A 58767-nucleotide genomic window follows, 5' to 3' on the forward strand; every position below is an offset into this window, starting at 1 on the left:
TGGGTTATCTGACCCCGCCCCCAAATATTTTATTCCCGTTGGCACCCTTGATAACAACGACGACGTTAATAATTTTGGACGCTGTAGACGAGTTTTGCTGCCGTGAGGGAAGCCCACCCGTGAGGGGGTGAACTACAGCGCCCAGAAGCCTTTGCGAGGACGTGCTTCGAGCGGGGCTTTTACTCGGAGGGTTTTCCCAACTACTGTAGTATCAAAGGGGTTTAAGGACGGGCCTTGCGCCTCCCCCCCCCCTACACGCAGGAAAGTGGACTCGGCGAAACGGGCGGGAAAACAGCGCCAGATTGTGTAATAACTCTTGTCCTCACGCACCGCAGTTCCTCCTCGGAACCTCGCCCCTTCCCCAACCATCACAGCAGGGGGGCGTGGCCCCGCCGGGCTCCGCCTCTCACGTCACGCGCCGGCCGTCGTGCCGCTGGAGGAGGAGGAGGAGGAGGAGGCGGGGGCCGCTCGGAGCGTGCAGGATGGTGGCGGCGGCAGCGACCGAGGCTGAGCCAGGCGGCGGGTAGAAAATGGCGGATTTCGAGGAGCTGAGGGTGAGGAGAAACCGATGGCGGCAGCGGCGGGGTTGACGGCGCGCTCTCCGCGGCCCTTCTCTCGGGACCCCTCCCGTTCGACACTTCCCGGTCCTTGAACAGCTTAGGCCGCCCTTCCCTCCGCCCTCCCGGCCGGCAAGGATCATCCCTCCGTCCCCCGGGACCGCCTCTCTCCCTCCCCTTCCCCACGCGGGAGGTGGCCCTTCGCCCGGCAAGCCCGCGATGGCCTCCCTTTCCCCGTGCCATTTCCATGCCGTGGTAGCGGCGTCCCCGTTAGCCGACCCGCGAAGAGGCGCCTCCAGCCGCCTCAGCGGACGGTTAACGGCTCGCAACTCGCGGCGTGAAAGGGCAGCTGTTGTTGGTCGCCTCCGCCGCCGGCCATGGAGAGCGGAGTCCCGCCGGGCTGATGAAAGCATACTTCGGAGTGAAGGGGCTTGCGGGAGGCTCGCGCCTCCCCCCCGGAATCCGGTTTCACTTCTGTTTCTCCCCCCCCCGCCCCAGTTTTTGTAACCTAGATGGCTTCCCCTCCCCCCCCAAAAGTCCTTTTTTAACGATCTGCCTTGTTTTCCCCATTTTATTTCAAAGCGCACCCCTCTCTAATCCTCCCTCTGGCTTAAGCCTCTTTGTCTCCTCTGCGAACGACCCCGACTCAAGAGAGCATCCTGTGATGAGCGGGGTTCGCATGCTTCACTCGCAGACAACCACCATCTCTGGGCACAACAAAGCGCGCCTTTGGGTCTCGAAGCCACTCGTGGTTTCCCCCTGATCGCTCATGTGGTTTCATGTTTCTCTCTTCCACCCTTCCATTCGGCATCTCTCTCTCTCTCTCTCTCTCTCTGTCTCTCTCTCTCTCTCCCTCCAATGTTTGGTTGGCGCCCTATCGCCGAAATCACAGCCCCGTCCATCTTTGCATCTCTCCTCCTTCCCAGCTCCTTTGAATGTAGCTCCTCTCCCGCTGCTTTTCTTCTTTTTTCATGTGACAGGGTTTGCAGTGCCTCTTTCTGCACCCTCTCAGATCTGCTTGTTCTTATCCTTGAATTTTGCCCTTGTAAAGCTGTTCCTTTTCTCCTGTGAATACTATTCTTCCTCACCCTGACATTTCATGTAGGTGGATCTTTTTTAATCCCACATTTCAGGGTCAGACTATTATATGGACATCCCTCTTTAATTCTCTACTCTGTTGCCTTTTCTTTTTCTTAAATGTCCATTCACCCTTTCAATTCCTTCTAGGTTTGGCAACCACTTGAGCCAAGCTCAAGATCTGTTGCAACCACTCTAAACCACTGCACTTTCTGCTTTCTCCCCCCCCCCCCTGTGCCACCCTCCCATTCATCCATTTCCCACCCTTTCCAAATATTTCTTGTCTGCTTTTGTTTTCCTACAAAAATTGGCTCTGCAGACAGCACCAGATCCCATGCAAGTCTTCAGCTACTAAGCTATTATATTTATTAGTGTGAAAGCATCATTACTTCATAAGGACTTACATCTAACTAAAAATATACTGTATAGCATTGGGCTGTTGTGTCTGTTTATATTTTGGGGACCCATGACCACAAATTATTTTTCTCAACAAATCAGAAAGCCTTCTTCAGTAATTTGTTGTTATTTATATTATTCATTTATTTCTAAAAATATGAATAGGTTCCCATAAAACACCCAGAAGCAATTTAACAATAAAAATATACATGTATATTCAATCCAATACAGATACAACTGGGAGAAAAAAAATATTCAAAAGATTTACAGTCATACCTCGGTTTAAGTACGTCTTGGTTTGAGTATTTTTCAGTTTAGGTACTCCTGTCTGGAACAGATTAATCCACTTTCCATTACTTTCAATGAGAAAGTTCGCTTCAGGTTAAGTACGCACTTCCGGAACCAATTACACTCATACCTCGGGTTAAGTACGCTTCAGGTTGAGTACTCCACGGACCATCTGGAACGGATTAATCCACTTTCCATTACTTTCAATGGGATAGTTCGCTTCAGGTTAAGTACGCTTCAGGTTAGGTACAGACTTCCGGAACCAATCGTGTTTGTAAACCGAGGTACCACTGTATTGGAAGTGTAAGTTACTCAATAGGCAATGAGAAGACAGCAAAGAAAGTAGATAATGGGAGGGAGTTCCAAATGGATGTGCCACCATACTAAAGGTTCTATTCTGACACTGTACAGAATGGGCCTCCTGATGAGATGGTATCTTGAAGAGTCCCTCTCCTGCAGAGCAAATTACTGGTTGGGTATATAAGAAGTGAGGTGATCTTTTAAGTATGTTGATCACAAACTGTATAGGACTTGTACACCAGCCTGGTAGCTAACCGTCAGCCAGTGCTTTCAGCAATGACATAAAATGATGGTAATATTCTGCCCCAGGGAACAGTTGAGCAACCTGGGGGCCAGTCCACATAGAGTACACTGCAGCAGTCCAGTCTGGAGCTTATCAGCACATGGATGGCAACGATCAGGCTGTCCTGGTCCAGAAGCAGCCATAGCTGTCTTCATCACCTGAAGCTGGTAGAAGGCAGTTCTAGCAACTCAGGTTACCTGGTCTGCTAAGTGACGGAGATGGATCCAGGAGTAACCCCCAGACTTTGACCCGGCTCCTTAAGAAGTATTATGATGTCGTCCAAAACAGGCAATTGATTACCTATAGTTAGGAGTTTGAGGGACAAAATAACACATGGATTGTGGCAAGATCATGAGTTAAACCTCATTAAAATGTATTTTGGATCTTATACCACATCCTGTATGACTGAATAAATTTTATCTGGATTTGTTTCTTGAGCTGGAGTAGACTGAATTGGAGAAACTGTTATTATAAATACGTATTTTGGCATATTTTTTAAAAACGTGTTGAATAAAAAATAGTTTGCACTGAATTTGTATATATATGTGGGGCATTGGGGGGGGGAGAAAGAAGCATAAAGTGATTTGAAAGACTGTGTTCTTGCATCAGATAGTTTCCCTGCCCTTGATAATTTCGTTGTCTGTCTTTAAAGTTTCCTAAGATATACCTGGTGAAACTTTAGTATTTGAGGTATAGTTTTTGGAAAGTTTAAGATTAGGGTAATCTAAGAAACTTCAAGAAGAATGTAAAGGTTATAAATACAATACAATTCTGCCCATATGTGCCATTGCTTTTATTTTTTGTCTGAAAATTCTATCAAGTGATTTCTTCCCCTGCTGAAATATGTGTCCCACAGAGCTTTAAATATGCAAAACATTTCATTGATTCAGATTTATTCTGTTGATTGTGTCAACTATGTCAGCACCAGCTTATTTTAACAGCAGAAGTTCTTAGAAGCAAGGAAGGAGGTGATATATTCTGCACTTAATTGCTAGTGTTTGCCTCTTCATAGTTACTGATTAGCACTCCACTTGATAGTATTTTGTTGAAGTACCTCCCTTCCTGTGATATTCTGTATATTTTAATATATGTATTATATAAAAATGTTTAATTGTTTTAAATGATTCATTTTTTGTGTTTAGCTTGTTTCTATTTTAGCTGTAAGACGCCTTGAGTTCCTATCAGGGAAGAAGGTGGGATATACTAACAACAACTCCTTACATTGGGGAAATACCTTGCCGCCTCCTCTGTAAATTAAGCTGATTTTTTTACCTATTCAGCAGTAACCGATCATATAAATAACTCAATTATTTTTGGCTGGTGGAGGTCAAAAGAAGGCTGGGCTGCAGAATGATGTTCTCAGATTGCAGACATTTTCAGATTCACCCTCTTGTACAGTCATACCTTGGTTTAAGTACGCTTCGGTTTGAGTACTTTCAGTTTAAGTACAGTCATACCTCGGTTTAAGTATGCCTTGGTTTGAATATTTTCAGTTTAAGTACTCCGCGGACCTGTCTGGAACGGATTAATCCACTTTCCATTATTTTCAGTGGGAAAGTTCGCTTCAGGTTAAGTACGTTTCAGGTTAAGTACGGACTTCCGGAACCAATTACACTCATACCTCGGGTTAAGTATGCTTCAGGTTGAGTACTCCGCGGACCCATCTGGAACAGATTAATCCACTTTCCATTACTTTAAATGGGAAAGTTTGCTTCAGGTTAAGTACGCTTCAGGTTAAGTACAGACTTTCGGAACCAATTGTGTATTTAAACCCTGGTACCACTGTATATTGAAGCAAATTATGTATTCTGTGCGCACTTTGTACATGTTTTAAGATAAAAGATAACATCTCTTGCAGAATAGTCAGCATATTTGTACTGATGCACCTGCAGGTTACAGCTGCTAATAACAGTGTTGCTGGGAACCACTGTGTAGCAACATGTGCCCAATTTTTTTGTTGTTGCATAAGGGGAGAATACAAACTCCTGTTGGAGATAAGTGGTTAATGTTTGCTATCCAAAACTGTGCATCTGTACAAACGTGTCCCTGAAAACAGTCTTGTGGTTATCTGAGCATTCCTTGTTTCCCACAGGAGCTTGCATTAATGACATTGTACTGTGTGCGTAATGCTGAATTATCTTCACTCAAGGACTTGATTCTGAGCTCTATTTCTTTTTAATCTTGAGGGATTTAATCTTTGTACTAGGAAGATGCCTTTTATTTTCAGGCTAGAGCTGGGCGATAACTGGTTTTCAATATCTCAGTAGATCACCAGCTAAACATCGTGATATATCAATATATCACTATCTGAAATAAAGAAGTAACCACGTAGAGGCGAACAGGACAATATCCTGGCAACTGCTACTATTAAGGGTCTAAAACTGATAAATGATGATATTGTCAATCACCTCATGGTCACTTTCATCAGCAGGCAAGCCAAAATGTATTCAAATGAGACTTGGTTTTGGCCTTGGCTACTGAAAGGGATGCGGTTGGTGCTGTGGGTTAAACCACAGAGCCTAGGGCTTGCCGATCAGAAGGTTGGCAGTTCGATTCCCCGCGATGGAATGAGCTCCCGTTGTTCGGTCCCTGCTCCTGCCAACCTAGCTGGACTGCCAGTAGGCCTGCTAGGTGGCAGAAGCAGCAGCAGCCTGGCAGCAGTAGCACAATGATCAGCAGTCTGCGAAGCCTCGCCACAGCTGTGGGCCGTGGCAGCAGAAGCAGTGGCAGCCTGCGAGGCCTTGTCATGGTGGTGGCAGTAGTGGTGGCCTGCAAGACCTTGTGGCAGTGGCAACAGCAGCAGCGGCCTGCCAGGTCTTATGGTGGCAGAAGAGCTTATTTATTGAATTTCTCTCCCAGCTTTTCCTCCAAAGAATATATAGTTCACTCCCCGCCTCAGTTAATCCCTACAACAACCCTGTGAGGTAGGTTAAGAGGTTGTGACTGGGCCAAGGTCACCCAGTGAGCTTCAGGACTTAGGGGGGATTTGAACCCAATCTCCAAGGTCCTAGTCTGACACTCAACTACTACACCACCCGAGCTACCCAGAGTGCTTTTGCTGGGGAGCAGTTGCGTAAATAAATATGAGGAAAGCAAAATGTCACTTGGAGAAGGATCTGAAATATTTTCCTTGAAGCAGTTTAATGTGTTGTACCTGAATTTCTAACACTAGTACTGATGATGTGGGCACACTCGCAGCTTTCCATACGCATAACTTCTGTTTGGACTTAATATTTACCTCTTGCAAACTAGTGTCTTTCTGCAATGCCTACTTCAAGTTTATTTTTAGTAATGCTTCATTTTATTTTTCTATTAAGTGTTCTGCAACTGAAAGAACTATAATATGGAATGTATATAACACGTATGCGATAAGTGTAGCATAGCATGTAAAATTTCCAAATCTTCCTTAAAAGGCATTTCTTCCTTGCCCTTCAACTAAAATGGTTCCCAGGGCATCTGAGGCAAGAGCTTTACTAAACAAGACAGTCCCTGCCTGCAGGTTTACAACTTTAAAGGCGCAGCAGAAAAGGGAAAAAATGGATTGGAAGCCAAAAGCCAGGCAAGTAACCGTGGAGACCAATTCTTAAAGGGTCAAAGATTTTTTGAATGACCGTCTTGAAACTGTTCAGGAACAGGAAGAGCCAAAAAGCCACCCATTTGCTTGAGCCTTACATGTTACGCAGGTCCCTGTTATCTTGTCACCCTCCAAAATCAACAGCTGATACACATGTTTCTGCTGCCCTTGCCTTCTCTGCTTCCATCAATGTCCCTGAATTGACTTGTGTTCTCATGACTACATGCTGGTTTAAGCCATGGGTTAAGTCTTGCTTTTCTATCTATTTAGATACTATTTAGTCCCTGGTTTGCACACAACTGGAAGCTGTGGTTAACTTCATCTTCCTAGTCTGAAATGATGCAGGAGCAAGGGGACTGCATGGAACTTGTGTGCATCCTTGTTTATTTAGCCACATTTGGATCGCGAGGAGTTCTAGGTTGACCATTTGTTGTCAGGATTCCATGTAGCAGAGAATGACTATAGCCAGTGGAAGAAGTAGGACATTTTTCTACTTGTCTTATGCTCTGTTTTCAGGAATTGGGAACATAAGTCTTTGTCGGGATAGCAAGTGACAACTACACCAAACATAATTTGATAGTCTGCTGTGTACATCTCCTGTAATAAGTTGGAATGTGTTTAGAGGAAGAAAATATTCTTCTCTGAATTTTAATACAGATACAGAGATATTAAAGTATAGAGCAGGCATAGTCAAACTCAGCCCTCCAGATGTTTTGGGACTACAACTCCCAAGATCCCTAGCTAACAGGACCAGTGGTCAGGGATGATGGGAATTGTAGTCCCAAAACATCTGGAGGGCCAAGTTTGCCTATGCCTGGTATAGAGGGACAGTTCAGTATCATGTTTAAGTTACAGGGCAAAAATGGAGAACAGCCTAGCCTTTGGTGTTCCCCTTTCTATACTTAAAACACTGAAATTATAGTACAGTACGTTTGCAACTTATGCACTTTTAACATGCACATTCAGCTTTACGAACTTGGCAAGAATTTTTTTAAAAAAATCAAAAATGGGACAGGCATCCAGGGGGAGAAAATTTGCAATCCCACCCACCATTGCACCCAATGTGTTTTGACTACACAATTTTAGCTTTAGGTGCTATCCCCAGAACATAACCCCTGCATAAATTGCAGGCTAACTGTAATTCAAAATGTCATTTGTTTTCCAGTTATTGAGCACTATGATATTGGACCAATCAAACTCATTCTTTTTTTGACTGATCACATAACCAGCCCCTGCTCATCTTGAGTTTGCCTTCCTAGTCTTGACCCCATCCTTTTCAATTTTGTTTTACCAAAATGTTTGGTAAACATTGGAATAAAAGCCTCAAATAGCAAACCTCCGTAGCCATTCTCCATGCTACTATGTCTTCCTACTATTTTTTCTTTTACAGACACAAACATGGTGACCCCTTTAAGAAAACATCACCCTTTAAGATGAACAAGATATATAGCTAAGAAAAAACAGAAAGCTATCTCGGCAGCTTCTAACTTACAAGTAAGAATACCCCAAATTATGAAAAGCACACAACGTTATTCTAAAAATAAAAATGCACACACAGAGCTAGAACCTTAATACAGTGGTACCTCGGGTTACAGACGCTTCAGGTTACAGACTCCGCAAACCCAGAAATAGTACCTCAGGTTAAGAACTTTGCTTCAGGATGAGAACAGAAATCGTGTGGCTGCGGCGCAGCAGTAGCGGGAGTCCCCATTTGCTAAAGTGGTACCTCAGGTTAAGAACAGTTTCGTGTTAAGAACGAACCTCCAGAATGAATTAAGTTCTTAACGCGATGTACCACTGTAGTATTATTTCAGTAATAAAACTAGCTTGATGTGAACTGAATACAAATTTTAGAAATGAATTTGAAATCTTTATAGAAGAGGATAGTTTAAAGCACCATTTACATTCTTAAATTATCCCATGAAGTCTGTCCTCATTTTAAATGTCCCTTGGTTACATCATTTGTATGAAGTGACTACTTAAAACTAAAAGGCTAAAACAACCGAGCAGGCCAGAAAGAAACAAGTAGAGTATAAAATATTAAAAGGAAGGGAAATTCTTGGATAATTGAGGTTACTGAACATGGCATTCCTACAGTATGAAGTTGACAAGTTCACCCTGTGGATTACACTAAAGTAAACAGATCCCTCTTGTTTAGAACCACCTTAACCAAGTATTTAATTAATGATGTTGTTGTTTAGTCGTGTCCGACTCTTCGTGACCCCATGGACCATAGCACGCCAGGCACTCCTGTCTTCCACTGCCTCCCACAGTTTGATCAAACTCATGTTGGTAGCTTTGAGAACACTGTCCAACCATCTCGTCCTCTGTCGTCCCCTTCTCCTTGTGCCCTCTATCTTTCCCAACATCAGGGTCTTTTCCAGGGAGTCTTCTCTTCTCATGAGGTGGCCAAAGTATTGGTGCCTCAGCTTCACGATCTGTCCTTCCAGTGAGCACTCAGGGCTGATTTCCTTCAGAATAGATAGGTTTGATCTTCTTGCAGTCCATGGGACTCTCAAGAGTTTTTAATTAATATTAAAAACAAAATGCAACATTTAATGGATCATGGCTTGTTTCTAAAACAAAAACAATGCAAATGTACATAATATACTATGGAATGAGTACATAATAGTTGTATAAACTTTTTTTAAAAGTGCCTATTACTGGGTAGTAATAGAATATAATGTGATGGGTAGTCAGAATATAATCTCACTTTGAGTCTTCTGATGCAAATGGGATGAATTTGGAAGGATAAGAGTCCTGTGTTCTCTTACCACTCTTCCTGTACAAGCAGGACACGAGGGTGCGATGTGATTCCAAAGTTCCATTCTCCTTAAGAGTACCAAGTTCTTTTGAAGGCTTGCTTGGAGTAGATTGAGAATCCCCAAACATGGGGTTTGTTCATTTATTTTGAAGCATTTTCACCTTGCTTACCAACTAAAATACTTGAGGTGGCTAATATATTTGAAGTACAATGAAATACAGAAGAATTATTAGAGTGGGGCAAAGGTTTAAGTTCTCTGATTTTCCAGTTGCCACTCTGAATTGAATCTATTGGTCCGGAAATAAGTTCCGCAGAGGTTGGTACTTATTGGTGGGCTACTTCAGATGTCTCAGTTTCTGACTCGGGTGGCAAATGCAGGGAGCTGTTGGAGAGAGTAAAGGTGTCTAATTTTTTAAAAAATAGTGCCCACCTGTTATCACATGCAATCCTTGCGTGGGGTAGAATAACCCAGTTTTAAAATCATATCCATTATCAGAACAATATAAAATGAGAGCAGCTGAAACAACCTGTTCAAACTGTAAGGCCATTATTTCTTACTACCTGGGGTCAACAGCTAACATCCTACAGATGCCCGAGCAAAGAAGCTTGTTTTCAGTTTGAGAAAAAGAGAAGTTGCTAACCATGCCTCAAAGGAAAGGATTAAGAGCCATCCATCAGTCCTCAGATGTTTCCTGGCTTCCCATGCCTGGTAGATGTTGCTACAAATGGAAATTAGGAGTACTGTATCTCTTTTTCAAGCAAACTGGCCATGCCAGCTCATTAATTACCGTAACATGACACCTACATGACACCAGATTGTCATGTGGAACTGCTGCTATGACTGCCAGTCATCCTGTGATGACCAAGACAGGTCAGCATGTAACCAACTCAAAATATAGAAATCCTGATGGAGTGTTTAGTCCTCAGTATTATTATGATGATCAGGAACTCTTGGACAAGATTTTCCATTTGGAAGCAAAGTGACGCTTAATTATGCAAGCTATTAATGCTTGTGCAAAAGCCCAACATATTCATTGCAAGTTGTAGTAATGTTCAGAATCTTCTGTTTTTACATTGTTGTATGTAGAAAGCAATAGTGCTTCCTCTTGATGCTAAGCAACCTGCGCAGCTATTGTTAAATCTTTGTTTCATTAGATGTTGCACATTTGCTTAATTCTACAATATACTGTAACTTCAAAACCTCTGTCAATTCTGAAAACTGCCATAGCAAGCCAATGTCTCTTGCTTTTAAAACTTTTTGCATAGAATAAAATAAAGCACTGCAAGCATCTGTGGGAACGGAATGACTATAAGAACAATACAGTACACAAAAACTGAACTACCATTTTCATCTGCCTGTGTTGAACTGGAGAAGTTGGAATGGGGAAATTTGTCTTAAACTACAACTGTTTAGGAAGCATACATTCTTAATGTTTCCTGCTGTACAGAAATGAGTATGTAATTATTATTGTTTTTTAAGTGTTGCTGTCGCGGAGGTTGCTGACTACCCTCAAGCAATGACACTCCAAACCATCTTGTCTTTAGTGCTTTTATTAAGCAAGCTATTTACAAAGCAAGAGCTTCAGGAAAACATGTCTACTCATTGCTATCAGATTCTCCCAATGGCGCTTTTTGGCTCCTCCCCCAGCAGAGTAGTTTGGGGACCCCAAATCCCCTCCTCCTGCGTTTGCGAGCCGCTGATCTCCTCAGTTCTGGGGTGAATTTGAAAGGACGCTCCTCTGCTGTTTCCCCGCTTGAACTTTCTACTGGCCTCTTTTTCCTTGCTGATATCCCAGGCTGCAGGAAGGGCTCTTGTATACTGTCTGAGCCCTGGTCCCTTCCGCTCACTTCCTGCTTCCTTTCTCCTGTCCTCCTATTGCTGTCCGAGCTGTCAGAGAAGCTGGATTTGATGGGGGGTCGCTGCTCCCTGTAAGCCCACCCCCTTACAGTTGCGTTCGTGCATAGAAATGATCCGCCAAGGAAAGCAAAGAATTATGCTCACTTCCTCCAACTACCCCATATACATGAGAGCTGATGTGGTATAGTGCAGGAGTGGTCAACTATTTCAGACCGAGGTACCCATCTTTAACCCAACAGTGTATTTGGGGACCCATTTATTTCCCCTCATGTATTTGTATGGTGGTAGCATTGCTGTCATTACTCACTTTGGATCAGGCCTCAGCCCAGTAGTGGGTCCCAATCCACCAGTTAAAGACCAGTAGCATAGTGGATAAGATACTGTGCTACAAACCAGATACTGTGCTACTGTGCTACTGTCCTTGGTTTGAATCTCTGTTCTGCCATGACATAATCGAGAGGTGGCCTTAGGTAAGCCACTCTTAAGACATACCAGTATGTGTATCCATAGACTATGGGGAATAATAATAGTGAATTGCCTTGCTGGATTTTTTTCTATGTGAAGTATTCTGAACACTTGAAAGCACTAGAAAAATATTAGTGTTCTTCCATTGACTTCTGCTACTGGTTTAATTTACATTATGCCCCGAGTTCTCTCTGGTTCACTAGGGCAAGCTTTGCCCCTTCTCTAGGAGTTCACACAGACAGCTTTTTATTGGTAATAAACTACAACTTAACTCATTTCCCGCTGCTTTCTTTTCTTAAATCCCCAAGTCTGTTTTCTCATCCACTGTTCAAACTTGTGAGATGGTAAGTGTCTTCTGCTTATGTTAAAACATTATCTACATTGGTGCTGTATAAATAATAAAATTCCTTTATGTGTGCAGCACTGGTTCTGGCTGGCGTTGCCAATATGTTTGTGTCTGTATTTCTTGTGCTTTGCGACTGAGGCGAGAGTAAAAATGATCAGAAGCAAACTACAGTATTGTTTTGTGACTGTAATGATACCTGTGATTATTGCAGCAGTTATAATGTGGGCAGCTGGTAATACTGTCTAAACATGTTGGCTACAGAACTAAAACGTGTTGATTCTGACTTAGCTTGTTTTAAACACTGAAAGTGCAAAGAGCTTTACTTGAGAGTTTCACATCTTGGTTGATAGATGGAAATAAACAATTTTCAGCATAAAGGAAAAATGAGAAGCTTTATCAAACCATTTGTTTCATCTTCTGCACTGTTCTCACTTGTTTAAGGAAGGCAACAGATTTTGAAAAGAGATAACCCAGATAAATATTATTAATATTTATTAATGTAGTCCCATCCATGTGCATGGTACTTCTCAAATAATGGAAAGACATTTGACTGTCCCAAGGAGATTGATATTGAAACACACACAAGGAGACAGCAGAGGTGGATAGAGAAGAATATGTGATATTTTCACATAATCATGCTTAGATTTAGTATAGACATCATATCTGCTTAAGACCAGCTGTTAAAAGCAGGCTAGAATAGGAAAGTCATTGAGTGCTTCCAGAAGGCATTTAGAGGTTAGACTTTGATGGATCTTTTAGGGAAGGAAGTTCTACATCAGTGGGGCAGCCACCACAAATGTCTCGTCATTTGCTTTTGCTATTTGAACTTTGCTTACATGTAGAAACGGTTTAGATGGTTGTGATGGACCAGCGGAAATAAGGCCTACCATCTTAACTAGCTTAGATAGAACTTCCATGTTCAGAAAACTGATCTGACGTGCTTTCCTGCAACTTTTTGGAAGTTGACCCTGTATATGAGACACCCTTTAATTCTGTCCTTGTGGTTGTAGATTTCATTCAAAGCACAGTTAACATGCGGTGGCTCATGCTTTGTTTTTGTTTTTTTGGTAATGTTTCCACAATGTGGCCGTCACGTTTCCTGTAAAAGAGACTAAATCATGAAGGCTTTGCTGTTGCTGTCTCCATGTATGATATATGATACAGTATAGTATCTAAAGAGCCTCTAAAGTGCAATTTACAACTCCTTTTTCATTTTACATGTTCATACCTGTATGTTCAGTGCTCTCAGTTCTTGTCTGATACACTGTTTGTCTGTTTCCCCCTTAGAATATGGTATCAAGTTTTCGGGTCTCTGAACTACAAGTGCTGTTGGGCTTTGCAGGACGTAATAAAAGTGGACGCAAACATGACCTCCTAATGAGGGCATTGCACTTGCTGAAGAATGGCTGCAGCCCAGCAGTTCAGATAAAGATCCGAGAACTCTACAGGCGACGATATCCCAGAACAATAGAAGGTCTTTCTGACTTGTCCTCTTTAAAGCCTTCAGTCTTCAATTTGGACAGTAGCTCATCTCCCGTGGAACCTGATTTAGCTGTTGCTGGTCTGCACCCAATACCATCTACATCAGTCACTCCTCAATCCCCATCCTCACCTCTTAGTTCAGTGCTGCTCCAGGACACAAAGCCACACTTTGAGATGCAGCAGCCATCACCTCCAATTCCACCTGTGCATCCTGATGTTCAGCTGAAGAGCCTTCCCTTTTATGATGTACTAGATGTTCTAATCAAACCTACAAGCTTAGGTAAGTGGGATTTTTCATCTGTGAGCAATGCAGATCATTTAACTGTCTGCAGCTGGGGTGCACCTACCTCAGAAAATACAGCATGCTAACACTCAAGACACTACCGCTGGCCTTATTGGAGATGACAGTAAAGTTATTAGCTTGCCAAGCTGCTGAAATGTACGGAGTATAGCTGCTTGGGGAACTGATAGCACTAGGTGAACTTTTAAATGCATCTAAATGCAGAAGTATGATTTATGCACTTAATCCGAAAGACCTGAAAGCTACACAGTTCTATTACTTAAAAGTCATGTTTTTGTGAAATTGGGAAAGTTATAAGACACCCGTTTCTGTACTGTCTTCTGTAGACTCTGGAGTTTCTCAGTGAATTAAAGCTAAACTTTTCTGTGTTCCTCTGCAGTACAGAGCAGTATTCAGAGGTTCCAGGAGAAGTTCTTTATCTTTGCTTTAACACCACAGCAAGTCAGAGAAATCTGCATTTCCAGGTAACAGCAGAACGTCTAACCTGAACTTCCTCATCCCAGATTTGGTTAATTTTCTTTGGCAGAATTCCAGACCTCTTGGAATCCTGAAAACTATTTCCTAGCAAAATTGTAGTATCTCAGTTAATCTTGTAGAATGAACACATTTTTCCAAGGTAACAGTGAGAGTGGGCAGAATGTTCAGAAATGAGAACCCTATTGGAAATAAGATAAACTTATGACAGCTGCTAACTTGTAAGTTCAGGTGCATGTAATTTTTATGAATATGGTGAGTGCTAATTCATGATGCGTAAATATACAGTATTGAGGCTTCAGCCTGTCACCCCCACAAATACAGTAAATGGACCTAGCAAAGATGACACTTTGGAAGTGCTGATGAATTCGGTGGCTGTTCCTCTGATGTCTCAGAGAATATTTGACAGCCCTCCTGTAGGTTTATCTCTGCAACTATGAAAGCTAGCCATTTGTTCGCAGAGTTTCACTTGTTGCCGTCTATGGGAAATGGATACACTTGATCTTTTGCTGTCCATAGTGTTTTATGTGTACAGTATGTGTATCTGTGTGTATCTCTCCGTATATCTGTATCAATAGTGGACTCTCACTGTGCTTGCATATACTTACACTCATGAAAGCAAGGTCGAGTTACAAATCAGGATTAGGAAGGTAACCTTTGTATGAGGAGTTGACTTGTTAAGCGATAAAGCAACCTTAGACTTGTTTAAGTAATTTCTGCTTTTGTTGTGACAGGGACTTTTTGCCAGGAGGCAGAAGGGATTACACTGTGCAAGTTCAGCTGAGGTGACTTCAACTTATTTACATAAATGTATAAATGCCTCTTTCAATGGAGTACATTTTATTGTGCTGCCATTCAACAATATTCTTTTCTGCAAACAGGTTATGCCTGGCAGAAACCAGCTGCCCCCAAGAAGATAACTACCCTAGTAGCTTGTGCATAAAAGTAAATGGAAAGCTATTTCCATTGCCGGTAAGCTGTTGAAATTTTTGATGGCACATCTGTTTTAAACTTCTTGTAATCCTGACTTGCCAGCCCAATGGGTGCTATACTGTCCTGATCCACTGGCTGAAAGGAGGGCTCGTGGGAGGGGTTGGGTGCAGGGATACCAAAGGATGTTAAAAACACCAGAGTGATCTCTTCAAGTGCTTTATTAAAGAAGGTGTAGACTTACATCAAAGCAGTGTGCCAGTTCTCATAGCTTTTGCAGACACATGACAGACTCCGCAGCAAGGAGATGTATACATTCTTTATGCAACAAAGAAAGCATACATCATTTAACCTTATTAGCTGAGGGCATAGGTGGCAAGTACCCAAACCTTACTGATAGCTGCCCTTTCCTGGGCTTAGAGCCCAGCACCCCAGGCCCCACAGATAAGGGTAACATCAAAGCTAGCCAATTAGCCTATATCAAAGCAAGTGAATATAAACATATATGAGCTCATTGCTGTAACAACTACCAATGAATTGTGGGGTTATCTTGACTACCAATATGGCGCTAGCAAAGCTTCCAGAACAGTTCACCTTTGGTTCAATGCAAATACTGGTACCTTCTGCCACACATCTCTACCGGTAAATGTGTCTAGAATGAAAGTTATGGAACTAAATAACTAGTATTTGGATCTGAGAACAAATACAGTTACAAAACTTGGTTGATGCTGCATCAGTGTGCATTATTCACAAAGTAGATTTGGAAATCCTTTATTCACAGCTTGGAATTTCCCCTAAATTCCTTCTCTGACTTAGTTACTGGTATAGTGCTATAGCCAAGTTTGATTTCCCAAAGCAAAGCTTCAAGTAAACTAACTAACTTTCTTAGGGAACTTCTTTCATAAAAAAGTGATGCGGTCTTTTCTTCCCTCCCTCAAACTTAAGTTACTAAGGCCGCAATCCTATGCAGTGGTACCTCTGGTTAAGAACTTAATTCGTTCCAGAGGTCCGTTCTTAACCTGAAACTGTTCTTAACCTGAAGCTCTACTTTAGCTAATGGGGCCTCCTGCTGCCGCCAGAGCACGATTTCTGTTCTCATCCTGAAGCAAAGTTTTTAACCTGAGGTACGGTACTATTTCTGGGTTAGCGGAGTTTGCAACCTGAAGCGTTTGTAACCCAAGGTACCACTGTATGCGCATTTGGGAATAAGACCCACTGAACCCATTGAGGCTTACTTCTGAATAAACATGTATAGGATTGTGCTGTAAGGTTCAATGGAAAGAAATGGATGCTTGGCAAATGTTTTAACTTCCATTGAAATCAATGGGACTTTAGTGTTTAATTTTAGCTTGCATATGCTCTAACTTACTAGAAATTGCAGCTTTTTGAGCAGTCTTCAAAGAGAAAATATATATAAATGGAAAAATGATTTTTGTGTCTCTGTTTTTTAGGGATATGCTCCACCACCCAAAAATGGAATTGAGCAAAAGAGGCCTGGGCGCCCCTTGAATATTACATCTCTAGTCAGGCTATCTTCTGCAGTGCCAAATCAGATTTCTATTTCCTGGGCATCTGAAATTGGAAAGGTAAATTAAAATCTTTCTGTCTTGCAGAATGACTTCATGTAAAAAAAATATGTAGAATTGTTCTGAATGAAAAGTGTACATCCTTGCCTTGGGTTTCTAGTGACCTACGTGCAATGAAACAGGAGGGTTGGCGGCTAGAGCACAGGTCCAAATGTGGGTGAGGCTGCACCATTGTGCCTACCACATGGTGGTGAAGAAGAAAGCTTACTTCTCCACCATCGCTGCGTCTGCAAGTAGCTGCCCAGCAGAGCTTTGCCTAGTGGTGAATTGGCTTTTGTCATCTGGCCTAGAGTGCATTGCTCTGACACCCTCAGATGCCTGCTGGACAGAGATGACTTGGCCGCTGTATTCCCTGCTTTGGTAACTTCCAGATTGAGTTATTATAGAGTTATTATAAAGTGCTCTAAGTACCGCTGCCCTTGAAGATGACTTGGAAACGTCTGTTGTCCAGAATGCAGTGGCAAGATAAGGCTGGGGTTACCTTCTGATCTTATCTAAACTGATTTAAAACCACTGTGCTGGTTGTTTCTGGGCCCAACTCAAGGTGCTCACGTTAGCGTTTAACACCCCAAGTGACTTAGGACCACAATGCCTGTAAGACCGCCTCCTTGCCTACAGACCCTCTTGGGTGCTCCTTCACCCACAGAAGCTTTGTGGCACCTCTGTGGCAGCTCCTAAATTGAGGAACTCCCTTCCCATAGTGGTGCATCTGGCACTCTCGTTATACTTCTTTCAGTGAATGCTGAAGATGCACCTCTTTATCCTAGCTTTTGGCATTTGAGAGGTATATTTTAGGACCCACCTTATTTCTGTAATTTTAGATTGTTTTAAACAGTTTTTAATATTGTGTAATAATGTTTTAATATTGTGTTTCAATAGTTAATTGTTGTAACTTGCCCTGGGACCTTAAGGTGAAGGGCGGATAATAAATTGTAATAGCAATAAATAACTAATTCATGCAAAACTCTTTCTCTTTCTTAACGTAATATGATCTGCTTCTGTGTGTCTGTCTGCTGTAAATAGAGGCTTGCTGTTGATGATGATTTGTATACCACCTTTTATCTGAAGATCATTTGTCCATGAAAAAGACCTTTTCATTCTTTCACATTTCCTCTCCTGTAGAATTACTCAATGTCTGTGTATCTTGTACGCCAACTCACTTCAGCCATGCTGCTACAGAGGCTAAAAATGAAAGGTATTCGAAACCCTGATCATTCCCGGGCACTAAGTGAGTAGATAATTCTTGTGTTTTTCTTCCTGTGGTTACATGTTTGTCTTGGGCTGTAGGTTTCTAATAAAAACAATTGGGTGGCTCCTCATCAGGGTGGTTCTTGGCAGACCATGTGGCTAAGTGTGATTACTACTGGGGTATTAGTGCCATAGTGCAGAAGAAAATACTTTTTTTATTTTTGAAGGGCTGCTTTGACATCTAATAGGAATCAAAAGTGTTACTTTGACTTCCTGAAGCATTTTACACTATCAAACCATGAATATGTATACTGAAAGGGGCAGTAGCTAGAGTGTCAGAGTAGGGTGCAGGAGGCCCCATCTTTAGATCCTTGTGTAGCCATAAAGCTTACTGAGTGACTATCTCTCAGCTTTGCCTGTCTTGCTTGCAGGGCTATCGTGAGAATAAAATAAGGTGGGAGAGCCATGTATGTCAATTTGTGATTATTTGTATATAACTAATAGCTGAAATGCAAAAGAAAGTTGCAAAGTAGCATCAGCTCCCCTTAAAACAGTGATATACCCAAATCCCATTTTTTAAAAATACTTTGCTTATTTAGATTGGTTTTACGGAGTTAACTTTGCTATCAACCTGTTGAAATTACATTAAGGGCAAAGTACTATTTCGTATTCTACTTTTACAAATTGCCGTACTGAAATCTCGGGAATATGCTAGGTCTAGAATAAACCCTGCAACAGTTTCTGAGCCTGGTGTTGAAGTGCAGATTTTTGTTTCTGCATACACAGTTGCAGAGGATTCTGGAGCTGTTCCAAATACCCAGCTGGGCTGGTAAAGAGAGTCTTACATCATGTCTCCCATGCTGCTTAAGTCTGGTGGCTGCCATTCAGAACTCTGGGGCACCTCTTCACCTTGCACTTAGATTTGCATAGGCAGCTGGTTGGTGTGAGAGCAAAGTCCCAGCAACATGTTCTAATCCACTGCTCTAAATGCATTCATTTTACAGATTTTATATAGCAATTGTATCATGGATGGGAAACCAGTAGGAGAAGTTCCAATGTGCAGCTTTGAAATTTTGGCAGTGCCATTATCATTTTATGTTGAAATTACAAATTCTTGAAATAGCTGGGCCGTATATTATTCTCTCAAGCTTTTAAGTAATCAAGAATTGCACATTAAAAGTTATAGTCCAGCAAGATATTAAAGCATTTGTTTTAAATCTTTCCCTCCTTCTTTTTAAAAATAATAGTTAAAGAAAAACTCACCGCTGACCCAGATAGTGAAATTGCGACTACCAGTCTGCGAGTATCATTAATGTGTCCCGTAAGTAGAGTTGGATAATAGCTTGGAATGATGTCTTACAGGGAAATTATTTGCTTTGATTAAAACACTTTTTATTTCAGCAAGGCTATCCAGACTCCTAACTTGGTCACATTTTTAAATATTTGCTGATTGTATCTGAGTATTATTGTCTTAAGTAAACTGTTCAGAGGTTATACATTTTTTCTGAACAAAATAAAGAATAAGAGGTAGACTCTGCAAATAAGTATGTCACTACAGTACTAATATAGGCAAGTTGCTATGGTTTGCATATTTATGTGGAATTTGGGTTTTAGTGTGGATTTCAAAGCCCCCTAAACTATAAAGAGAAAGCTGATAAGATGTTACTACATCTTCTAAAGATGTCTGGTAGAACTGGTTTTATTTTAATTTTAAAGGTTTTACTGTGTTGGTTGTTTTTTTTAAGCAGCAGCAGTAGTTGTTGTTGTTGTTTGAGCTTGCTATACACAGCTTAGAGATACTTTAATATATTAAGTGGTGTATAAATTCCCTGAACACTAAATACACACATACTGTTAGTGGGAGCCCTCCTAAGCCCAAAGAAAAGCCGCTTGATCCATTCACATACAGAGCTGCAAAGATTCTGAATCAAGGTGCCCAAATGTCTACACTTCCATCACCATCTCCACTAACATAACATCTCTAATGGGATCTGTGAAGTGTGCAAGTCTCATGTCCACGACATGTTGTGCTTTCAGTGGCATTTGTATGTGGCACTTTATGCAACACGAAAACTTCCTTCCTTGCTTAGAGCGTGTCATTTTATGAGGTGAAGCTTAATTTTTTCTTCAGTGAGAGGTCTTAAAATAGGTTTTTGGGTGTGAGGAATTAAAATCTGCTATTTTTGTGATTGGACAGTATTTAGCTTGGTGAGTCTACATTTTATGAAGAATTACATAAACTGCTTTTGGAAAAACCAACAATTTTTAATTGTCCCTTCTGAAAATGTCAGGTAATGCTTAATAATAATTAGAATATAACTGCAAGTACTTGGTAATCATTTTTAATGATTTCTGTGCAGTTTGACACACATTTTACTTACCGTACCACCATATTTTCCCTACAAAGCAAAACTAATTATATCAATTTAACAAAATATCTTAATTTCCAAGTTACTTTACAACTTTTTAGCACCCTTCATTTTTGGAATATGAAAGTTGAAAGATTCAGCATGCCCTACAATGAGTTTGACTGATCTGTTATGGAAGGCAATCTGATGGCTGAGAGGCTGTAATTTGGGGGTGGGGGTGTGTGGATCAATGAGGAGTTTGCCCCTTACCTAGGAAGGCCCACCCACACTTTAGATTGCTACGCATGTGCAGATCAAGGCTCCAGACTTTCACAAACAAGCAAGGATTGTATGGTTTTGTCTTTTTCATAAATGCACCCAATTCCATTCGCTAACAATGGCTCTCTCACCTCCCCACCCTTTCCTTCCATCTCTGCCTCCCTACCTTGGATGCTTTTCACTTTCTACGTGACCTGGTCTCTAGCTGGGGAAAATGCGGCTAACAATTCCCTGCCGTGCCGTTACTTGTACCCACCTGCAGTGCTTTGATGCTGCTCTCTATCTACAAATGAATGAAAAGAAACCCACCTGGATATGTCCTGTGTGCGACAAGAAAGCTGCATACGAGAGTCTCATCTTGGACGGGTAAGACAAGGAGGTGGTATCTCGCTTTTTCAGGTGGCAGTAGCTGTGCTCTTAGAACTATAAAAGCAGTTTGCTGCATTCAGTGAATTAACAGCAGGAGCTGCCTAGCAAGTAAGCTAGCATTGTGTCTTCCCAGAGGCGTGTGTTTGGTTATGGTAAAGCCATAAAGAATTGGAACTAACCTGCATTTGAAGCTTGGAACTTGTAGCCCATGACACACTCTACTCTTTAACCACAACTTAAACGATCACCAGCATTACCCATTTGGCCTATATAGATCTAATGTGATAAAAGGGTTATAACCTTTTAAATTGCCAACCAGCTTCTAGAGCTATAAACCTGGCTTGAGACGTAGTTGGCTCCCATCAGAGGTCTGTGAATGGATTTATATGATTGAGGTGACACGAAGTTCATTTATGAATGTGAGTCGCAGGGGATCCCAATCCTGTCAAATGGTTCCAAAGGCTGATGAATTAGCTGTTGTCTCATGGTTAGAATCTTTATCGAACCTTGTGGAACACAAGGATTGATGTGGGACTTTAAGTAAAGTATTAATCTGATTTATAAATTTTTAACTTTGAGTCATTTTGAACAATATCAAATGTAAAAATCCTTTGATCTAATATCTCAAACCTATTCTCCACAAAAATTCACCCTGCGTGGGTAGAAGCCTCATACCTTGCCAGGGTCAAAACAATTTGTGGTTCATTACCAACAACTCAGTCCCAGAATGAATACTGGTAGGACCCAACAGCAGCTAGTTAGCTGTAGCTCACATGGGTAAGAGCCATTGGGTTGGGGTGGAGCTGGGAGGACATCCTTTTGGAAGGGAAGCTTCTCTTTCTAAGGCAGCCATCACTCAAAGACACCATCAGAACAGACACAAACTAGTAACGTTTAATGCTCTTTTCCAGACTCTTTATGGAAATTCTAAATGAATGTTCAGATGTAGATGAGATCAAATTCCAGGAGGATGGTTCTTGGTGCCCTATGAGGCCGAAGAAGGAGGCTCTGAAAGTTGTCAGCCCGCAGTGCACCAAGGTAGAAAGTAAGTAACTTTGAATTCAGGTCATGAAACCCCTGTCCCAGTTGACGTGAGAACCTATCCAGGCTGACTGTTTACTCCTATTTGCAGAAGAGGCAGCAGATACTTTTGCCTCCTTGCAGTAATGGCCTCCCAGTTCCTTCACTATCTGGCTCAGAAGCTGGGCATGATTTTTTAAATGTGTCTCTCCAGAGGACAAATACCTACCTGGCCTATTCTTTCATATCTCCATTCATCTGTTTATCATGTTATTTATCTGTTAAGTCTTTCTCACTGCTATTTTTCTAGAAAAAGAGGTGCCAAAACTCAGCATGAACATCTCCTCAGTTCTCTTATAGTGGCAATGGCACCCACCTGAGAGGTGCCGGAACTGAGTTCCGACTGAAAAAAAAGCCCTGGTCTTGTTCTTGATTTCTTTTTCTGAGCTTCTTTCTCCCTACATAGGGACACAAAAAAAACCTAAACTTTTGTTTTCTCTCTTGCTTCATGCCTTCTTCTCATGGCACCAACAGGGAAGTGCTGTAGAACAAAGTCTTCCAAAACAACCCTGCTTCTGAAGAGTTACACTTCTGAAGCATCTGTCCTCCATGCCCTGCAAAGTCAGAAAGGGAACTCCTCTAGAGGCCCAGCAAAGCACAGCTTAGCTGCAACTCCACTCAGCTCCACTGCCAACTTCAACAAACAAGGGAAACTGCTGGTGGAAGTCCCTGTCAATGTGTCCAGACCTTCAGCTTCTCAGGTGCAGAACGGAGCAGTATCCCAGTTCTGGTCTGCCCTAGTGGAAGACTCTGCCCGTTTGCAGTCAAATGCCAAGGAAAAATGACATTCCTTTCACAGGCCACCAGGTGGCTGCAGAGAGTCATTGGTACTGTCCTAACAGTTCCTGTACAGCCGTGGGAATAGTTCCAAATGTCTGCCTCTCGTCAGGGTCCTGGATGCTACCCGTGCGTATTTGGTCAGAATGATGCAATTCTGCACCTTTTTCTGCATTTATCCTCAATGCTCAGTTCCTTGAGAGAAATAAAGAGCCATAATTGTTTATAATTGAGCAGCTGTGTAAAAGTAAGAAAGTACACCCAAAAAAGGGGAGGCACACGCCGTCCTCCTCTTCCTCCATGGAGTCTCCCTAGCCCAGTGGAAAAAAGTCACCCAGAGCCCCAGCATGAACCATGCTGAGTCTCTCTCAACCTCCTTTTCTAACTCAGGTGAGTTGAGGGTAATCTCCTGATTCACACTCACTGGCATGAGACAGAATTCTATATTTAAAAATCTTAAGGATTCCACAATAGTCAGTTTACTCCACTTCTGGATGTAGGTTCTTGGATTCAACAGCTCTTGTTAGGAGCAGGTCTGGAGAAAGAATCAATAAACAAAAGAACCCATAGGCTGCAAAGGACAAGAGTGAAGGGTTGAAACTTTTCTGGAACTTTAAACTTTATATCTGGGATTCTTCATGCCCCCACCCCCTTGGCCTCATTGCAGAAGAAATGGTGAGTCAAGCCTGCAGCCGAATAATGTAGTCATTCCTTTAATGGAGAAAAGCAGAGTAGCCACTCAGTTCAAACAGTCTGGCCACAAGGTGTCTGTGTCTGTGTCTGTGTGTGTTTGCAGGAGGGTAAACATCACCCCTGTTGCACTTTAGACAATTGCTTTGCAATTTACTCCTTTCAACCTTATCACCAAAAGTGCACATCACCTCAAAAGACAAGGAGATCCTATAGCCTTCGTTTTGATTGGTTGCACTTTTTCTTTCCAGGTTCCAGCATGGTCAGCAAGCCCTGCTCCATGCCAATCAGTGAGGTCAGCAAAAAGAAAGTTGACGTCATTGACCTCACAATTGAGAGCTCATCTGATGAAGAGGAAGATGCGCCTCCCAAAAGGAAATGCATATATATGTCCGACACACAAGCAAGTCCCACCAAAGGGTTGGTTAATTTTTCATGTGAATAATATTATCTGTCCTGGTTTGTTTATCTATCAGTTCCCCATCATGGCAGCTTGGGTTTGGGTTTCTCTTCTCTGCTTGTACATGTGCTGAGTCCATCTCTCTCCACTCTACCCCTGCTTACTTGGAAGCCTCTTCTCTAATTATTTCTTGTTTGATTAAAGATGCCCAAACGCAGCTAGCTGTGTTAAGGCAAGCAAAATTCATTTTTGAAGTGTCTGTCTGCAGGCAGATCAAATCCCACCCTGGGTTTAGGAATTGAGAAATGCTATTGCTTTAGTCTGTTTCAGAGGAACTCTTTCTCTCTACAAAGTGCTCTTCTAGCTCCAGAGTCCAAAATGGTGTGTAAGGTAGTTCATAAAGGAATTCTTGACCTTTTCTTCCTCTTCAAGCAGTGTGGATTACACTGGTTTTTGGCCACTGTAGATTGTATTCCTTCATAGAACAAGAACACCCTTAGGGTTTGCCAACTGCTGATCTATGCACTGAGTGATCTCCCTATGGTCCAATAGGAGGCAGGTTTTTAGAAGCAAGATTTGGCCAGGGCACGGACTCGAAAGGCCCCTCCCAATTCCCATTGGGAACCTGCCTCCTAGTTTCCCAGTCTGCTTTGCTCTGAGGGAACCAGGGTGTCAGGATACATAGGCTTCCAATCTGATGAATCAGGAGTGCTCTTATTGGCACACAAAGTTGGCGCTGGCTGCTTTTGGCCAGTCTGGTCTTTTCCTGCAGTGCAGGAGGACCTCTTTGGATTGCTCTTCCCCACAGCCAGAACAGAAGTGGTTAATCATTTTTTGACTGAGGACAGCATTGACCTATAGGGCTGCATGTCAGAGTGGGTGTGGATTTTGCTGTCTACACAGTTCAGTGTTGGGAGCTTTGCTCTGAAGTACTGTAACGTTTTTTTATGTGCTTGTGTGGTTGGATTCTGCTTTTAAAATCCTCTTTGACTGTAGTTCTAAAGAATGCATTTTGTGAATTGTCCTGCTGGCCTGCCTTGGGCCATGTTGGCAGGATGAGCATCCAAAGAGACAAAAATGAAAATGCTTACAATAAAGACCCACACTGGTTGTGTGTATTCTGATGACGGAGTCTAAGAGGGCTCAGCTGTGCACAGCTTACCTTCCTGCTGACTGCTGGGTTGTTTCTGACATTCCACCTTCTGTTTCACCCACAGGGTGCTCATGTATCAGCCGTCTACTGTACGAGTGCCTGGAGTGAGCACAGTGGACCCTTCTGCTATTCCACCCTCATTAACGGACTACTCTGTACCATTCCATCACCCACCAATATCAAGTATTTCATCAGATTTACCTGGTAAGGCTTCTTCTTCTGAACTTGATTCTGATATCAGTTGGGGCAGATATGACTTAAGAATCAAATCAGCATAGGATGAGAGGATAAAGGGTAAAGAGAGAGGATCATGTCATCTCATTTTTATGTCTTCTTGAGCAGGAAGGGAGAGGTAAAATAAAGTTATTCCTGGGTTTTCCCAGTTCTCGTCATCCTTCACCCTTGCACCACAATGTAACATTGAGATTTCTCCATGATGCCTCTTCTTTCAATGCAATGTTTTTTATTCTAGGTTTGGATTTTCTTTCTTTAATCCCAGTTGACCCACAGGTAAATATATGCATTACAAATTATTTATTTTTGCTTTTGTTGTTGCTTAAACTGGAATAATGTAGACATGAGTGAAGGGGGGCACTTCTGCTATCTGATAGTTAGATATGGGGCATTTTTGAAAATTATTGTGACTGCTCTCCCATGGTTCTCTGTAGCATTCACATCTAAGATTTGAGACTGATTGTTTTAACATCCTCTACGAGGTGTGGGTTAAAAACTTGAAGCAGTGGGAATAATTTCTTGAAGGAATGCTTCCATCATTTAATTTCATTGGCTTCTCCTTCCTTTCCCCTCCCACCCCTTTTAAGCAGGCCCATTAAGCACGCTGATGGTTTGTGGTTAGGTTACCAATAACCAATGATGTACTGAGATGACAGGTTCCTTGTAATCTTAGCATGCCTGTCTCATAGAGAGATTTCAGAATTACCCTTTTTGAGCCTTGCAAAACCGTATTAATTGACCTTGTCTTAACTTTGCTTACTCTAGCTTGGATGCTTGCACTTTTTCCCCCCTGTGTGTTTTGTCTCTCTTCCTTATCTGCACCATTGTTTGTTTCAAGCAGTACTGTCCTCCTATGTTTTTGGATAGTCTCACCTCGACGTTGCCAACAAGCACCACCCCCAGCAACATCATCACCTCCACCAGCCACCACGAGAGCAGCACTCGCGTTAGCTCCTCAGGCCGGAGCGAGACGGCAGTTATCACCAGCAGCAGCGGGAGCAACATTCCTGACATCATCTCTCTGGACTAAAAGCTGGCAAAATCTGCACAGGGTTTGTCCATTCACATGCCTAAATCCCTGGACTATCCGCAACTTGGACCTTATTTGGGGTATTTATTTGAAAGGAGCGGGGGGGAGGGAAACGCTTTGGATTTTTTTTTATTTTTTAACCCTCTATGTGGATTGACAGTACCACAAAAAGAGGGTGGGAAACTTGACTGGAAGGATTATATTTTTGGGGGGTTTTTTCCTGCTCAGTTTGGGAAGAATGTGCTCAGTTTGAGGATGCCAGCCCTTCAAGTTTGCTCTAAAGAAACAGACGTGGGTTTACTATGTGGATTCCAGGGCAGATTTCATATTTTGATTTTATTTTCTCGTTACATTTAGCAATAATGTGAACAGTTTTGTTAAAAATAAAAAGCACTTAATTTCTCTGGAATAACAAACGTAAGGACAAGAGGAAGCTGGCAATTTCTTCAGTGGAGGACAAACTTTTGTGAAAATAATAGGTGTATAAACTGTATGTTTGCCTCTTTACTTCTCCAGTTGCTTCACCATCTCCTTCCCAAATCTGGATATATATTTTTTCCTTTTTGGAAGCTCATGCTGCTTGGAGAATGTTCAGTTAACGACTGCGAAAAAGGCACAGAAATGTGGGGGGAAAGAATGCTATGCAAAGGTCAGCTTCAGAAATTTAATCCATGTTCACAAAACAAAGAATTCAAAACCCAGCAATTAGCTTTCAGGACAGGATTATCAGTTCTCCGTGGATGAAGGAAAAGACTTTCTGCTTTTTCAAGTCCTACAAAATGGCCAGTGCTTCAGATTTGCGTGTGGTGCTAAGCCTCTGCTGATTCAGCTTGTATTATGCCATATTTTGTAGCCACAGAAAGAATCTATGCCCATCATGAGGTAGAAACTGTTTCTACAACTGTCCAGTCCACATTAAGTCAAGTTGCTGCTAGGAAGATTGATCCTCATTCCCTTTAGAATAGTTATGAGAATGATTTACTTGACTGCATAGATGACATAGCATTTCAGATCTCTACTTTGGAAAAATAAATAAAAGCAATTTTCCCATTTGAAGAGGCTAATGAATGCTTTGGGTACTGGGGGTAGGTTTATACTTCGATGCAGCTAGTCCTGGTTCAGATTATTATTATTAATTTATACTCCGCCCATTGGGACATCCTGAAATTGTAGGGGGCTACACACAAAACCTGTCAATGTGCAAGTAGATAAATAGGTACCACTCCAGCGGGAAGGTGACCGGCATTTCTGTGCACTGCTCTGGTTCACCAGAAGTGGCTTAGCCATGCTGGCCACATGACCCAGAAGTTGTACACCGGCTCCCTCGGCCAGTAAAGCAAGATGAGGGCCGCAACCCGAGTCGTCCACGACTGGACCTAACAAACAGGGGTACCTTTACCTTACACACAAAACATGATTTCCTTCTGTCATTGGTGGAAGATTCCCAATTGATTGCTTTTATGTATTAGGAAATAATCCGTCATTTCTGCTTTACTGTGCCTGCGAATCCATGTCTCTTTGTACAGTCAAACCTCTGTTCCCGAACATCTCCGTTTCGGCTCCCGAACGCCGAAAACCTGGAACTGTTTCCGGTTTTCAAACAATTTTCAGAAGCCAGATGTGCTACATGGCTTCCATTTTGAGTTTCCCTATTGTATTGAGGCTTCTGCTTTCGGTTGTCAAACGTTTCGGAAGTTGGAACGGTCTTCCAGGACGGATTACTACTTCCGATTCTTTACCACACTGTTGATATTCTGTTGCCATTTTATAGGCACGTTTGCTTGCAGAAATGAGGAGATACCCAGTAATGGTTACACTTCAGATGTTTTGAAAACTTAAACCACTGGGTAGAATTCAGTTTTACAGTGGTACCTCAGTTTACGAAATTAATCCGTTCCGGAAGTCTGTTCTTAAACAGAAGCACGTTTTCCCTAATGAGGCCTCCTGCCACCGGTGCCCTTCCACCATTCGGATTCTGTTCTTATACCAAGGTAAAGTTCTCAAACCAGTACACTACTTCCAGTTTTGCAGTTTGTACACTACTTCCAGTTTTGCAGTTTGTAAACCAAATAGTTCGTAAACGGGGCTGTTCTTAAACAGGAGTACTACTGCACTCAAGAGTAGACCCACTAAATTAATGGACCTTAACTGTTCAGTTTTGCTCAGGGTAGATTCACTAAAGTGAACAAACTTCAAGTTAAATACATCTATCGCTTTCAGTGAGTATTGGTATCATTCTGTTTTCTTTTTCTATTCTACCTCCAAGCATCCCATCCTGCTCTGTATAGCCGTCCCCAAAAGTAACCTGGTATCGGGGAGTTGTGGGTTGACCATAAAGCCATAGCGATTGCTAGTTTGAGACCTTCAGTCCTTGTGCAGCTTGCAGCATTGTAACTGCAGGTGCCAGGAGGTGAGGCAAATTCACTAAGTTGGGTACTGTCTTTTATTGGAAGTCTCTTAGTTTTTCAGGGTTGAAATACAGCTCTTTGCAAAAAAAATCCTGCAAGTAGATGGTTTGGAACTTTACTCAAGTCTCAAACGTGTCTCCAAGGCAGTAGTTCTCATCTGTTAAAGCTATTGTTTGTACGTAATAGGGCAATTGCAAATAAGATTAAAGGCCCTCAAGTGATTTTGGAACAAGAGGTTGCAAGGCCTCTGCAAAATGAATTGTTTCAGTATGGGGCTCTTGAAATAAATACCAGTGAGTGGGGAAGCCTGCTTACTGCAGAAACAAGAACTTCACCAGATAAGCGGTTCAACACATACTTTTATTTCTCATTAGGTGAACATGACATAATTGCTAGATGTTTGGAGTTTTTCTGTTCAGTTTCCCACTCCGTTGCTGGCTTTGTGAAGCAATCCAATTCTGTGATGAAGTTGAGTGCTAGAATAGGCACCCCTGACCTGGATGAGGTTGTAGTTACAATTTGTCTAGGAAGTTGTCCAGAGGTGGAATACCTTCCTTCAAGCCTTTGCGTTTGCGTGTTTCAACCACGACTTGAAAGGGTCGTGAATTAGCATCATAGGGGTCTCCAGGCAAAATCTGCCAGTGATCAAAGACACATTGTGGGAAAGCCTGGCCACCAGTATTGGATCTCAAATCAGCAGTGAAACCTAGGGAGATGAAAAAAATGAGTAACTTGTAGGGACTAGAACACCCCTTGCAATATCCTCTGGCAGACCTTTCATTCAAACAAAAGTTCTCACTTAGCCACCTTTAGCAAGTTTATCTGATGCAGCATTAATAATGCTAAATTCATACCAAAAGGAAAAGCTTGTTCAATCTAGCTTAAATTTCTTTGATCTTCTACACCTGCCTCTTCCTCACTGCATTTCTTTAACTCCTAAGAGAAGGTCGTAGCTCAGTGGTAAGAGCATCTGCTTGGTATGCAGAATCATCACCAGCCTGAAACCCTGGCAAGCCATTGCCAGCCAGTGAAGGAACTGCTGAGCTAGATGGACCAATGGTCTGACTCCGCACAAGTATCTGCTAATTCATTCTGGGTCATTTTCCCTCTTAGGCTGAGGTACTACTCCATTATGGGGAGCTACTTTTCCTGGCAAAGTTGAAAACAGAAATACTTTAGCCAGGAATGCTAGTTTTTATTTCATTGCATTACAGCTTTCCCCAAAAACTAGTGACTTAACTAGAAGAATGGTATGAACCACCCAGTGGGATTTGATAAGGTCATGAAATCAGTAGTCAATCTCTTACCAAAAGACTCATTAACTGGCAGATATGCTTTGACCACAAACATGGGTGTCCCAGCTACTTGGGACTCTTCAAAAACATGACCACGTTTTCGATTCAGCACACCATAAATGCCTCCAACCACTTGTTCTGGGCACTAGGGAAGAAAAGGCAGTTGTTTAGATTTTTCCCATCAGCTCAACGGAAAGTCCGCAGTACAGTGGTACCTCTACTTGCGTTCACCTCCAGTTATGTATCCTTCGGGATACATACATGGCAAACCTGGAAGTATTTTTCTGGGCTCTATGTGCCGTGTGCATGTGCCGAAAAGGCACCTCCAGTTGTGAATTCCTCAGGATGCAACTGGAGCTCCAGAACGGATCCCATTCGCAACCAGAGGTACCACTGTATCTCCTTTCATCAACAATTAACTAAAGGGCACAGGACCTCTTTAATTTTATGCTGCTAAATGATGTTATTTACAATAAAACGCACTAGAACAGCACTCAAGTATCTAATACAAAGACAGCTCCATGCGACATCTTGAATAAAAGCATTTTTGCTCTGTTGGAGTTAATAAATATTATACATTAATAAACCATTATTCAATTTTATGCTGCAAAAGTCTCACCTGCTTTTATGGTGGCAGACTAGATTTCTCCACTTAAATGGGAAGGCAAAACTAAATGACGAAGGCTGCAATCCATACCACATCCAGTCTGAAGTTAGGGTTACTTCCAGGTACGTAGGGCAGGAATTGCAGCCTTAGTGAGGAATCAGCCAATGCTGCCTAGGTCCAAGATAGTTAATATTAAACATACTTAAAACTCATGTTCTTTCATAGTATGTCAAATGAGGCTCTTCAGCTGCAAATTTGTGCACAAGCAGGGCTAGTAGTAAGAACAAAATCTGTTGGGGATTGAGAGGAATTTCCTAGAAGTCTGTAATACTGCTCTTGTTCTAACAGGAGTGGGATAAAAGAAGAGCGGACCTGAGTCCACTGTGACAGTGAAATCCCAGAACTGAGAACAGGAGTTTTGATTCCTGCTTCAAAGTCTCAGCAGGGACAACCCACCCGGTAGTGACATACCTGAATCTCGACAAGATAGATGGGTTCCATCAATCGGGGCTGGGCAGTCAAGGCAGAGGCATACAAAACCCTCCTTGCAGTTGGGATGATTTGCCCACCACCCCGGTGGATGGCATCAGCATGGAGAGTAACATCATGGATGTCAAAGCGAACTCCCCGCATGTTCTCCTCACACAGAACACCCTGCAAAAAACAACAGTCAAAAGTGGAAAGGAAAAAGACTTCTGATTGCAGTACTATTGGTATCCTAATGCTTAAACTTGTTTTAATTCAGCTGGCAAAAGAAAAGAGAGCTAAGGGTGGTGCTGGTTAAGTTGCTACTTGTCCGGAAATAAAGAAAAACATTACGGAGCATTAAAGTGTTGGGAGGTCTACCTGCCACTACAGAGGCTTGCAAATAATAATGAAAAAACTTAGCATCAAACACCTTATGCACAGCAAAGAAAAGTAAGATAGTAGATGGTGTTTCACAGAAACATTTAATGTGGTTTAAGTCCATTTATATCCAAGTGGAACCATTCCTAGTGCAACAGCCCTAAACAGAAACATTCCACTGAGGTCTATCAGTACTGGGTGCCTAGGAATTTCTCTGTCTTGCTACCTCAGATCTTTTTATTAAAAACAAACCAGGAGTTATCAGGGATTGAACCTGAGAGCTGTAAAATTTACATAATTTCAAAAATCTTGTGTATCAAGTGCTAATTTTATGGCAGACTTGCCTCTTTCGTTGCCCACTGGAATCCGGCGACCACGCTATCCTTTATTTCATTGAGGTACTGGACCCCTTTGGTGATGTCCACCAGGATGTTGGGGCCTGTTCCGTCGGGACCAAAGCACCAGATCTTCCGTGCTTCAGACACATCCCACTCATACTTCTCAGCCAGATACCGAGCCCGTTGCTTCAGCTCTTGGCGGGAACTGACATCCCCTTTGTCTATATCTTCTGCCAACCCGTCAGGGAAAGGGCGGGCTTTCATATACAACCGGTTGTGCTTGTTGGGGGATTTGGACAAGCACATCTGGATTGATTCTTCAGAGACTGTCTCCCGATAAGATACTACCGGGTCTGATTTCTGTTATGTTGCAAAAGAAGAGTGTCTAATAAATTCGAGTCCACTTTACAGATTCATTCTATGCCGAGATCAACCTTTACCACCCAGTTTCACATGTTCATTTCAAGCTAGAATGACGGAACATATTCCCCACTACAAATACCAAAATTGTAGCCTCATTATAACGTGTGTGGCCCCTAGGTGGGGATACATGGCACACCAGGCCAGATATGGCAGTCGGACATCCTGAACAGAGGCTACATTGAGTGTTTTACAGATTTCAATGCCAGATTTAGGCTCGAGCCTTACTAGAATGACTAGTGAGCAATACAGAAGCAGTAATGCGTTCTGACGAGTCATCTAGAAAAACCTGGATTGAGTTTCCTTATCAAGTGAAATCCAAATGAATAATCTGATTAAGAAATCTAGGTTCGCCTTGGCAGCTCTAGTTCTTGCTGTGACCATGTGTCTCACCTCTGCAAGCAAATGTGCCACCCTGCACCACTGTTGGAGATGAACCCTTGCCTCCACAGTCGAGAGGGGCAGGAGCTTGTCTCCAGTGCACTAACCTTCAAATTCCCAGAAAGCAGCACAAGTCTCTTGGCTCTCCAGGTGTCACCTTTGTTCTGTGTGACATCAAGGAATACGACCACCATTCATCTGTACTTCTGAAGTCAGCCTGGTATTGCAGAGAATCCACATGCTTCTCCAGGCAGAGAAAAAGGGTGGTGGCCCTCCCTGATTCTGTTATTTTGCCAGAGCAAAAATATGTGCTCAGCCATGGTTAGCTAGCGAGTACACTGGTTAGATGCTAGTTAATAAGCATTTCCAGAAGCCACGCTGAAATGACTGGGAGAAGAAGCACAAGAGCACAGCTAGAAGTCAACAGGCATTTGCATCTTGTGCTCAAGCATATTCAAAACCTGGGACCTAATGTAGAAATTAACCTTATTGAGAATCCCAGGCTTATTTCACATCTTCTCCCCCACTCTACCTTTGCCTGCCACTCTCCCACCAAAAGAGGTCCAACCTTTGGAAGCAAAATTAAGTCATATACGCAGGTCATATAAAGAGACTCAATTTTCATTATTTTCAGGCTACTGAATTGTATTTTATTTATTAGCTTTGTATACTGCCCTATTCCTACAAGTCTCATTTATTTGGCACCAAACCAGATCCAGATATCTAATTCCCATTTAAAAAAAACCTCATATTCTCAGTCCATCTGGCACTTACATGTTCTAACCCTGCCCACACAGCATGTGAGTTTGCATACCTTGATGGGAATACAGGCATGGTCCTCTTCCAGATCTTTCAGGCAAATTTCCAGATGCAGCTCACCAGCTCCAGCAACGATGTGCTCACCAGATTCCTCAATGATGCACTGGTGAACAGGAAAAGTTGGTTATTGGGTTGTTTCAGGAGGAAAAAGTTATAAAAATTTAGCAGCATTTCCTTATCTGGTAGTTCATGCTGCGGAACGTGCTACAATTCTGCCAAACCATTTTCAAAAGGGCCTTTCCGCAACTGTTATGCAGAAATCATCATGGGAAAAGCTGGGCTTAGGTTGTGATGTGCTTTTCACCCCTGACCTTCAAGCACTGCACCTACCTGTGAAATGCAAGGTACTGCCAGGTAAAATGCAGCACTTCTAACATTTATGCCATGCTCTGTAGCTTGTACAGCAGTAGGTTCAAACAGAGCCACCCCACCAAACAGAAGAAGGGGAGAGAAATGCTTCCTAATTTTGAAAACACAAGAAAGAGTACTACCGAAGACCAAGGCCTATCTATATATGCTTGTATTTATTTATTCGAATTGTTATCACATCCCGTCCTGAGAGCTTGGAAGGGGGAACATTGTCAAACACAACATTCTGCAATTTCAAAGATTCCTACAGAGCTCAGGGATTGTACAGAAGTCTAAAAGCACAAATCAACAGTGCACTAGCAGTATGGATGTTTGTTGCAATTGAGCTCTCTCTTCTACACAAAGGTTAGAACTTCTCACCACAGGGACGACATTCAGAAGTCATAACTAACTACAGTGGTACCTCGGTTTAAGAACAATTCCGTTTACAAACTCCGCAAAACCGGAAATAGTGTCCCGTTTTGAGAACTTTACTTCGGTCTAAGAACGGAATCCGAACGGTGGAAGGGCACTGGCGGCAGGAGGCCTCATTAGGGAAAGCGCACCTCGGTTTAAGAACGGTTTCGGTTTAAGAATGGATTTCCAGAACGGATTAAGTTTGTAAACCAAGATACCACTGTACAGCTTGTTGCAACAAACATGCACTGTGGTAAGCCTCAAGCTTGTATGCTTCTCCCCATTTCCTTGCGTGTGAGAGAGATTTCAGTGACATACACCTTTGGTTTGATGTCCTGGCTTGTGAACTGGTTTGTAAAAACCAGTTTCTTCACATATGGACAAATCAGGAAGGTGCAATTTGTCATGCCAAGAAGCTTCACATTTTCTTGGGTGACGAAGAAGCTTACAAACCAGAGGTTCACTATGTTGTTGTAATGCTAAGGGGTAGGAAACCATTTTTTTCCAGCCAAGGGCCACATCTGATCAGCCTTTTCTGGTGCCAGAAGCAAAAGTTGGCAAAGCAACCAATGGTTAATGTTACCTTTGTACAGTTAATGTAAAGGTAAAGGGTAAAGGTAAAGGTAAAGGGACCCCTGACCATTAGGTCCAGTCGTGACAGACTCTGGGGTTGCGCGCTCATCTCGCATTATTGGCCGAGGGAGCCGGCATATAGCTTCCAGGTCATGTGGCCAGCATGACAAAGCCGCTTCTGGCGAACCAGAGCAGCACATGGAAACGCCGTTTACCTTCCCGCTGTAGCGGTTCCTATTTATCTACTTGCATTTTGACGTGCTTTCGAACTGCTAGGTTGGCAGGAGCTGGGACCAAGCAACGGGAGCTCACCCCGTCACAGGGATTGGAACCGCCGACCTTCGGATCAGCAAGCCCTAGGCTCAGTGGTTTAACCACAGCGCCACCTGGGTTAATGTACCTTTCTACAAACATGCCCCCCCCCCCCCCAAATCCAGGCAGCCAAGAGACATTGCCAGAGCTCAAAAACACATTCCAGTCAGGCAAAAATATTGAAGGAGGGTATGGAATAGGGCTGTTAAGGGGTATGGCCTAGAAAAAGTCCCAAGGGCCAGATAAAAAGGCTACATTTGGCCTCTGGACTCAAAATCCCCGCCCTGCACCATGATTTTGCATCACCACTGAATACAGTACAGACATTAACTGCCCTCCCCATCTGGTCAGGTCCTTTCTTCCCTAGTCACTGCCTGTCCTGTTTATATTCTTCCAGATACATCTGTAGTAAAAGGGAGCAGCAATTTCCACCATCCTGTCCTTATCCCATGTTAATGAGAAAGGTAAGAACCAAGGATGACAGGAAAGGTTTAGTACCAAGTTGTCCCTAACCATTTCAAAACACAATTTTCTTCTTTAGCTGAAACTCCGCAACAGTTAAAAATTATGGAAACAATATTCTGATTGAATTCAATCTTCTTCAGCTAAGAGAAGGCAGCTTCATAAAAGCCAGTAAATCTGAAGAGAAATTTGTTACTCTACAACTGAATCTTCACTTACTCTGGAGCAAATGAGAGAAGCTTATTTCGGAAAACGTGCTTTATTTCTTCCGTTTACATCCTGCTATTTTGGAGCACCTGCGTTCTCAGGCAATCTCCCATCCAGATACTGACCAGACCCACTTAGCTTAAGCAGGGATAATGCAAAATGTTCCTTCAGATCACACCCTGCAAAATTAACCTGGTAATAAATCCCTCCTGTATTCATTAGTTCAGGGGTCCCCAGACTTACTGGGCTTTGGGCCGGAGGGCAGGGGAGTGCGCGCGCAGCGGGCCGGAGGGCGGGGGAGTGCGCGCCCGTGCGCATGCGCACACACTTACTGGCGCACTGGCGCGCTTCCCGGTCGAAAAAAATCGCCGAAAATCGCTTGTGCGCATGTGTATGGGCCTCCCCCGACCCGGAAGTGCACCGGAAATGACCTCTTCTGGGTCGGGAGAGGCCCATACGCATGCGCACAAAGGATTTTCGACGATTTTTTCCGATTTGGAAGATCGCCGCCGCGCTGCACGCTGTAAGAGCGGGCGGCGGCAGCGGGTGGCGGGGGTCGTTGCGGGCCGGATTGCGAGGCCAATTGGGCCGCATCCGGCCCGGGGGCCGTAGTCTGGGGACCCCTGCATTAGTTTTTGACTCTTATGACATGGTGAGGCTTTCTTCCTGGTTGCAACACTACTACAAGTTCCCCATAGATATCATTTCACCCTTTCACTCTGACAATAACCCCAATCTTGGAAGGTACAGTATTTATGGATGTGCTGGATCTTATACACTTCCCACCCCACTATTCACAAAGTAGCAGTTGTTCAGTCTTCAGATGGGAGAAACTGAGTGTCCAAATTAATATGAAGACATAGGCTGACTACAAATGTCAAGGGCTGGATTGCTTTATTTTGAAATTTCTGTCCGAGTTCTGAGCAAGTCTGTAGCTGCTTCCCTTGAGTGGCATGCTTGCAAATGCTATAACGAAAAACTCTCTTCCAGCAAAGCTCCACTGCAAACCAATAATTCACAAAGGTACAGCTAACACTCACCTGGACCATAGGGTCAGACTTGGCGAGACGCTTTAGACCTTCCACTAGTTTTGGTAGGTCGGCAGGGTTTTTTGCTTCAACTGCAACCCGCACAACTGGGCTAACACTAAATTTCATCACTCTCATGTTGTGGGCATGTTCAAAGGTGGTAATGGTGCCCGTCTTCACCAAAAACTGGTCAACACCAACTAGGCCAACAATGTTGCCACAAGGTACATCCTCAATGGGCTCAACATAACGACCCATCATCAAAATGGTTCTACAAAGACAGAGGATGGGTAACAATCTATTTTATCATCGGAAGTATTTTTTTAATTTTAGAAAAAAACCAACCTTTTCACATAAAAGGTATTCTCTCTAATTGCCCTTTTAAATGTCTATCATATCTCTCAGTAACTAAAGTTATAATGGACATGCCATAAAGAAAAATGTCTCAGAAAAAATAAAAATGCTGCTGCCTCTTATCGGGTTCCCCGCCCCCATAAAACAAAAATATACATATATTATAACATTGGGATATCTTTGCATGCATTGACTTCCAAAAGAAATGATGCCATCACCATCTACCTTTGAATGGGCTTCAGGTAGAGATCTTCTTTCTTTCCTGGGGTATAGTTTGGCCCCATTATTCGTACTTTCTGGCCTGTGGAAACAATGCCAGAAAAGACCCGCCCAAAGGCATAGAAACGACCTTTGTCAGACGTGGGGACCATTTTGGAGATGTACATCATCAAAGGGCCCTTTGGATCACAGTTCTTAACACCTGCAGCAAAACAATGCACAGATAGTGAACTCAGCTGAGATATCATGATGAGGGATTTGCCTTCCTTTTTAAAAATGAAACATAAAAATCAGTTATATGTTGCTGATCAATCGGGTACAGGAAACTAATTGGAGAAAAGCAAAGTCTATCCAAATACAGTGATACCTTGGGTTATGAACTTAATTCGTTCCAGAGGTCCGTTCTTAACCCGAAACCATTCTTAACCTTAGGCGCACTTTCACTAATGGGGCCTCCCGCTGCCACCGTGCGATTTCTGTTCTCATCCTGGGGCAAAGTTCTCAACCCGAGGTTAGTGGAGTTTGTAACCCGAAGCATTTGTAACCCAAGGTACCACTGTAGGTGAATGAAATGGGAAGTGTGTTTTGTAGAGGGCTGCTTATATAATAGATAGCTCAGCTGAGGACCTTTTGGAGTGTCAAGTCCTGCTACACCATCAGGTCTCACTCCCTATTCTTAAAATATTTGTACAGTCTCGTAAAGAAGAAGGCCAACATCTGCCAATGAACACAGAGCGTAGTAGAAATAATGATGGGAAATTAAAAAAAAAGATATACAGTAGTAAGAAATTTCAAGAGTTTGCAAAGTAGTCATTTTCTGCCTTGGATTGCTTATGTTATCTTACCCATAGCTGCTTCATCATCAGGCGGTCCCTCATACAGAAGTTCACAGCGATATTTCTGCGCTGTAACAGGGGAAGGCAAGTGGATGGTAATCATCTGAAGTAAGGCATCTCCTGCAGGCAGCCAACGACGCATTACAGCCTGGGAAACAGACATTGAACACAACTCAAGCTACTGTTTCTCCCTTTAGTTTCTTTGTTTGGTTAATTAGATAGATAGATAGATAGATAGATAGATAGATAGATAGATAGATAGATGATAGATAGATAGACAGACAGATACTTTATTGTCATTGTACTTTAAATAGTACAACAAAATTGAATGCTCTCCCTTAAAAACAAAACAAAAACACAATTACAGTCATACACATACATACACTATTCTGTTACACTGTCTTTGTTTAAAGTTGTGGCTTCCAAAGTTTTTACAGTGTTGGAGGAGAAAGTCACTTATGTTTCCTTTTCCTTTTGTGTTGCATATTACCGGTAGCTCTGCTTCCCTTCTGAGGCAGGTTGCTTTGTATATCTTGAAGGGCTCGGTTTAGGTTTTGCACATTTCACAGTAGCGCAGTAGTCTGCAAGTGTGGGTTAGTGAAGAGCAGTAGTTGGGAGACCGATGTTCCTCTTCAGAAATGTGGTGTCAATCTTCCAGTGCCCATCTCATAAGAATATATAAAGTTGGCCATGCCCCAGTGCCCCAGTGCCCTTCCTGTCGTGCTACCCTAGACTGAACTTGCAACTCTGTCTGCAAAGCAGGTGCTGCTTAGCACAGCTGTGCCAAAAGGGACACAGAGACATAGACACACACGGTATCGAAGTACCTTGAGCAGTGGCTTCCCCTCCTTTTCTCGGTCTTCAGCATCCAGCTTGATGTCCAGTTTCTCTATCAGTTTGGATGCTTCTTCCTTCTTAAAGTTCATAATGGCATCGAAGACCTACACAGCGAAAGTATGTTACAGAGATTTTGCTTGCCCAACCGATCTAGCATGCCATCAATCAGCTGCTGAGAACAGAGTGTTGAATGAAAGTCAAGCCAAATGAGAATTTCCTCTACGTCACTTTAAGAGACAAGTGTTGTCACATAGTTTAATTTAGGTGTTCTTAATCTGTGACCTGTAATCATGGGGGGGGGGGTTTCACTCCACCCCCTTGTCATTCTCTTTGCCCACCAAAGGTTGGAAGGTAACTGCATCAAGCAAGGAGTCTCCTATACCTTGGAAAATCAGGGTTCAAGAGCCACCATGGCTACAGGAGGCCTCTTGCTTCTAACAGTTGCCCTCCAACTCACACAGGGGGAAGAATGATGATGAGGTGGAGACTGCACAACCATCCTCACAGCATCACTACAAGGCTTGAAGAGGGCTTATGTGCCAGGTTTACTGAATGCACAGTACTTCCATTTCTACCCAAGGCTACAGAACAGCAGCTTCCATATCTTATAGCTTGCTACCGATACTCAAGGGCACTTTGCATTCTGCAGATCCTGCTAGGTTCAGGATTCTGGAAGCTTAACATTTTGTCAGTGCACCAGTCAATAAGCTGGCCCCCTGACAGTATGCTTTAAGGCACATTCATGCCATCGGTTAAACACTCTATAACTTAACTGATGTGTGTTGCACAGGTGTGTGTGTGTTTGGGGGGGGGGGGGAATCAGCCTGCTTAGTTGGCTGCAAATGCATTTACTCCAGGGATGTTTTATCAAGCCCAGGGAAGCCTGTCTGCCGGCAATAAGTGGCCTGAGGTTTCACATGGATCCTTCCTTCACTCTGTTCTTCAGCACCCTGAAGAATAGCTTGTTCTTGGGAATTCTCCTAACAGACTGAAGGAGGGAATAATTCTCAAGTTTAGGTGATAATACTGTTTTTGTCGAACAGAGTTTCACCTTAAAAATAGGATCCAGGATGAGTTGGCAGAAAGTCCGCGGCAATTTCTTTCCGTCAGGGTTGGTTGCCGATTTACTGAATTTTCCATTTGCCGGGTCAAAGTACCTAAATTAAAAAGCAAGGCTTATTTTTTTTACATACAGTGAAAAGGTTGAGGAACTGAAAAAGAAACAGAAGCTATCTTATTTGGACTTTTCAATTCATCAAACAAAGCACCAGTGATCTCGCCATATCCTTCTGCCTGTGTTTCTTCTTAATTTACAAAGCAGAAAGATATCAAATATACACTTACAGTTGTCACAGCCACATTGACAACATTATTTCTAGTTTTTTCAGTACCTAACCACTTTTTAATTATCATAGGTATTTAGTATCATGAATTTGTAAGAGGAACCACCAAAACCCACAGGTGAGTGTATTGTATATGCAAGTACACACCATGAAATGATTAATTCCTAAACTGACTTATCTGGGTGACACCAACTACCATGCATAAATATATATATATATATGCCCTTACTCACTTGTCTCCCCATAGCTTTTTCATCATGTCTTCTACCTTCTTGGCTCTTTCTGTTGCTGGGAGCTGTGCTTTTTCCCCTTTGGCAGCAAATTTGGCTACATACATCTCGGCAAACTGTTTCAGAGTAAAAGCCCAACCATGCAGGCCAGAGCCAAAGCCGACAGTACCAATGACGGGATCAATCTACAAACAGGAGGAGGGAGGGCCTGCTTTTATCACAGGAACACATCAAGAATGCAACCCTAAACATACCTACATTCCACTGAAATCTAGGCAGCTTGTATCAAAATGAGCATCACCTGGGGCCGAACCATTTTAACGGTGGCTAGTATGTACTTCTTGAGCAGCCACCCAAAAGAGCGTAAAGTGTATTCAATGAATTAAAGAAATCGTGTTCTGCACCCCTTATTTATTACCCTTCTTAACATGCCTCCTACGTGAGAGGTCTAGAGGGTGGCAACCCAAGAATGGGCCTGCAGTTTTGCCTCAACTACTGATCTGTAGAGCACAAGAGGCAGGTTGGACTGTAGCCTGATCTTGTCCAGAAAAGCAATCTGTGGCATCCGTATCACAGCTTAATCATCACCTATGCTTTAAAACAGGTGCCCTCCAGACGCTGTCAGACTTCAATACCCATTAGCCCCAGCCAGATGGCCAATGGTCAGGAATGATGTGATTTGGAGTCCACTGACATCCATCCATAGGGCCAAAGGTTAGTCACCTCTGCTTAAAAGGAACTCAGTGTTCTCCACTGAGACAAAAAAAAAGCTAATAGTGTTATTTTTCATGGCTTTGCCTGCACAAATAACTGCTCAAACAAGCGCTCTGTAGTAGAAGAGACATTCAAAGTACCAGCCTATCTAGCTCAGTAGTGCCTCCTCTGACCAGCAGTAGCTCTCCAAGGTCTCAGCAAAGGAATGCCTTTCTGAGCCCTGATACCAGAGATCCCCCCCCTTTTTTCATTTTTGCAATTTGGAGGTGCCAAGGTCTGATTCTGGGGCCTCTGGTGAATGATGTGAGTGTGCTCTGACAGTGAGCTATGGTTTCTCCCCAAGGAATAGTATAACCTTGAAAGAGCTGCTCAGAGAAACTGCAGCAGCAAATTCCACAAGCTGGATGCTCTCACGTGAACAGTTTTTGCACAGGTAGGCAAGAAAAATAACTTCTGCGCTAGCTTGGTGTAGCAGGATTTGATCCTTCCGAAACTAGTTTTCAGATCCACTCCAATGTCAACGTAAGTCCTCTTTACCATAATATTACCCATGGGTCCAGTTTCACCCTCTCCATAAGTGGATATTATAACATTGACGTTTTCTACGATACGCTGGAAGGTCTGGTAAAGTTCTTCCGGCTCTAACTGCAGCTCCAGCAAAGCACGATCCATCTTGTTCATCATCAGCACTGGCTTGATACGCTCAGCAATTGCTTGGCGAAGCACAGTCTCAGTCTGCACACAAACCCCTAGGCGAGAAAGTGGACAGGCAGTGTTTGCTTAGCCTGCTTCCAGAGAAAACCTGTTGCAGCAGAACTGACTGTAGAAAGGTCAGCCCAGGTCTGCCCTGAGAATTTCAACTCAGTAAAGAGCAGGAACAACAAGATGGCTTGCTGCCTAACAACCTGAAGATATGGGTAACCATTGATTTCACTTGTTTTCATTTAAAAGGTTTAGCTACCGTACCACCTTAGTGAACTGATTTTGTGCCAGTTTACAAAAACAAGACTGTTAAATACTGCTAGAGCATCACCCTGGCATCCCATAGCATTCAGGCTATTGCAGGCTGCTGAAATTCCATACTCTGTGTACGTTTGTAAGTCACACAGCTTATTCTGAAGCCTTGACCACAGGAAATTTTGTTGAGCTTCCTGAGCTGCAGGGAAGCCAGCAAACACATTTTGAAGGTCATTTTCACAATGATAAGGGCTAAGTTACAGGGAACCAGGCAGAGGGCCTTCTCGGTAGTGGCACCCGCCCTGTGGAACGCCCTCCCACCAGATGTCAAAAAGAAAAATAATTACCAGACGTTTAGAGGACATCTGAAGGCAGCCCTGTTTAGGGAAGCTTTTAATTTTTAAGAAATTAGTGTATTTTAATATGTCTGTTGGAAGCCGCCCAGAGTGACTGGGGAAACCCAGCCAGATGGGCAGGGTATAAATAATAAATTATTATTATTATTATTATTATTATTATTATTATTATTATTAAGCATTTCCTTATTTAAAAGGGGGAGTTCAAATTCTCAAGGCTAAAAGCAGGCACCCCCAAACTTCGGCCCTCCAGATGTTTTGGACTACAATTCCCATCTTTCCCGACCACTGGTCCTGTTAGCTAGGGATCATGGGAGTTGTAGGCCACAACATCTGGAGGGCCGCAGTTTGGGGATGCCTGGCAAAAGCCTCAAATATAATAAGGTCTCAGCACACTCTATATAAATTATTAGAAGAGGTTTGCTAGCATTATACCCCACTTTCTTTCCCAAGAGCTGAGGACATCATTTTAGTGCCTCACGACACCCCATGATGTACTTTAGGTTGATAGTCATTCAGTTACCCAAGGCCACCCAGTGAGTTTCACTAAGGAGCAGATAGATACTGGGCTTGTCATATCCATATTGAATCTCCACACTGTACTGGTGTGCACAATGCAGGAAATATGCTTTCAGCTTCCTTTTATTATAACCTGTGGGCTTAATAGATGGCACAAGAAACATCAGCCACATGTCACATAAGCACATATTCCAATTTCTAGAATATTTGTGGCTGGTACATATTTAAAAGTGCTGCACAGACATAAACAGGGACCCACAAATTTTGACCAGCCTTCTTAGCCAACCAAATATCTCTGGTTGCTAGGTCACTCCTCCTCCCCAAGGAGCAGGATCTTGCCTGTGACTTCATGCTATGCCTTTGAAACCTTGTGCAATGCAAGAGACAATGTCCTGTTCCACTCACTTGGTAGAAAGGCTGGGATTGTCACCCTCGGGGTCCCTTCCAACTCTGCAATTTCATGATTCTATAAGAGCAGAACTGCAAAATACTAAAAACACAGTCACTTGTTCTCAAAGGATTCTTATCCCCTGCTATATCTTACTGGCTGCCTCACAAACAACAGATTTCTCAAAAGCAATTAGTTCCCCAGTTTTAGCACACTTACCTGAAACACAGTCAACAACTACAAGAGCACCATCAGTGACACGAAGTGCTGCTGTGACTTCAGAGGAGAAATCCACATGCCCAGGGGAGTCGATTAAATTAATGAGAAAGCCAGAGCCATCTTTGCATTGTTTGATGAAGCCTAAATCATTTTCTGAGAGCTCGTAGTAGAGAGAAATGGCCCTACAAAAGAGATGGAGGGTTTCCCCAAAATGTATTTACATTTATGCATAATTTCTATAAACATCACAGCTGGGGCTTGAGGCACTTTGAACTTGAGGCACTGAGGCTTAAGGCATGTCCCAAGAAGGGGGAACTTGGAGGCACTCATACAGATGGTGTTGGATTCCAACTTGCATCAGCCACAAACAAGCGTGCCTAATGGCCAGGGTTGATGGAACTGGAAGTCCAGCTTTAAGAACTATGTTGAATTAAAGCAAGAAAAGGGAGAATAAAAAAGACTGGAGGAGCAGGACTTTGTTGGTGTGACTTACGGAGAAAGCCCAGAAGAGGAGAAATCCAATTTTGAAGGACAATATGCTGAACTAATAGATTTGATTTGTGTGAAAAATACTGTTCCACCGGTGGGAGAGGTGGAACAGGGAGGAAAGCAAGGAGAAACTTCTGTTTCACTGGTGAGAGAGGTGAAACAGCGTAGGGTGGGAGCGCAAAAGCACCCCAAAAAAGGGAACAGAAAGGTTAATACCCCAGTGAGAGAGGGGAAGAAGCAAACAGGTGGGGTGCAGAAAGAGATTCACAGTGAGAATGGAAATAAAGTGTTGGGATTACAGAAGAGAGGGGTAAGAGTTCGGCAAAAGTTGGACTGGGACAGATTAGGGGTGGGGTGAGGGAGTTTTGGATTATTTGGTATTGATTGATATAAAATGGTCTGACCTCGGAATGTATTAAGGATTGTATCAAGGATCTGGCTGATGCATCTGGAGACACCGACTCCAGGGAAAGGGGGGTGAGATTCTGTTGTGTGGATGGGAATAATAGGGTAAAAGATTTTGATGATAAGTTTAAATATTTTTGGGTAAGAGGTAGAGAGTAGTAGTTAAATAATAGTAATTTTGAAGTGAGAAAGGTTGTTGGTAATAAAGAAGTTAAAACCTAGAAAAAAGAATGTGATTTTAGATTTGGAAACTGCGAGAGGTATTATGATAACTAGAACTCAAGAAGGGGAAATCCGAAATGTTTAGAGTAGAAGTTATAGAATTGTGCCATTGTATTTTTATTTTTTTCTTCTTTTTTATCTATTTTAATTGATATTGAGATGTGAAGAATTTGGGGGAATAAGATTTGTTAAACTGGTTTTGTATTCTTCTTTTTTGTGTTTTTTTTGACAAAATCCAATAAAAATTATTTTTTTTAAAAAAAAGAACTATGTTGAATTTCTCATCCTGCCCTACATGCATTAAGACTAGCTAGGGAGGCACGGCATAGGGTTCCTGCATTTGTAAAAGTGCAGGTGGCAGAGACTAGATCTGTCTCTGTGATGGTTGCATCCTCTCCTTAGGAGAGCTGCATCTGGTCAACTCTCTTGAGAGTTTTCAGAGGGCAATGAAGATTTCCCTTTTTAGTAAAGCATTCAGTTTCCTGGCACAGCCAATGGGATATTGGTTTCATGTTTTTAACCTCTTTGTTTTCAGCTGCTTATGAATGAGATTTAAAAACTCAATTCATTGTTAATTTTGAAAAAAAATATTAAGGCTGCCACAAGAACATCCTGGAGATGTGTGATATGAATATTAATTAGGCCCAAATTAAACCAAGTACAGTGAAACCTCATCTTATGGACGGAATCTGTTCCGGAGGCCCGTCTGTAACACGGAACTGACGCAAGCCGAAGTGCCGCGTCTGTTCATGCAGCGAAACCCGGAAGTAACCTGTTCCGGTACTTCTGGATTGCCGTGGGATGCAACACGAAAACACGTAACCTGAAGCGGACGCAACATGAGGTATGACTGTATAAAAAGATTGCTGAGTTGAAGGAGGGGGGTACATTGGATAGCATATGGATTTAAGGTCAATACAATGAGCCTGAACCTGTAGCCTTCATTTTTCCTATACATTACATACGTGTAATTCAGTGCCAAAATCATTATGATTTGTATCAGTAACTTTGGCCCCTTATGTTTATGGTGTGTGTGTGTGTGTGTGTGTGTGTGTGTGTGTGTGTGTCTACACTAAGGATCACACTCCACACATCTTCTGCCACAATAAACCTGTCAATCTTTAAGTTGCCACAAGACTCCTCATGGTATTTATTGTAGCAGGCAGACAAGGAATCCAACCCCTCTGTAGTTTCTTGATTTTTATAAGAGCAATACTAAGAAAAACCCAGCAACCGTCATTTCACAGTGCACAATTAAATCAGTTAAGAGGAAAACCACTGAACTAGACCCAGTTTAAGCCCATAGTCTTAAAACACACCATTTGCAGATGGCTTGTGCTTTACAGCCAAAGCCATTATGCCCAATATGAGCTATACTCACGTAGACTTGATTGTGATACATCTTTCCTGCTCATCTTTCCGTGTGTCAGTAAATCGTGTTTCACCTGCTCTGGCTGAAGCTATGATACCTGCTTTACACACCAATGAATCTGTAAGCGTGGACTTGCCATGGTCAACATGAGCAATCACAGACATGTTCCTGATGTTGGACTTTTTGTCCATGATCGCACGGATCTGGTCTATTGTGAAATTCACCTGAGCAGGAAAAGGAAAGAAAGAAAAGAAAACTAAGCCTTCCTCCCTACAAAGACAGAAAACACATGCTACCAAATTAACAGCAAAGGACAAAGTGGAGGTTTAAGTGCCTTGACTTGTCCTCTACACTGAGCAGAGCTACTAGGATCAGAGGGCAGCCACGGAGGACCAAAAAAGGTGCCCAAGTGACTTTGCTCCTTTCTCTATTATGAGCATGGTAGGGCACACAACGACCTGTATGTATGGTAGTGATCTGCAGGGGTTGGAACGGCAGCCTGCCCCCCCCCCCCGACAAAGAACTACATTGAAGTCCAGCATTGCTGCACAGGACACATTTTTCCGTACTGTACTCTTTTTTTTTTCTAAATCCACCCACCCTTCTTTCTGTTTTGATGCTTCTGGGAAACGTTTGGGGCCTGGTGAGTCCTAGGGGTAGAATACCTCCCACGAAACTGGAAAACAGAATTGCAAGATGTTACAAAGAATAAAACGAGCCTGCGCCCTGACAGTGGTCTTCCCCATGGTTGACTGAACACTGTCCAACCAGTTAGAAGCAAGAGGGAAGGATGAAGCAGTATGGAGACTTCACATTACAGCCTTTGGACAGTGCCACCATTGCCCAGTTTGCTGCCTTGGCTAATAGCAGTTCCTTTGAGGACTGGCAAGCTTGCCCATACTAAATGGTTTGTCAGAATCAGATGTGCCAAATCAGCATATCTGGCTTTTTTTAAAACAACAACCATATGGGAATGTCCCATAATAAAGTCCTGCTAGGAAACTGTTTTACTAGAAATGAGGAAAATTCTTGGTTATGGCCTCCCAATAAAGATTCTGAAATGGTAGTCTTCCTATTAATGGCAGCTAGGATGAGAATTTGTCCCAATTGGAAAAAACCTAAACCACCTTTTAAGATGTGGAAAATGGGCTATATGGTCAAATGATGAACTTAAGAGGAAGAGAAGGCAGATAGAAAGAGGATAAGTTTGTAGAAGCGTCTGTTTTTATTGGAATAACAAAACACAAAATTTGATCAATTGGGAATATACGATATATATGACAAAAAACTTATCATTTGGATATGTGATTAGTGTTACTGTTGTATTTAGCATACAATTGTTTATGGTTTCTATTATTCAATGCACATTCGATATGCATCACAAAAAGAAACCAAAAATCCTCTGTCTGGAAGAACCCTAACAAATGACCAAGGAATAATTACAACAAAAGTTCATTTGAAGGGTAAACCTTTCCAGACAAAACACCTGGAAAGTCCTGGTGTTGTTTATTGGCTGCAATCCTAAGGACAGGTACCTGGGAGGAAGTCCCATTTAACTCACTGGGATTTCCTTAAAGACACACACAGGATCAGGCTGCATAAGCATATTCCAGAAATGTGTCTGGGCCAAGTCACCTCAGCCATAACAACTTTCAGACTCATCTCCCTTCCCTATCAGAGATGCAGAGATCAGGCTGGCTTACCTTAAATGACTGTTGTAAGTGTGCTTTGAAGACCTGAAATGCATTATACCAGGAATACCCAAGGTGGTGCTCTCCAGATCTAGTGGACTACAACTCCCATCACTCCCATTCAGCATGGTCAGTAGCCCAGGTTGATGGGAGTTATAGTACAAAACGTTTTATATTCTTTTCCTGGAGGGCACCACACTGGCTACTCCTGCCCTATACAACGAAGGAGTGCCAACAATATATTGGTAGCTGCAGTCCTACAGTCTCCCCACCAATGATGAAAGCAGGATCATGGTTCTGTTTCCTTAAATATGCTTGCTACATTCTGCTGCTATTTTAAGCCACAGAGGTGGGGGGGGGGAATGAAAGGGAAGGAAGGCAAATAAATAAACAAAACCACCCCTGAAAACCCATTCTTGCAGTGCCTGCTGCAGTATGTGGGTGCCCACCTGGAAGACACAGCTGATCTTCCCCAGGGCACCTTACAGAATGAACACAAAACAGCAGTGATGAAAGGCATTTGTTTTTTTAAAACTGTGTCTTTTTCTTTCATTATCTCAGATTCTGCCTCTCCTTAAACTGCCTGGCGCTGCATTCTGGGGCACCAGACAGAAAAAACCACTGCAATGAATATGCAGCAGAGTTCTCTATCATGCACACAGGGAAGAAGTGCGTATATACAAACACACACTCACTCACACAGAGTCCCTTGCTACCTGAACAATAGAGCAAGGGAGAAAAACATTTCCAAGGAGAAAGCACAGGGCGCCCAGATCTCCAAACATACCCACTTCCCCTTTCCTGCGGCTGTAAAAAAAAAAAATGATCAGGGCATGAAAATGTAAATAAACCTCCTTCCCTGCTGCTGTCAAAAAATCACCCAAACAAAATTACGTAAATAAACCACTTTTCATTATATGGGCAATGCGTGGGCAGATATAAATAAGCAGGCAAGAGGCGGGAGACCCTTCAACCTCTTCCCATTATAAAAGAAAACCTTTATTATTTAGTATTATTAATGTTATATACAAGAACGTGAGAGCGAAGTAAGATCCTCTTTAGCGGGCATAAGAGGACAGTTACACAATAGACCTCAGGCTCTTAGCAAGGAGTGCGTGTGACAATTATTATTACAGTATTATTATTGTAAGTTTTGGGATTCTGCATAAATTCCACCTCTGAGCCAGGGCTCTTGCAAACATAGATCATCTCAACCAGCTTTTAGGGCACCCCCGTCTTTATACATGCACCCCCCACCTCCAGAAAAAAATTAACCTAAATTCGCATTTTGGGCTACAGAGGAGGTGCCGAAAGGTGGGGGGGGTAGGCGGGAGAAGCCACCCCAATAAAGCTTCCATTCGGCTTGCGAAATATAAGGAGGTCCTAAGTGGCCCCTTTTCTGCCCCACACCTAACACTGCGCCCCCTTTCTCCCCACCGACATCAACCCAGCAGGTGCGCCCTGGGGGGCTTGAGAATGACGTCGCTCCCATCCCCTTGCGAGCAGCTGCCCTTAAAAGAAAATGGTCGCCGCCGGTGTGGTGGGGACCGGGGGACGGGGAAGAAGGGCCCGTGGCGGGGACGGAGGGCGCCCGCGTCGCGAAACGGAGCCTCGGGGACGTCCCCTGGCCTCCCCGCTCGGGGTATTGAGCCTTCCTCTCCCGGGAACCGCTCACCATTTCGGCGGATGGCTCAGGATAGTCCCGCTCCCTCCTCCCCCGTCCAGGAATCGCCGCCGCCTCAGCCGAGACCGAGGAGGGCAGAAGACGGTGGTGGGTTGCGGGGGGGTGAGAAAAGCCGACTCCTAGAACGGACCCTCCGAGCGGGGCGGCCTTCTTGCCTGCGAAGCGGCGTCTATGACCCGCAGCCTCTCACGCTCGGCTCTGTGAGGGAGGGGCACCCGGCGTTGCCATGGCGCCGGAGCAGCGCAGTCCTCCAGGGCCTTGTTTTCTTCTTCCCTGGCAAAGCCCACCACCCTTTTCCCGTGGGCATCTTTGCTTAGACCTCAGTCCTAACTTGTCAATGCACGCTTCCCCCATCTTTGTGCACGTGAAAGCAGGTGCACACCCTGCCGTGCATTGAAGCAAGTGATCTTAGGGACATAGGAAGCTCCCTGTTAATGACTGTTCATAGCATCGTAGAATTGTAAAGTTGGAAGGGACCCTGAGGGTCATCTAGTCCAACCCCCTGCCATCCTGGAATCTTTTGCCCACAAGGGGTCTCAAACCCATGGCCTTGAGAGTCTTGCGCTCTGCTGACTGAGCTACCCCAGCAGAATTGTAGAGTTTGGAAGGGACCCTGACAATCGTCTACCCCATGCAATGCATGGCAGGTGGCTATCCAACCTCTGCTTAAAAACTTTCAAGGAAGGGGGTGGGGGAGTCCACAACCTCCCAGGGGAGACCATTCCACTGTCAAACAGCTGTTACTGTCAGAAAGCTTTTTCCTGTTGCTTTGTCCAAATCTCATTTCTTGTAATTTGAAGCCATTGGTTCGAATCCTACCCTCCAGAGCAGGAGAAAACCAGCTTGCTCCATCTTTCATGGGACAGTGTTTTAGGCATTTGAAGATGGCTATCGTATCTTCCCTTTTCCAGGCTAAACATAACCCAGTGCTTTTTTTCTGGGGGTAAGCAAGTGTACACTGTACCAGCACAATTTTTTCTAGAAGAAAAGCCCTGAACATATCCTCTACCGTTCCTCGTAAGGCCTGGTTTCCAGACCTTTAGACATCTTAGTCACCCCCCTCTGCACGTGTTCCAGCTTGTCAATACCCTTCTTACATTGTGGTGCCCAGAACTGGACACAGGACTCCAGGTGGGGTCTGACCAAGGCAGAACAGTGTGGTATCATGACTTCCCTTGACTCAGACACTATACTTCTGTTGCATTCCTCTTCTCCCAAGCCTTGGGCTAATTAAACAATCCATGGTCTTTTAAACTTTGGGGAGAGTTATTGTTTTTGTTTGTTATGGTTGTATGCCTTCCCAACCTCTTGCGTGGTGCAAGATTCCAGCAATTCCAAGGAGTTGTCCAGGCTTCATGTTTCCTTTGGAATGAGGCACAGTGGAAACTTGGGTGTCTTTATGATATATAGTTTATTTACACATATCTACAACCTGAGCCTTTGATGGAGGGGTTCACAGCACTAACACCCCAAGACGGTCTTGCTTCAGCCATAGCCAAAACCTTGGCTTCAAACAGAGATCAGGCATTGCTCTCCTCCTCACAGGCATCAGACTGCTTCTTCTCCAACTTCTAGGTTTCACACACCCAACTCAGATCTGGCCTAATTTCAACCGGTGGATGGGACTCAGAAAGTACTAGGTGATTGTCAGGAATTATTATAATGATTTCAGCTAGGACTTGCTTCGTAAGACACATCTCCAAGTGATTTCACAATGCAGTGAAAACATACATGAAACAATTCCCTATATAAAAACTAACTCAGATCCAACACAGGTAGAAGCAGGGATGGAAATACCCACTTAAAAGGCTTGTTGAAAGAGAAGAATTTTGAAACAGTGGCAAAAAGACTGTAGAGACTTGCAAAACACTATGCAAAACTTGGGGCACCTGATGGGCCCCAGCCATGGGAGGTTGTTGAGAAAAGACAAGTGCTTGACCCAAGGGCTGGATCCAGTTCCCCATCTCTGCTGTAGTTGTTGGACATCTGTGGGGAGCCAAAGGAGACTCAGGCTGCATTTACACCTTAGATTTAAAGCAAGAATTCTGGAAACTAGTTTGTGAAGGGTGCTGTAAATCATAGCTCAGGGTAAACTACAGTTTCCACAATTCTTTGAAGAGGGAGAATGTGCTTCAAATGTATGATGTGTTCACATCCTCAGAGACATGATCAACTATCCATGATCAGCAGCTGGAAGGGAAGGCATGCTTGCTGGACCTGGATGCTTGATACATCTTTCCCAGTGGCAATAACAAAGAGGACTAGCTTACCTAGGGGCTTCAGGAACACTGCAGCAAGTTACCGCTTATTTTTAAAGCCCCATGCATTCATTCCCCACGCCCTGCTTATGGACTGCAGAGGCAAATTCAGAGACAACCTTGCTTTGCGCTCAACTCTTCAAGCATTTTCAAAGACGGCTGCGAAGCCAGCAGAGGGTGCACGAGGCACATCAGTCCTTTGATCTACTTTGATCCTGGAGAGCTTGTTTGCTGTATTTACATCACTGTCAACAGACTTGATAGCTAAAGATGCAGTTGCCGGTCCAGCAGTGGATAAGTTCTGCAATGCCTCTGCAAAAGCTAAGTGAGCTTTCCAGCCCCGCAAACTGTTAGAGACACAACCTCAGATGTTAACTCTGGACCCATATCTACTCCTGCAGTATTATAGGTGGCACACCCACACCCACCCTCATAAATACATTCTTTCTGTGGTTTTTGTTTTACAGTAATGCTATATTTTTGGCAGACTTTGATGGAAATCATGCAAAGCACAGAGGCTTTTAATTTTAATTCTTCTGGATCTGACTTTTATTCAGACCCCGTGGAAAAGCAAATGATCTATGTGTGTTTGTGCCTTTTCATTTTCAATCTGCTGGGGAGCATGGCAACATGATGCTGGGCAGTGGGGAGAGAAATAATAATAGGGGGTGATGCCCACAATACTTTCCCCAAATTCTAAAAGTGCCTGGATTTTTGTATTTTAGAATTTCTGTTTTTTTGGAAGCCGCCCAGAGTGGCTGGGGGAACCCGGCCAGATGGGCGGGGTATAAATAATAAATTATTATTATTATTATTACAAGTCCCATTAAGTTTGGCAACCCCTTTTACTAACAGAAAACTGGATTCTGCGAGTGCCAGACCTTGGCAAAAATGACACTATCCATGCACAAGTGAGAGACATGCTCAGGGGAAACCCAAAGGTTTGCTGGTGTACAATTGTGGGTTGTTGTCATTGTTGTTTTGTTACAGGGGGCTTTATGGTTACAGGTAGGTAGCCGTGTTGGTCTGGATCGAAGTAAAATAAAAAAAATTCCTTCAGTAGCACCTTAAAGACCAACTAAGTTTTTATTTTGGTATGAGCTTTCGTGTGCATGCACACTTCTTCAGATACGGGGCTTTATGTGAGGCTCACAATAGGGGGCTTTATGTGAGGCTCACAAGGCACAGCATGCTGATTGTTGGTGTGTGTGGAATGGAGTATCCAGGAAAGGGGCATGGCTGGCACCCTAATCAGGAATACAGTGGTACCTTGGTTTAAGAACAGCTTAGTTTATGAACAACTTGGATTAAGAACACTCCAAACCCGGAAGTAGGTGTTTTGGTTTGTGACCTTTGCCTTGGAATAAGAACATGTTTCGCTTCCTGTTGAGTGTGTTTCATTTGTATATTGAGTCCCCCACTGCTATGGGAAAGCACACCTTGGTTTAAGAACTCTATGGATTAATAACGGACTTCTGGAACGGATTAAGTTCGTAAACCAAGGCACCACCGTACTCCAAAAGGCAATATTTTGTTGCTGGTTCCAGTCATCACCATCATTTCGTATTGGGAAGCATTGCTGTCTCCAACAAACTATGAATTTGTCCAATCCTCTTTTGAAGTTGGTGGCACCCTAGATTTTCATGCAGAAAATTGGTAGCTCGGACTTAAGCAAAACATTATTTAACCTGGTTCTGCCATAGAGTTGGAAAGAACCCAAGGGACATCTAGCCCAACCCCCAGCAATGCAAAAAAAAAAAACTCTGCTAAGGCATCCATGACAGATGGCCACCCACCCTCTACTGAATGACACAACTCAGATTTCTTTTTTGTAAATAACAAACAAAAAAGAGAGCTTCGACTGGTGCCTTCTCCCCAGCCTCTCCATGGTTCACTTGCATACTGAATCAGCACAAGGGATTCTTTATTCTAGATCACAGATGCCCTGTTCCAACATATTTTTTAATTAACATTCCGTGCAGGAATGCACTTTATTTCTTGTAAACAACTATACATCAAGAAGACCCAGAGTGACTAGCACTGGCCGTAGCTTTTCAGTCGCTGCTCAGGCAGCTGGCAGCTGTTTTGTCTCCTCCTTCTGTTGGCCTTGTAGGAACACATGCTTCCAGATAGGGAAATGATCCACAGGATATATGGCTGCATTTGTTCATCAACCATCAGACCCGCCTTTGGCCCCATCTCCACTAGACCTTTAAAGCACTAGGATCCCAATTTAAATGTTCGAAATCAATAGGCAGGGAGTTCCAGAGTGTAGATGCTGCCATGGTGAAATATCCATTCAGTACAAGGGCAGAACAGATATTATGTGGCACTTGTAGTAGTGCCAGTGCTGCAGATCTAAGCGGAACAGATTGACAGAGACCCTAAGCTGCGAGCAAGTCTATCATGCTAAGCTAGTTACAGGTAGGTAGCCGTGTTGGTCTGAGTCGAAGCAAAATAAAAAAAAGTAGCACCTTAAAGACCAACTAAGTTTTTATTTTGGTATGAGCTTTCGTGTGCATGCACACTTCTTCAGATACACATGAAACAGAAGTGTCAGACCCTTATGTATATACAGAGGGTGGTGGGGGTGGGTGGGAATGGGTGATGGGCTGAGAGGAGTGGTAAACCTGTTGATGGCTGTTAACGACTGCTGATGACTGCAATTGGTCCTGCGGGGGGGGGGAGCAAGGGCTGAGGCGCTAAAGAAAGCTTGATCATGCATAATGAGATAAGAATCCTATGTCTTTGTTCAAACCCTATGCCAAAGGATAAATGGACATAAATCTGACATCAGGAACCACAAGACAGAGAAACCAGTAGGAGAACACTTCAATCTCCCAGGACATTCTATACAAGATCTCAAAGCAGCTGTTTTATTACAGAAAAATTTCAGAAACAGACTGGAAAGAGAAGTTGCTGAATTGGAACTCATTACCAAGCTTAAAACCATGGAGCCACCTGGGATGAACAAAGACATAGGATTCATATCTCATTATGCATGATCAAGCTTTCTTTAGCGCCTCAGCCCTTGCTTTTCCCCCGCAGGACCAACTGCAGTCATCAGCAGTCGTTAACAGCCACCAACAGGTTTACCACTCCTCTCAGCCTATCACCCATTCCCACCCACCCCCACCACCCTCTGTATATACATAAGGGTCTGACTCTTCTGTTTCAAGTGTATCTGAAGAAGTGTGCATGCACACAAAAGCTCATACCAAAATAAAAACTTAGTTGGTCTTTAAGGTGCTACTGAAGGAATTTTTTTATTATGCTAAGCTAGGGTTGGCACATCAGGAGAGTCCCAGCCCCTGAGATTTCAGGGCCCAAATTGGAGACCTAGGGGTGGCCCCTGGTGATATCATAGAATCATAGAATTGTAGAGTTGGAAGGGACCCCAACCCCCTGTGATGCAGGAATCTTAGCTAAAGCATCCATGACAGATGGCCAACCAACCTCTGCTTTAAAAAAATCTCCAAGGAAGGAAAGTCCACCACCTACTGGGAGAGACCGTTCCACTGTTAAGCTCTTACTGACAGAAAGTTCTTCCTGATGTTGAGTTGGAATCTCCTTTCTTGTAACTTGAAGCCATTGGTTCAGGTCCTAGCCTCTGAAGCAGGATAAAACAAGTTTGCTCCATTTTCCAGATATTTGAAGTTGGTTATTATATCTCCTCTCAGTCTCCACTTCTCCATGCTAAACACACCCAGCTCTCTCAACTGTTCCCCATAAGGCTTAGTTTCTAGACTTCTGATCATCTTAGTTGCCCTCCTCTGCACCCGCTGCAGCTTATAAATACCCTTCTTAAATTGTGATGCACTGGACACAGTATTCCAGGTGTAGTCTGGTCAAGGCAGAACAGAGTGGTAACATGCCATGTCATGGGGTCAACCCTGGTGATTCTTCCTCTGCATTCCCTCTCACCACTGAGCCTTGGAGACGGAGATCAATTGGTAGCAGGGTGGAGAACAGACCTCCCCACCCCAGAGACTCTATGCAATGATTTGCACCTGGCTCCTGCTAGGCTGAAGTTTGCAAAATGCACGCATAGCTCTCTCTTTTTTTAATGCACTCTCACCCACCTGGAGATTCAAGCCCTCACTGGAGGGGACAGGGCAAACCTTGAAATTTCAGGTCAGCCCTGGAGGTCTATGCTAAGCTTCCTTTGGTTGCAATTCCCCTGTTTCCTCATAGTCAGCAATTCCCAGTGTGGAATCATAAGGCAATACCAGGTGCATGGAAGGGAACATGCTAAAGTCTGCAGGGTTGGGTTGATTTTTCCTCCAGGAGCTCTTGTTAATTTGAAACACAAACAGTGCAATACATTTTCTTAATTAGGAGCTAGCAATTAGCACTGGAGGAAATTGAGCCTTAATTGAATTTTTGCCCGTTAAACTTTTAATAGGCTTTTAAAATGTGACACCTAGAAACTTTAATTTCCATTTCGGGCAATAAATAGATGTTACCACTATTTTAGGCTCCACCAGCGACTCATTAACAAAAGGGGAGTGTGTTTGTGTGCTGCAGAAGCTGTGTCAATGCCAAGTCATACCTTTGGCCTAGAAATGGCATTTCTTTATTTTAAAGAAATGCCTTTTTTGTTGGGGAGGAAGGTAATGCAACCATTCCATGGGATTATATTGTTACAAGTTTAGGTTGGTCTCTCTGGACGATGCCCTTCTAGTTCTGCTGATGCAAGCAATCTTTCCTTCAGCACAGGGATCAAGCAGTCTGCATATTTTACTAAGTGCTCTCAAAGTGATCAGCAGTTTTACAGGTCACAAAGCCTTGATTCACAAGCCTACTTTTGTTTTGTGTTTATTGAACACTCAGGGCGGGGGAGCGGAAGGGGAATGCCTGCCTGGCATAATTCCACTGGAAGCTGGCACCATAGCTGCCAAGTTATCCCTTTTTTACAGGGATTTTCCCTTATGCTGAATAGGCTTCCTCGCGAGAAAAGTGAAAACTTGGCAGCTATGGCTGGCACCTCCTGGTTCAATAAGTGCAAATTAACAGACCTTCCGCACCTGTAAAACTGCACACACAAGAGGGAAGTTTTTATTCTTCAGCAGATGACACATAGAATCATAGAATTGTAGAGTTGGAAGAGACCACAAGGGCCATCCAGTCCAACCCCCTGCCAAGCAGGAAACACCATCAAAGCATTCTTGACATATGGCTGTCAAGCCTCTGCTTAAAGACCTCCAAAGAAGGAGACTCCACCACACTCCTTGGGAGCAAATTCCACTGCCGAACAGCTCTTACTGTCAGGAAGTTCTTCCTAATGTTTAGGTGGAATCTTCTCTCTTGTAGTTTGAATCCATTGCTCCGAGTCCGCTACTCTGGAGCAGCAGAAAACAACCTTTCTCCCTCCTCTATATGACATCCTTTTATATATTCGAACATGGCTATCGTATCACCCCTTAACCTTCTCTTCTCCAGGCTAAACATACCCAGCTCCCTAAGCCGTTCCTCATAAGGCATCGTTTCCAGGCCTTTGACCATTTTGGTTGCCCTCTCCTGGACACGTTCCAGCTTGTCAGTATCCTTCTTGAACTGTGGTGCCCAGAACTGGACACAGTACTCCAGGTGAGGTCTGACCAGAGCAGAATACACTGGTACTATTACTTCCCTTGATCTAGATGCTATACTCCTATTGATGCAGCCCAGAATTGGTTATGAAGCAATCAGTTCTGAGAGGAGCTGAACGCTGGTGAGCCTAGCCATTGTAGAAACCTGTACAAGTTGAAAGTCACATTTTTGGGCACCCAGATGTTGGGGGAACTTTTGCACTTTTATCGTTGTTCCCAGAGCTGTATTGACAGCCTTTTACTCAGGGGTTGGCAACCTAAGGCCCATGGACCCCCGCCGCCTGCTCAATCAGCTCCCACGTGCCACACTAAACTGGCACGGAGCAGAGTGGGGACCGCCTTCAGCGATGCTGGCTGGCTTCCCATTGGCTGCAGGAAGCTTCTGCAGCCAATGGGAAGCTGTGCACGCCTCCTCTGCACCGGAAATAGCGTTTGCGCATGCATGCGCACTCTGGCCCACTACGGCGTCTGCGAGACCGTGAACCAGCCCAAGCCACAAAAAACTTTGCCAACCCCTGCTTTCACGTAACAGCAAGAGTACCTGTCCTTTCAGTCATGCAGAATTTCCCCATCACGCAGTACGCAAGGCTGTATTTTCTTTCTCTCTTATAGCAAGAAAATGTTGTCATAACAGTGGCTTGAAAGAAACCCCCCCAGGGCACACCTGACGCCAGGGGCAACAAACATGTGGCAGTTGCATTGGCTAGGTATTGCATTGCACACAACCCCCCCCCTCACCTGCCTTGCATCTCTCCCTCCCAGTAAGAATAGTGAATCACCTGCCCTGACTGACACCTCACATGGGATGCTGTCTCCTTATAAGTTGACCACACTTCAGCATGACCAAGAGACAGGTGGGGTTGTACCTATCATTACGGACCTTTCAAATCTCTTGAGTGGTGAAAGACTCTGGGGGTTCCAAGCGGTCTGTTTCCATGGAATGGAGGTTATCGGAGACTGCGATGTCTTTAGGGCATTGGGTTCTATTTACACATAAACGCAACTCGGGCAGAGGATGGAGGGGGCTCACGGCATTATTGGCATTCATCACAGCTTGGGATCCAGCACAGGTCAAGCAGGTCTCTTGTGTCTCCAGCTTCCAAACTGCTGCCTGCTCAGAGCTCTCACACACTGCTCTGCCTGTTGTTCTCTCACCTAGCAGCTGGGTGAGGAGGGGTGGATGAAAGGCCCAACCAACACTTACCGGTAGTCGTAGCTCTTGCAACCTAGCTTATTCTTTTGAGATGCAGATAAGGGTACTTACAGTAAGTGGCCAGCTAAGGCTTTTGTCTTACAAAGAGGCTTGACTGTCTAATCCTGCAACGGTCACCTCCAGGCTTGATTATTGTAACTCACTCTACGTGGGGCTGCCCTTGAAGCTGACCCAGAAACT

At 43.4% G+C, this 58767-nt stretch overlaps 2 protein-coding genes across 9 annotated transcripts; one reads left to right on the forward strand and one right to left on the reverse strand.

Annotated features, from left to right (window-relative positions):
• The first annotated feature begins 427 nt into the window (after window positions 1–427).
• On the forward strand, window positions 428–27285 carry PIAS2 (protein inhibitor of activated STAT 2). Of its 8 annotated transcripts, none has more exons than XM_035100420.3 (16): window positions 428–554; window positions 6315–6460; window positions 7866–7969; window positions 13196–13670; window positions 14071–14155; window positions 14900–14950; window positions 15047–15137; window positions 16547–16681; window positions 17804–17909; window positions 19117–19190; window positions 20702–20862; window positions 21777–21910; window positions 23664–23832; window positions 25030–25169; window positions 25438–25475; window positions 26038–27285. In XM_035100420.3, the coding sequence occupies exons 4-16, from the start codon at window positions 13199–13201 to the stop codon at window positions 26227–26229; spliced, it is 1848 nt and encodes a 615-aa protein (XP_034956311.1). In that variant the 5' UTR covers window positions 428–554; window positions 6315–6460; window positions 7866–7969; window positions 13196–13198; the 3' UTR covers window positions 26230–27285. The 8 variants fall into 8 exon arrangements, with proteins under 8 accessions (XP_034956311.1, XP_088508988.1, XP_088508990.1 ...); XM_088652862.1 differs by having other exon boundaries at window positions 26041–27285; XM_088652864.1 differs by having other exon boundaries at window positions 26067–27285.
• Window positions 27286–28978: 1693 nt separating this feature from the next.
• LOC118077085 (elongation factor 2) lies at window positions 28979–49601 on the reverse strand. Its single transcript, XM_035100416.3, has 15 exons — window positions 49517–49601; window positions 46160–46374; window positions 43663–43844; window positions 41761–41972; window positions 40513–40694; window positions 39988–40093; window positions 38927–39040; window positions 38109–38247; window positions 37270–37465; window positions 36703–36961; window positions 33339–33446; window positions 31730–32083; window positions 31011–31193; window positions 29945–30077; window positions 28979–29343 (listed from the first exon to the last, which is right to left on the reverse strand). The coding sequence occupies exons 1-15, from the start codon at window positions 49517–49519 to the stop codon at window positions 29150–29152; spliced, it is 2580 nt and encodes an 859-aa protein (XP_034956307.1). The 5' UTR covers window positions 49520–49601; the 3' UTR covers window positions 28979–29149.
• Between the last annotated feature and the right edge of the window lie 9166 nt (window positions 49602–58767).

Source organism: Zootoca vivipara, chromosome 10, assembly GCF_965207765.1.
Source record: "Zootoca vivipara chromosome 10, rZooViv2.hap1.1, whole genome shotgun sequence".
In the NCBI taxonomy this organism is placed as follows: domain Eukaryota; kingdom Metazoa; phylum Chordata; class Lepidosauria; order Squamata; family Lacertidae; genus Zootoca; species Zootoca vivipara.

Coding starts and splice junctions, on each gene's coding strand:
- PIAS2 (XM_035100417.3), top strand. CDS start 531: ATGGCGGATTTCGAGGAGCTGAGG. Junction 555..13,195: donor CGGATTTCGAGGAGCTGAGG/GTGAGGAGAAAC, acceptor TTTCCCCCTTAG/AATATGGTATCAAGTTTTCG. Junction 19,191..20,701: donor GAGTATCATTAATGTGTCCC/GTAAGTAGAGTT, acceptor CCTGGTCTCTAG/CTGGGGAAAATGCGGCTAAC.
- LOC118077085 (XM_035100416.3), bottom strand. Junction 43,845..46,159: donor TGTATCACAATCAAGTCTAC/GTGAGTATAGCT, acceptor TCTCTTTTGTAG/GGCCATTTCTCTCTACTACG. Junction 33,447..36,702: donor AGTCTGACCCTATGGTCCAG/GTGAGTGTTAGC, acceptor CCTGTTCACCAG/TGCATCATTGAGGAATCTGG.